General features: G+C 36.2%; 1 protein-coding gene across 1 annotated transcript; it reads left to right on the top strand.

Moving 5' to 3' along the window:
• Positions 1-13,789: 13,789 nt before the first annotated feature.
• Tes (testin LIM domain protein) lies at positions 13,790-52,273 on the top strand. The gene is made up of 7 exons (XM_076861660.1): positions 13,790-13,965; positions 34,558-34,643; positions 44,072-44,324; positions 45,206-45,541; positions 46,401-46,616; positions 46,997-47,155; positions 51,068-52,273. Exons 1-7 carry the CDS (start codon positions 13,939-13,941, stop codon positions 51,254-51,256), a joined length of 1,266 nt encoding a protein of 421 aa, XP_076717775.1. The 5' UTR covers positions 13,790-13,938; the 3' UTR covers positions 51,257-52,273.
• Positions 52,274-72,089: the final 19,816 nt, after the last annotated feature.

The following is a 72,089-nucleotide window of genomic DNA, read 5'->3' on the forward strand; positions in this document are numbered from 1 at the left end:
AATCTTTAAGGTAATTGGTTTTACCACTTCTAGAGTAGCTTCTGCATTTTGAAGCAATTAGAAAGGACTCTCCTAATCTAAATTTCCAAAGAGGTTTGTGTGTTTTCTTCTAGTACTTAAATGATTTCATTTTAATCTTTGAGTTTATATCAGTGTATGCTAAAAGGAATGGATAGTTTTCTACATGGAGCTACCTAATTGACCCAACCAAATATTATATATAATATTAATTGGTACACAGAACTGCCAATTATCATCTTGAATGTTGAATAATTCCAATATGAGAATATAATAATTTATTTATCTTCTCCATTGATAATGTGAATTTTGGTTATTTCCAGTGTTTTGCTATAAAATTGAGTAGAGTTGACATAAACATGCTTATACATCTTAGTTTTTAATGTCTATAGCACTTTCTGTTTGTCACTTATGCCTTACATTAATTAAGTAATTAATTGGTATTTAACTATGTTTTATTTCTTACCTATTCTTTTCCCACTAGGACTTGAAAGAAAGGAAAATAAACTTACATCTTTTGACTACCTGCCATATTGACTAGGAGAGGAAATGAGGTTTAATTAACTTGAATGGAATGATGTTGGCAGAGAAATGTAACCTGAAATTAACAATTTACTTCGTGTTGACTCATCAAAATCAGAATCAATGATTAAAAAAATTGGACATGTATCTTAGATCATATGCATAGGTCTTTCTAGGGTTACAGAGAGACTAAATCTTAACCAACATAAGCAAACCAATTAATCCATCTGCCTTTAATACTCTTGGAATTTCTCATGTACATATGAACATTGGTACCACTTCTGTGATCCATCAAAACAGATGAAATATGATGGAAAATTTGTTGCACAATTTAGTTTTCACAGACCCAAAAAGAACATGTTGGCCTTTTTTGGTATATCTTTCACATCATTGTTTTGACTAATCCGTGTGTTTAAATGATAGGCTTCTAGAAGTTGTTACATCCTCTTAGCAGAAGTGAATGTTTTATCTTTAAAAATGCATTCCCAGCTAGGATTTTATCCAGGGATTAAAAGCCTGAGTTTTAAGTGAACAGAATCTCATCTCTTTCAGAACTGTAATAGATTTTCCTTCTTACCCAACTATCACAGCAAGAGCTACACAAAAATAGTCACCAATAGGCTGGTGCCATCCCTTTTTTGGACTGATTCAACTTTTGAAAAATAAATTAGCAGCTTTTGTTCACACTGAGGCTTACCAGAGACTCATATTTATATTACCGTTAAGAGGCAATCTTAAAAGTACAACATTTCCATTAACCCATAACATATTGAGCTCCCAGGAATCGGGACAGCATGGAAAGGCAGTTTTAAAAATGAGATCTCTCTAATTTTGAAAGTAAAAAAAAATATGATGATAATTTAATAAACTAGAAGAATGATTATGTTACCAAGTAAAATTATTATTTTATTATAGGTAGTAATTCCCTGTTAAGACAAGGTTTTGGTTTATAATGAATATAGAGTTTAAATGTTTGTGAGCTCTGAGTCTTGTAGAAATAGCACAGGGCACTTTTGTCTCACATTCAAGCCAATTTTTGTTTTCTCTATTGATACACTGTACTAATTCCCTACTGGAAAAACCATGTATAATGTAATTAACTTCTACAATAGCTAAAATACTCTAAGATTTAGTAACATTTGTTTAAATGTGCAGGGTACTCATGGTTCTTTAGTCATGGAACACTCCCAAAGACATTTTTATTTCTGAGAAAACTTTCAAAAGTCTATTCCTTATTTCTAGAAGGTATCATTCTACCTAGGGAGCATGCTGCCATAGACAGTAATTCCACAAATACCACTCAGCACTGCATTTGCCCACAAAGAAATGTTTGTTTTAAGATGATGTGAAATTCTCCATTCCGAAATACACAGGAATTCCCAGCCAATTACCTCAATAAATTCCAATGCTATAATGCCTCATACTTTTATTTTATAATCCTATTTTTTACATCACCTTTTCTTTGTTTGTCAAAGAGAGTATTAAGTATATACTCAATATCATTCTTACCATTTATCATTTACTTATGGAAAAAACAGACTTCGTCCTTTCTTCCTGCTATTTAAATAATTTCTAAATGATTTATTTTGTTCACTGGATTTAAGTTAAAAATAAATCTACTAAGATTTATTTTTGTGCAATAGTTTTTTTTTGTTTTTGTTTTTTGTTTTTTTGATCAAGACAAGCATAAAATTTTTCATCTGGGGTAGAAAATGAGTACTTTGTACCAGTATTTGTCTGATTATTAAGGATCAAATTTAATAATAACACCACATGACTCCTTTTTAATGAGCAAACTTGGCTGATCACAGATCATTCTCAGCATTTTTTTCAAAATTGAATTTGTAGAAAAAGAAACCTCATTTATCTTTTTATGGAAGATATGACCTACAACTGTCTGGAATCAGGTCTTGTGTGACGTGGAGAAGCTATTCTGAGATAATAGATCTGGAATGCGGTGGGCGTGGGGAGAGAGTGTTTTCAAATCTCTCTTTAGTAATCCTTAAAGGAAATTCCAACCACCCTTCTCTCACTGTCATACGAAACTAAAAGAAAACCTCAATAGGCTTAAACCAATTCAAACAGTGTCCCTTAAACAGGTATTTAATTTGAAGACAGAAGAGAAAAATAGAGACTAAACTTGTTGCTTATAAACTAAAACAATGGGGCTGGAGGATAGAGATGCCAAGATTCAACTGACATGTGTGGTAGATTGTACTTCCTAAATATGGCCACAAAAATGTCTGCTATACCACATCCTTACTTACTATGTGATATTAACACTCTTCCTATTGCATAGCAAGGCCTATGTCCCTTGATCCTAAGTGGAAGATTGTTACTACCTCAACCAACAGAGTTTAAAGAAAGTAATGCTATGAGATTTATGAGGCTAGTTCAGAAAATATCATGCACTCCCATCTTAATTTCCTGGGAGGTCCACTTCTGGGACCCAACTGCCATACTATGAGGAAATTAAAACTATAGCATAGCAGCTGGGTCCCAAGTGTAGACAAAAGAACACTTGGAAAGGCCATGTGTGGATGTTCTTGCTGATAGCCTAGTCAATACCCATTGTCAATTTAGACACCTCTCCACATAATTCTAGCCCCCAACAATTGAGTCACCCCCAGGCTTTAAGTCTTTCGCTTAAAGCTCCAGATACAGATACCATGAAACACAAATAAGTCTCTTCTATGACTAGGATCCTCCAACTTTCACAAGGTTCAATAAATGATTTGGTAGAAGGACTCTCAGAATTCATAAAAGCTATTATACCCATGCTTATGATTTTTCATAATGGAAGGATACAGATTAACATCATCAAGAAAAAAAGCGTATGGCAGAATTAAGAAGAGATCAGGCATGAGTGTCCAGGTATCTTCTCTCACTGGAGGGGTATAGACAGCACTTAATTCTTCCAGCAAACATATGTGACACATGAAGTATTTACCAGGGAAGCTCGCCTGAGTCTTGATGTCCAGGAACTCATTCATTTGAGTACAGAGTACCTATATGGCCAAATTGATTCTGTATCCACTCAAACTGATAAAGCATGATCTAAGGTCGTTACCATAAATCACATTTTAGTATAAACTATCTGGTGTATCCTAAATGTCTTACAGATAGGACATTCTAAGGAGCTAGCCAAGAGCCCATCTTTTATTTGGAATGTGCAGGGTTTAAACAACAGAGATGTATTGAGTTAACTCTGTATAGCACACAAGGCTAGTTTAGAAAATGCCACAAGTTTCCACCTTGCTCTCTGGAATATGAATGCTTTTAATCCAGATATGATACTATGAGTAAGTTCAAATTGGTCCAATAAAAAAAAAAAAAAACATGGAGAGTCCACAAACAGAGATTCTTGCTAATAATCCTAGGCAAAAATTAACAAACAGATATGTGAAGATACCACTAGATGATTCTGGCCCCCAGGCAAATGACTAACTCATCCCAGTTTTCAAGACTTCCAGCTAAAGCCCCACATATCATAGAACATGACTGCCCCCCTGAGCTCTGCCCTTATTCCCGCCCAAATTTCTAAGCCTACTCATTTGGTGCTTTATGCCACCAACTTTGGGGTGGTTTGTCATAAACAGTAATTACTACAATATCCTTTGGGCCTGGAATTAGGGTGAGATAAAACAAACAGGTGGCATTGGCACTTGACAGAAGTGAGACGTGAAAGTCTCTTTTACTTGAAAGTCTAAGTGATTTCTAGCAGAGAGTTGTCTAAAGCCAAAAGGACTCGAGGAGACTGTCGGTGAAGGCTTAAAGTAAAGTATGGAGAATGTCACTAGGAAAAAAGCAATTGTTATATGGTGGCATTAAGTTTGCCACAACTGTTGTCTGTAGTAATGTAGAAAATAGAAAATGTGCCTAAAACTTGATGATTGCAGAATATTGAAAGTGTCACCTGGCTTATTTTCCTTGTCTATGATAAAATGTGAAAGAAGAGATGAGCTAAATCGTATACTGTTAAAAATGGACTGGTACTTTCTGGGTTATAAAATAAGCCTATATCTCTAGTCCAACATTACAATGTGGCAAAACATTTTAAATTAAGAATTAAGAAATAACTTCTGATAAAGACTAAATCCAAGATGGTAGTTAAGAGCTTATATTAAGAACTCAGCAATATCTAACATAGTGACTCATATGTAACATTTCAGACAGACAGAAGGCCCCTTACAGATTTTAAAAGTGTGCCACATAGAAAATCTGTATTAAAAAAAAAAAAGTGTTCCTAAGAATATTAAATGTGGTAGCCCATGAAAGTCTCACACTGGGAACACAAGATTAAAAAAAAAGGATAATCTCAAAGATATGTGTGTGTTTGCCTTCAATCTAATAGAATGGCTTATATATTAATACATAAGAAACTCACAAGAAGACAAATAACGGACATAATTGATATTTATTATTATTTTCTGTTTAGAATAGTCTCTCCACTAGCCCTTCCGGATCCCTTATTCTAGGAAATTTGACAAGTACCTAATAAATTAATGTACTCCATCTCAATCATAACTAACTTCTGCCCCTATGAATAACAATCACCCTGATTTTTATGGTAACTACAGCATGTATTTTTTTTAGAGTTTTATCACTCAAATGTGCATTGCTGAATAGTATGATTTGGTCTTATCCTTACTCATCTTAAAATAATGAATGCGTTTTCTTAAATTTCTTACTTTATAGGTTCTCCCTCCATCATCTCATTTTCTTTGTAATTTTTCCATTGAAAAATCAGGGTCATCTAATCTATAGAGTTTCTCACCATCTTAATTTTGCTGATTTGGTATTCTTGGTGCAGTTCAGTACATTCTTCCACCCATGATATTTCCTACCAACTGATGGCTGGATATGAAGATTGGAACAGATTCAGGTATTATCTCTTTGGTAGCCCTTCAAGAGGTATTTGGCACATAATGTCTGGTTGACTCTCTTTTTATGATAGCAGCCATCAGTGATAGTTTATTTTTTCTTACTCATTAAGAGTTATGAAATGGTAATATTCTATTAATTATTTACAATATTTCTTTATTGTGATACAGTTCGCATCAGAAAGGAAGGATAAATGGTAAATCCTTGATTCTTTTCCTCTATTTTACATTTAATTTTGTGTGTGCATGCAGTACTGGGGATTGAGCCTAGTGGTCACCCTACCACTGAGATACCTCCCCAGCCCTTTTCTTCCTTCCTTCTTTTCTTCCTTCCTTCCTTCCTTCCTTTCTTTCTCTCTTTCTTTCTTTTTACATATTTTTATTATTATTTTTAATTTGACACAAAGTCTTGTTAATTTGCCCAGACAGACCTCAAACTTGCCATCCTCTTGCCTCAGTCTCCCAAGTAGTTGGAATTAACAGGTGTACACCACTGCACACAGCTAAGTTCTTTAATTTGTTGGTTCCCTATAATTCTCTGAAGATGGCCAATGTAGTTTTTAAAAATATTATTATGAATCCATAAACATATTTCATGAATTTCAATCCAACATATATTTGTTACATTACTTTTAACATGACATCAGTGTTTTTACAGCTTCTTTGCCCTTTTGTATGTTTAAACATTCCAGACCTATGATCAGTCTTTTTCTTAAGAAGCTCTGAGCTTCTCTCTTACTGAGAAAAGTTATTTCAAGATCACAATTAGACACCAGAGATGTTTATCACTATTGGGTTAGTAACTGCAGCCTTTTTCTGGTAATAGAGCTAGTCAGATAGTTAGATAAATAGAGTAAGGAGGTAGTAATTTAGATAGATAGAATCAAGTTGAGAACTATTTCAGTTTTAGGGATTTACTTTTACCTCTTCTACTTTCTTCTATACTTAGGATTCAGTTTCTCAAAGTTATAGGAAATGATAAAATTAGACTATAGTCTATTTATTTTATTTCATATTATATGCATAACAGATTAAAATGTTAATACTAACTAACAATGTGAACACTAGAAATATATTCAATTTTTATATGGTTTTCTCCTACTTTATTTATATTAGTTCTATAGTGTCAGGGTATAAAGTTAATATACATTGTACTCACTGCTTGTTCTATATTAGTCTTGTTCCACCTTAGTTCCATAGAAATTGGTATATTTAATGCCTACCTCTTCATGTCAACATCTCTTTGTTGTCTGAAGATCATTCCCTATTGATTCTTCAGAAGGAGCTCATGGGAATAATATTTTCCAAGTTTTTGCATGTTGATAAAGCATGTTTCTTATACTTGAAAGCCACTTCATATAAAATGCCTGATTCACAGTATCTTTCTTGAATTGTCTTATTTTACTTCATTTTCTTCTGATCTAGTGAATCACTATAGAAAATTTGATAATTTTCTCTTTTATAAATCATATGCTTTAAAAAAATTCTGAAGATAACCAAAGGGTTCCCCTCGCCCCGTTTTTCAAAGTCCAGTAATTTTCTAAATTATATCTTGTTATTGATTTTTCTGAGTTGATATTTCTGGTATGAAATGTATTTGAAATCTTTTTTAAAAATTCAGGTAAGTTTTCATGGATTATGATTTAGGATGTGTTCTTTTAGTTTGATTTTCCTCTTCCGGGTCTCCTATAATCCACAAGTTCCAATTTTATGGTATGTTTTCAATATTTGTTAATTTCTCTGTTAAACATTTTTTTAAGAGAGAGAGAGAGAGAGAGAGAGAGAGAGAGAGAGAGAGAGAGAAAGAGAGAGAGAGATTTTAATATTTATTTTTAGTTTTCGGCGGACACAACATCTTTGTTTTGTATGTGGTGCTGAGGATTGAACCTGGGCCACATGCATGCCAGGTGAGTGTGCTACCGCTTGAGCCACATCCCCAGCCCTCTGTTATACATTTTTTTCTTTAAAAGAAAACTTTCTTTTTTATCCTCTGTTACTCTTAAGCATTATCAGTTTTTGACTCTTGTATTCTTTTTACTTTAGTCTTCATTTATCTCCCTTCCCTCATCATTTCTAATTCTTTCCTGGGTTCTATCACCACAGTTTTGAGTTTTTCTAATTCTGATGTATGTAGTTCTTTATATACATTAGTGTTTTCATGTCTCTTGTTTTAAAATAATAGTTCACAGTTTTTGTTCTTTGGGGGTCATTTTTTGATGCTTTCTATGTGTTGAGATGTTTTTCTTTTCCTTTTCTCCTCTTTTCTTATGATAACTTTGTATGGAATTTGATCCTAATTAATTTTCTGCTGCTCATTTTTACATGATATTAGTTTTATAAATTTTTACAGTGAGGCAAGGTTTAGAGAGTGTCATCCAACTTTAAAGAACTCAGTCTTCCACGTTCTTATGAAGTGCTAAAAAGTATAGTAGCACTTTGGGGACTTCCTGATGCAAATCCTTTCTTCTAGCTGTAAAGCATATGAAGTACCATTAGTATGACTGAGAAGGTCAAGTTTATTTATTTATATTTAAATACTTTAATTAAAAATTAACCGCATTAGGGCCAAGTGTAGTGGCACAGGCTTATAATCCCAGCAGCTCAGAGTTCAAAGCCAGCCTCACCAAAAGGGAGGCACTAAGCAACTCAGTGAGAACTTGTCTCTAAATAAATGCCTGGAAAAAGAACATTTCATCTCCTCTTCATCAGACACCACCCTCTTACTTCCTTCCCTCCCTGCAACAAATTTTTTTTATATACACATGTGTCTTGTGCCTCTTGATAATTTGTTCCTCAACTCTTGCGTTTTGGCATTTATGAAATAACTTGTCACCTGGTTTTCTTATAAAGGTTGTCCCTGAACCTTTTTTTTTTTTTGGTTTTGCTAATTAGTTGGTCTGTTTAAAATTTTTAGTGTTGGTATTCAGAAAGATTGAAAATTACACTGCCATTTTCCTGTCTGCTTAATGCTTTGAATAACATATTCTAAAAAATAGGTTTTTTCATTAAGGAATATATCATATTAACCATGTGTTTTTGTCAACTGTTTCAATGCTGTGATCAAAAAAAAAAAAAAAAACTCACAAGAACAATTTTAGAGGAGGAAAAGTTTATTTGTCATTCATAGTTTCAGAGGTCTCAGTCCTTAGACAGCCAAGCTTACTCCATTGCTCTAGACTTGAAATGATGCAGGACATCATGGAAAAGAGTGTGGTGGAAGAAAGTCGATCAGGACACAGCCACCAAAAAGCAGGGAGAGCTCTGCTCCACAAGGACAAAATGTAAACCCCAAAAGAAAGCCCCCAGTGACCTAGCTCCTCCAGTCACACCCTACCTGCCCACAGTTTACCACCCAGTTAACCCCTATCCGCGGATTAATGATTAACATACTGATTAGGTAAAGGCTCTCATAACCCAATCATTTCACCTCTAAGCTTTCTTGCACAATCTCATACATAAATTTTCGGTGGACACTCAATATCTAAACCACAACATCATCAAATATTTTTAAAAAGAAGAAATCACCATGAACATACCAACCAAAGAAACTACTGACATTTTAGTGTATTTCATTCATGTTCTTTTCCTATACAAGGTATTTTGCACAGTTGTAAGTATGCGGTATATACAATTCTGTGTTCCAATTTGTTCCCATGACATTATAATTTTTTTTCTATTACAAATATTCCTAAATATTGTTCAGTAGCTGTGCTAAATCTATCATGTGGCTTATCCATTATTTACTGAGTCAAACCTCAATATTTGGTCAAAATGACAGCTGATGGTTTGCTCTGAGATATATTAGATACCTGTTTGCTGTTAAGATATACCTGTGGGACAACCTGTGATTTTATTCAAGCTGCTAATAAGTAATAATAGATGTGCCAGGCTCACCTAGGAGTTCCCATGACAAGTGTTAACAAGTAATTTGCCTCTCCAGAGAGGCCTCCTGGGACTACCTTAGCGATTGAAGAAAAAGGTGTCCTCATCTTTATCCTGAAATCTTCAACTAATGGAGAAAGCTTTTCAATAATTCTCTTTTTCTGGTGTTCATAGTGTTTACTCTGTATGTGGAGACGTATGCTTATAATTTATATGTACTTATAATCATCTGTTATCTTCAGTTGAGATGTTTCTTTTGGTCACCAGTACATATGAAACGAAATCCATGAGGTTTCTCAAGGAAAGGTCATCTCCTCTTCAGTTTCCTTTAGAAGAAATGTGTAAGGTGTGAGTTACACCTACCATATTTACCACCAAAAAGATTCCTAAGAGATAGGAAAATGGAATCCTAATAGATTTCTTATTCTCCCTCTCTTCAGGGATCAATCAAGTTCCGTATTTCCTACTTCTTTAATATTATTGGTAATTCCCTCAGACATCATACCCATTCATTGCCACTGCCTTATTTTGGCTTTTATCATATTTCAAGTGGGTTTGGGCCATAATATCCTAATCAATCTTGTCTTCTTTAGATCTGTCCTATATAGTAGTTACTCCTACTCCTCCCAACAAAAGAAACATCTACAAATGTTTGCACAAGTAGACTTTCTAAAGTATAAGTCATTTTGAAAATGGTCAGTAGTCCTCCAATATCCACAGGGGAAAAAATATCAATTTCTTTCCTTATTCACTAAGCCTCTTCCTTATTTCCTTATAATATTGGAAACAGAGATAGATACCTTTAGGGGATTTTTAGAAAACTCTTGTCACTCCTTTCTGTGAGATGCCCTACCTGTCAGTTTAAGTTTCATTCTCTGTGTTGTCCTCCATGCTTCTGAACTAGTACAAGCCCCAACCAATTGGATCAGAGGTCCACATTTACCATGCTGAGGTAACAACAGCCTTTCTTTTGGAGGTGTTTGAAGCCCATTCTAGATCTCTTGCTTGAACTAAGGGAATATTGGCTCATGAGTTGAGAATGCTTTTATAGGATGTTTGTGAGTATAGAAAAACAGACACAAACGAGTTTGCAAAGGAGAATAACTAAAGCTGATGTTGGCCGAGTAGCAAGATGAAAGAATCTATATGTTACCAGAGAAAGGAGTTGTTCTTTTGGCTCCAGATGTTATGAAGAGCCTGGTTCTAGTCACAAATGAACTCAAGTGTCTGGGTCTTGAGTTTTGCAAGACATCTATTTAGTTTTAAAAAGATATGCCATCTTTTTTTTTTATTAATTTTAAACTAGGTCAAGAGGGTTCCTATTTACTACAATCAAAAGAGTTTTAATTAAGACACTGTTCGTATTCCAAGACTCAACCAAGAGATATTCTTCTCTAAAGATTTTACAAACCCCAATACCAACCCCTGCCCTGCGTTGGCACGTCCCTCCACCAGCAACACTTCATTACTTTTACATGCCTGTCACCCCAAACTAATCTGTAAGTAACTGAAGAATGAAGGAAATGTCTTATATATATATTTTTTAAAAATATCTCTAATGTCCATTACAGTGCAAGGTACTTATATGTTTAACACATTTCCTTCATCAGAGACTGTAACTTATAGACTGAATTTAACATGCATAAATATTATGTTTGGTCCATATAAAGAACTTTTTAGTGTGTGTGTCTCTGTAAAATCTAGTATTTTTACTTACTTTTCTAAGATAAAGATCTTAAGAACATTCCTTAGTATTATCTGATATATTGATTTCCTCTCTACTTGATAGAAACATCAGAGTTGGGTCATGTATTAGGTTGATGTTTCCATTTTTGTGGAGGAGTCAAGTTCAGCATTGACCAAAGCACTCTGGTAGGCACAAAGAGAGAAATACGAAGCAATGCCCGTATCCACAGCTCCACCAATAATACACTTTCCAAAGTTATTGATGATCTTCTTATTAAATCCAGTATACATTTGACCTTTCTCTACAATTTCATACCGTTTGCAATTCCTTGAATTTGCTTTCTGCTTGTTGAGATTTTACTCCTATTTTCCCCTCTTTCCTTTTGACTAGCTTTCATCTCTTGTTTGTGCTTATCTTGTTCTACATTGCTCAATTGTTGTCTTTGATATCTTTTCCTTCTTTTTCTATCTCCCAAGCTGTGCTTCTTTCTATCCATGCTTTTAATTATTTATCTGTGTAGGATGTTGACGCTGAAATCATCATTCCAGTCCATATTTTATCTCTTAGGTTTATATTTGGTTACTTGATTTTAATATCCCAATTTCCAAATCATACTCTTTTATCTTAACATCCTTTGTCTTACACACACACACACACACACACACACACACAGTCCTTTCCTTCATCCTACCGTTTCTCTTTTCTTGAGCTATCCACAAAGGTGATTGTGCTAAAACCATTTGCACTTTTTTTATTCATTCATCTGTCATCAACTACATCCAGTCATCAAACTGTGCCTGTTCTAACTCCTTAATATCTCTACAGCCTAACACTTGAATAACTGAATTAGGACTTGTAATCTAATTTTCCTAGTCAACACTTACCTACATTAATTTGTTTCCTGTAAGTAATTTACAAATAATATGTGAATAATTTCCTATAATTGGTAGATTAGTAATTTCAGATAAAAATCACTAAATTCCAGCATCTACCCTGGCCAATACTACCCACACAACTGACACTGAGAGGGCTGGGAAGGAAGAAAGGATGAGAGCCAGAATTTGATGGTTAAAAATGTTTTGAGGCTGGGGTTGTAGCTCAGTGGTAGAGCACTTGCCTAGCATGTACAAGGCACTGAGTTTGATTCTCAGCACCATATATAAAAAATAAAATATATAAAATAAAGTTCCATAAACAAGTAAAAATAAATAAATAAAATGTTTCTAGGTCATTTTCTTAGTGTCACAAAATTTATGATACAAAATTTATGTTGCAGTGTTTATTTGATATCTTATTTAAACTGCTTTACTGGACGTTTTCTATCTTTTAAGCTCTTTGAAAGAGAAGAAATTGCATTATCATAGCTAGACCTCGTATTTATGAGAGCACAACATGCAAGGGTTCAAACCTATCAGGATGGTTTGGGAAAGAAAAATATTTTACTTCAACTGAGTGAAAAGAAAAAAAAATCACTATCCATTTTGGTCATCCTATTTTTAGTAATTAATAGGATATGAAAAACACGCATATCATAAATCAATGCTTTGTCAAAAATGTTAACAAATAACCTAATAAAACAAAGGGTTGAAAGTTTGGCTAGATGATTTTTTTTTTTTTTTTTTTTTTTTTTTAACGACCAAATTTCAAGAGGCAAAGTGGAGGGACATCTGGCCTTGTATCTGCATTGTGTTGGGTATTTGTTTTGGAGGGAATTTGGTTTTTATTTTGTTTGGTTTTTGCTTTTGAAAGGTAGATGTCAGATTAGGAAGCTATCTGCTATCTGGCCATTTTTGTTTTCTGTCATTATCACAAACTGAAGCAAACTGCTCTTTTTCTGTAGTCAAAATGCCGTTTCCAGTCCAAAACATCATGGAGAAGTTGTTTAAAAACTCTTAGCTCTGTCCCCTAAGATTCTAGGAAGGCCCTTACACTTGTGTGTGTGTGTGGGTCTTCATTTCTCTATAAAATGAAGGAATTGAACAAAACAATGTCTGGATTTCATTCCAAACTCACCAATCTGATATTTATTGCAATTACTCCTGAATGAAGGTATGAAATGGGCCCAGCTCTGGGGCTCCAATGTTGCTGTGATACCTCTGAAACTCTGCTTCATAGAAGCCTGGGAATAAGAGCCCCCTTGCAGTATTTCACATAGCAGGACAAAGGGCAAGCCTCTATATTCAAAGGAATGACATAACCTGTGTCTGAAGTGATTCACATCATCCTCACTTTCGGATAATCAGATGCTCAGAAAACAATATTAATAATTTTCATTGACAAGAAAAATGCAAGATAAGGTCCCTTGTTAGCGTTTGGGACTTTGGAGAAAAGCATTCGTGAAAAGGGCATTTCCACAACTCAATAGTGAAATCAGAGCCTAAATCCCATCACTGGAATTTCTTAACAATCTCCAAAATCTCTTGGATTATTTTCCCTGAAAATAAACCAAGTTAGTATAGGGATAACTACTCCTTTTGACCTGAGTCAAGGGTCCCCTACAAACAGGTACAAACTGCCAGAATGGAAAGCGCTCTTCTTCAGCCACAGGCAGGCAGGATTAAGGTCTCCACCCGTGCGTGGGGCGTAAACCAAGGCCTGGTGCGGGTTACCGAGCTCCCCCGCAGGGCGCCGCCCCGGACGCGGCCCCGCCCCTCACCTTGCCCGCACTGCGCTCGGGCCGCGAAGGTGCGTGCGGCGCTCGGTGATTGGCGGCGGCCCGGCGCTGCCCCGCTGCCATTGGCTGCCCGCGCCTCTTTGTTCCCGGTCCCCGCCGCAGGACGACTGCAGCGGACTGGGCGGCGGAAGTTCGACGGCGCCGGGTGGGTGGCTGCGGTAGTGGCGCCGTAGTGCCGGCAGATCCCCCCAGGGCCCGCAGTGGAGCGGAGGCCTGCCAAGCCTGGACGTGAGATCCCGGACAGGAGGAAGGAACCCGTCTGACACACCAACATGGACCTGGATACCAAAATGAAGAAGGTAACAGGTCGCCGGCGGCGACAGCGGTCGCCCCACCTGCGCCGCCGGGGCCGCGTCCCGGAACCTCCGGCGGCGCTGCCCCCTGGCCGTCGCCAGCGGTGGGGCGCGCGGGCCGCCTGGCGCGAGCCAGCTCCCTGTCTACGGTGTCCCCAGGACGCCGGGTCCAGGTACGGGGCCCTCTGGTTTGAGGTGCCTGGCAACCTCGCTAACTCCTGAAACCTGGGAGCGACAGTGAGCCCGAGCGCGAGCGCGGGCGGGCGCGGGACATTGCTCCCCTGTCTCACCACGCCCAACGGTTGGAGGTGTCTGAAACTTTTCCTGAAAATGTTTCAGCTACGCCTGTGCCTCCCCCAAAAGGAAAAGATGAGGTTAGAGCGAGTTCGGGCGAGACCGTGACACTTCTTGTTCCTGTCTCAGGAAATTCAGCTTCATCAAGCCTTTGTGGTTTAGGAGTGTTGATGCGACTTTGACAGCCTTGACCCCCTCCCTTTACAACTTGGCTGCCTGAGGTTCCCTAAAGTGAGTGAGTGCTGATTTAATGCACTTCCTTAGCACCCGCCACTGCTGATTATTTTGTAAAGTGATGATTTTTTTTTTTTTTTTTTGCTCTTATCATTCATTACTTGATTGCCAAAGCACATTGCCTCCTTCTTGGCGAAGTTATCTCTCAAAAAAACTTTTTTTTCCCTGTTTGCAGCTAGCCACAAAGAGCGATTGTCACCAGTGCTCAGTTCTGGAGAAGGTTTCTAGCTGGATGGTTCTGGGCTTCAGAATCCTACCTGAGCCACTCCCAGGGTATAGGGAGCCCCAGGTAGCCTGGAGAAAGGGTGGGGACCAGACTTTGACTCCAAAAAGAATGCTGATGTCACATTCGAGTGTAACATTCTGTGTGAAAGTCTCCTTCCAGGGAGTTGTTCATATTTACTCTGCAGTAAATTTAAGCTAGCTGTCTCTTATCAAATAGGGAAGGAAGTTGTGCAGAGTGAGAAAGGGAAAAGTAGCAAAAAACTTAATTTTCTTGCTTGTCTTCTAAAAGACAAATTTCTGACCAGAGCATTAAGTATATTTTATAGTAAGAACTTAATTTTTGAAACTGTATGCAAATGCAAGGTATTAGTTTAGGAAGTTGTTGAACAATAAAAACTTGCAATGAGAAAACAGTTTTTTGGTCTCTTGTGACTAAAATCAGCACTCAAAATGGAATCCAAGAATAGGAAAACAACTTTTTAAGAATACTGTAGTTGCTTTCTATTCTCTTCCCATTTGATATTTATAAAGTTATTTTAAATAACAGTTTTTTGACTAATCTGCTTTCCACTTGAAAGCATGTGTTTAATGCACCTTTAGTTTTCTGTTGATCATTGCACTCATTTTGATTTTTTGTGTGTAAATACTTAATTTAGTTCTTGTCTAAAATTTGGGGGTGCCTTGCCTTGCTTATAAATATTGGTTCAAAAACTACTTTGTAAAAGTCAACACCCTGAGGATGAATAGGTGAAGCACAGGATTTTTACAGCAGTGACACTATTTTGTATATTATAATTGTGGATATGTGTCATTTGATGGTTGTCAAAATCCACAAAATGTATAATTTACCAAGAACAAATCCTAATGTAGACTATGTACTTTGTAGATAGTGATGTGTAACTATGTTTCATTGGTTTTCATAAATATACTACTTTGATGTAAGATATTGATAGTGGGGGAGGCTGTGTTTGTGTGGGAAAGAGAGAATATGGGAATTTTATACTTTCTGCTCAATTTTGATGTGAACCTAAAATAGTATATTAAAAAAAAAAAACACTCAGAAGTGTTTTAAAGACTCTTTGAGACAAAGAATAATTCTTAGTGGAGAGGTCCAGAGTTAAGAATTATATGGGCCTTGGGATGTAAATCAGAGATAAAGTACTTGCCTAGCATGTTCAAGGCACTGGATTTGATCCCCACAACTGGAAAAAAAATTATCTATTCTTTCAAAAGAAAAATCCAAATACTATTTATATATATTATAAAGTTTCAAAATGTGACTTATAATTATTTAGCATATGATGTAATTTTCCTTCTTCATCCCCTGTTTAAAGAATATCTTTTTAACCAAGAATCTTAACCTTCTCTGTAATCTTCCTTCTCTCTACCTTGTCCCCAAGAAGGAGAGATTTTACAGATTTAAAGATAGCCTTTAGAGAGAATTCCATGCCATTAACATATCCCTTTCACTACCTTTTCATTGCAATAGTGATTCTTAAAACAGAGTCCTCAACTAGTAATTTGGAAACAACTGAAAGACCCTGAAGGTATTCAGTTTGACTGCCTCTCTGTGCCTTTAAGAGACTCAATTTTCAGTGGCTCAGACAGAAAGTTTCCCAGTACAAAACAGTTTGGAAATCCCATGAACACATTTCACAGTCTTAACCGTAATCTCAAAAATAAACTTATATTTTTTTAGAAACTGTTTTCTAACATGCCTCAAAAAAGACACATTGTACAATTATCATTGATTTACTAACTAACCCTTTTTTGGTTATCTATTTAGTTTTCAAGGTTCCCTTCCTTTTTGACTTGGATATATAAGAAAAATAATAATTTGAACATACGTTGAAGAAAGGCAGGTTAGAAATAAAGTACAGTCATTTAAATGAAACTAAATTTGACTTATGTTTTAAGATGTATGGCATTTTCCTTCTAAAGCCCTTATATTACATTGCTGATTTCATAAAGAATTTTCCCTAGGCAGATGAAATATTTATTTTTTTTTGCAAAAAAGATTAAAGATGGTGTCTTTATCACACAATGACCTAGGTGAATGATTTGTTATAGGATTTTAAGTTTATAAAAAGAGAACTTGTTCACATCATTCTTAACAATTTAGATTAATTACCATTAAACCCCACCTTCAAATGGAATTTTTTGGATTAGAGTTTGCTATATTTTGTTTGAAGTAAGTGAGTTGTTGCTAGGATGTGATCTAGTTTGGTTATACAGAGGTTTTTTTTTTTTTTTTTTTAAGTAATATTTAGAACAGAATTTGACTATAAGTCCATGCCCTGTCTTTTGAGTTACTCTTCTTAATCTCTTCCTTCTATCTCTCATCTCTCATCTAATTGACTGTGTAACTAGAGTCTGTCTGCTTGGGAAAAAGAAAAAGGAAAAAAAAAAAAAAACAATGGCTTTTGAAAAGCAGAAACAGTATCTCATTTTGTGGTGAATGGTAAATTATGGCTCACAGCCAGCTGTTTTCCTCTTTCCTTTCTGTGTTACTCTCCCATGAGAATCACTTTTTTTCTTTAAAAACATACCAGAGAGAAAGAGAACTTCAGTAATTTCCCTTATACTGCCTGGAATTGCTACAGGGCTTTAAATTTTACCATACTGATTTTTTTTCCTCTTTTGTAATCTCTTTCATTTGATACTTCGTAGGATCCTGCATACATTTCTTAGGACTCTTTTCTTTGTTTCTTTAATTTTACTTTTAAAAAATAATGCATTTTAAAGATTAAAGGTCAGTAAAAATCCCCACTTTCCACATCCCAATATGTTTTAAAAGTTTTGGTCATTAGCCAAAAAAGCATAGTGGATTCAAGTGATTGCATTTGGAAAAAGTATTAAACCACGAAGAGTCTTTCTATTAGAAATTAGAATGAGTCTTTTCCATTAGACAACCTCTGATTGAAGTGAAAGGCACAAACGTGATGACCTAGATGCTGAAATCTATAGTGAATTTCTCTGCCTGAAGCTACTTTTGCTGCAAGAGTCATTGTCAAGTCTGGGAACTGAGTGAGAGCCAGGCATACCAAGGGCCTTGTGTTGTATTAGATAGAAGTGGGTACTCTGACTCTAAAGTGCAGAAGAAAGTACAATGGTCGTTAGCTGGACTTTTCTCTCTTCTAACCCATGGTGTGATTCATTATATCATTAAATATGAAGTGACTTTCTCTTACTATGATTAGTTTGAATGAAACCAGGGTTTCTAATGATTTTGTTCCCTTATATGATCCTGTGGAGTAGACATAGAATTTTCTAACTGCACTCGCTATTTACCTGTGTAACATCATGTCACCCTGTGACATTACTTGACAGTGCCCATACTCCATCCGCAATATGAAATTGTACCCATTCTTCAAGGTTTAATGCATGAATGCACCTTCCTTTAGGAAATGTTTCTTCATGTTCCACCTAGAGGCAAATCTTTTTCCTTAAATTCCCAAAGCATGTTATCTGCAACTCCTAGGATGCTCATCACTTTCCACCTTTAGGTTTATTTACCTTGGAAATTCACCTTTTATCTGATTGCAAACTTCTCAAGAGATGAATTTATATTTTCTAGTGCTTACACAGTTATTTTGTTGGCTGTTCAAAGCAATCCTATATGAAATAGAACCTAGGCACTTTTTCAGAATGAAGAAACTGAGGTTTGGTTAGCTTAATTTGAAAGTAGAGAATCTTACTATGAACCAGAAACATGGTTTGGAGAATCCATGTTCCTAGCCTCTGAGTCTTATATATCTGCCATCTTGCTTACTAAATATATCTATTACAAAAAGAGAAATAAAGTATGGTACATTTCAAATTTTCACTTGTTTAAAGGAATTCTATTTGAGGAACTGATTTCTATTCCAGTAAAATTACTCTTCTGTTGGTTTTATATGTTTAGTTATACTTTATCTATGTCATATGTATACCCTTTAGTGTAAGTTGCTATTGACCCTTTGTGACAGAGACTAAGTCTAAAAGAGTAAAAGTATTGTGAAAAAGAATTTCTGGGCAATTTTATAGGCAAAGAAACTGTTTAAGCTCCAATAATATTCTAAATTGAATCTTCTAGGATTCTTTCATCTCCCCAGTTTATGTTGTGAGCAAGGGTTATGCTATCTTTCAGTTATTTAATATGGTCTTAACTGTAGTATTTGTCTGTATTTGACTGTTTTGAGAGGTCAAGCAGTGGCATCTGGAACAGAAGAGAGTACCCCTGGGTGGGTTGTAGAGTCTTTTCTATTTTCTGAAGTCCATGATGATAGAAAGCCTCACACATAACATAAGTAGGATAAACATCCTTCTCGTTGCAAAATGTTTAGTGTCATTCGATTGGTAGACCAGAGAGTTAAGAATACACCAATTGTTTTTTTTTTTTTTTAAATAGTCTTAATGTTGGGAGAACTATTTATTTTGATTTTCCAATCTGCATACAAAAGCATTTATTGAGAAGCATTGGAAAACACTAAAATGATCAGCTATTTCATGAGGCGCTAAGGAAATTATGAGTAGTGTAATTAACATCAGGGATACATCAGTGTACAAACAAGGATTATTGAATAGGATTTTCTTAGTGAAAATAAAATGATAAATTGGAAAATAACGCTATTTCCTATATTATTTCTCTGAAAAGACTAAAACTTTGCCACATACTAATTTAAATATGTTTTTGTTTTGTTTCTATAAACCAAATCAGTGTCTAGAAATTAGGAAAGATAATACCCAGAATATGTAAACATCTGGATGTATGAAAATGTATGAAAAGCTAGCTGTTGTAAGTTTCTCAGCCTTCTCACTTGCTTCAGTAGTATATCTTTAACATTGCCTTGGGATGACAGTTATTAGATCTGAGTCTATTATACTTTGTGGTGTTGGCCACTTGGATTTCAGTTTTCATACCTATAAAAACCAGTAAGGTTACCAGATAATTTCTAAGGTTTCTCTAAATCCTGTGACTCTTTTTGGAAAATTTTATCAGTATTCTACCAAGTATAATGTTCCACAAGGTTTAAAAATCACACAAACCACAGATATCTAAAAATACATGTGTATAAATACAAATATGTATAAATGGAATGGTTTAATATATGTGTTGTGTGACAGTGAATTTCGTGAGGAAACCTATAGAACATAGTGAATTGTGTTTTCCTCATAAATCTTAGTGAATTTTCAGTGGATTAGTACTTAATTATGTCAGTTCATAATATTTATAGGGTATTTGAATGTGTTAAGTTTAACTAGATATAAACTGCTCTAGTAGTGTAGGTCAAATAAGCCTAGGAGTGATATATTACTTCATTTGGCATTTACTTAGGGGAAAAAAGAAAGCTAAAGGAGCAAAGGATCATTTATCTCTAAAAGTTATCTTTACCAAATAAGATTCTTCTCTTAAAAACTTATATGAATACAGCAACAAAAAAGTTCACTAAAGCAAATGGTCAATGGAAAAGAAATAAGAAAGCCATTTTAATGTATAGAATGTGAAAAAGATTGCACATGGATAAAACTGTAGAACTACAGCTATCTATCTATGAAGTGCACAAGTTAAGTCTTCTTGATTACAAATGCCTCATAAGAATCATTCATGGATTTCCTGTTTGCAGTCATAACAAAGTTTTGTTTGGTAACTACTGCCATGGTAACTTAAAATGTAATTTTAAGGTCTGTCTATCAGATCATTAATATGCAGTACATACAGGAAATTATTTTGCTTCTTACAAGATGGTGAACTATTCAGGAAAATTGTATGAGTTATGATTTACAAAATAAACTTTCTTAAGGAGGGAAAGAAGAGAAAAAGATTAATTAAATTAAAAGCAGATTTCAAAAACCTCATATTTTCAAGAATTTAAAAATAATTTGGTAATTGTAACTTCACCACTGTTCTTTGAGTAAATATCCATGTATTAAAGTTTGCCTCAAACACTGTTATAAGAGAATTAAATTAAGACATCATACTTTTCAACTACCCAGCTACAATCTTTGACTCTTCTATGAAAGAGCTACAGTCAAATTTAGAATAGTTTCATAAATATTTAAGTGTCACTACTTTTATTTGGTCATATTCAAAAAATAAGACCATAGTTTAGAATTGCTATTTTCTCTGGTCCTTACTTAGTCTTCTCAGAATGGGACATTGCTCTGTTCCAGGGCAGGAAGCTTTATAAGAAGCTAGCCAGTGGGAATTGCTACAGTCTCCTATGCTAAATGACAGCAAGGCTACTAGTGTATAAGTGTATTTAGTCTCTGAAGTGCTGACTCATCTTCAAACCCCGAATGAGTCATTCTATATTTATTATAGTGATATGCTAACTACCTAGAAAAACTATAAAAAGAATTTCAGGGTATCTGTTGCATAGCTCCTTATCTGAACATTGGGTCTAGCCAAAAAGAGAGCTGAATATAGCTTTAATGCCTTGGTAGGGAGTTCATTTATAAGTCAAAGCCACAGGAACTTTCCTTGCTTTGTGTGATAAGGAAGTGATATGCTGTATTGCAAAGTGAACATGCAGATGTTAAGGTGGATTTTTTTGTTTTTATTCTGAGCACATCTTCATGACAGACTGATAGGATAAGTTTCAAAGATAAAGGGTCTGTTTTTTTTCTTCATAGGATGCTGGTCTGCATAAAAATACTGGAACTCAACAAAAGTTACTCTTTGTTTTTCATAAAGAATATTTAAGGTACAGTTTAAATTTAAGATTATCGAATCTAAACTTCATGTCTGTCAGCACCACCTAATGAGCTTATATTCTTCAGAACATTGTCATGTGGGCATCAGTAGGCATAAAAAGAAGGGAAGAAAAGTAGGAAGCAGGGGAAAAAACATAGGTAAGATAGGTATGTAAATTGAGTACAATGCATTACTAAGACTCATATAGGGCCAATTCATTAAAGGCAACAGACATGATATTACTTTATCAAAGTGCTTAATAGCCCCTAATTGTTTGCTGTTTCTTTACATGTCTCATTATGGACTGGTAACTCACTGTTTGAGAACTGCTGCATTTTGAATAGCACTGCAACAACTGAATACAAAAAACTATTATAAAGTCTCAGAAGCATAACTAATTAGCTTTAATTAGGTAGACTGGGAGTATTTTCTTGAGGAAACAACTCCTATGAATAAATAAGATTTCATTAGGTAAAGAAGGTATGGCACAGGAAGAATACATAGCATGAACTAAAAGTACATGAGTGAAAAGTCAGTAAACCTTTGCTTTACATTGGCATTTTCCATTTGATTCTTTAAAAAAAAAAAAAAAAAAGCCAGTAGAGCTGTAGTAATTTAGTAACTTATACTTTTCCCAAAGCATAGGTTTGAATTGAAGAAATATATCACTGTGCTAGTACTTAGCCCACTGCTGAGGACTACTCACCTTAACTTTAATTCTTTTTAATTCATTGTACCCATATGCTGATAAGCAGAGGAAACTTCCTGCTGAAGCTGCTATTGTCTATGTTTGGCTTAGACCTGAGGGTTGACATCACTTGTTGCTTGCACTCTCAGATCAGTGAGTACCTAAAGCAAAAACCTGGAGCAGTAAAGAGCATGCCTAACTTTTAAGCCTCTTTATTTTATTTTATTTTTTATTTTTTGATCACAGTAGTCACATATCTAAGTCCAGAAAAGAAATCTATGCTAGCAACCATGAGTCTATGGCAGAGATATTAATTGAATGCAAAGAAATATTCATTTAAAGTTCAAGTTCAGTAACTTTGGAATGTATTATTCGATTTAATTATTTTTCTTTTACTAATTTGCAGATTACTTGATTTTAACTTTTATGATGAAATTAAAAATTATAAGGCATTTCCTGAATGTGTATGTACCATGTGTAAGTTGCCATACAAAGGATTCAAAGCTGTATCAGGTTCTTGGGTAAAGCACTAATTGAACACTGTTAGTGATCCAGTATAGGGAGTTGGTATGTTTTCCTGATCAGAATCTTTCTCAGAGTTTCTACTGCAAATTACAAAAATACTATAGTTCTTTGTAGTACCTCCCATTAAAACTAGAGTCTGTTATCCTATCCTTTTAATCAGAACTGCCTTGTGACATACCTGAGCCAATAGAATGTAGTGGAAAGTATGAGTTTCAAGCTTGGACCTCTGGAGACCTTGCTTGCTTCTACCTACATCCTTGGAACCCTGTTTTTACCTTGTGAACCAGCTAAGGCCAGCCTTGGAGGATGAGAGACCACATGGAAAAAAGATGAAACATCTCAGCAGAGGCTCCCCTAGCCAGCTGTCCTGAAGAATGATTGCTGATGCAGTCAGCTCAGCACTGTCCAGAGGAACCATCCAGCTGAACCCAGCTGACAGAATCAAACTATAAAAGTATAAGCAAAATAGCATCATCAGAAACTACAGAATAAGTGGTTATTGTTTTAAGCCACTTTGTTTAAGGGTGGTGTTACATGTTGAATCTTTAATGTCTCCTCAAAAGCTTGTATGTTAGGCAACGCAGAAATATGTAGTGAAATTATTAGATTATGAGAGCTGTAACCTCATCAGTGGATTAATTCATTTGGTAGATTATTAATTTAAATGGATTACTGGATTGAAACCATAGGTAGGTGGGGCATGACTGGAGGAAATTAGTTACTAGGGGTGTGACCTTAGACTATATCTTGTCCCTGATTCCTCTTTCTCTTTCTGCTCCCCAGCTTCCATGAGGGCAGCTTTTTTTTTTTTTTTTTTTTTTTTTTTTTTTTTTGGTCACACCTTTTTTCCATGATCTTCTGCTTCACCTCAGGCCTAGAGCAATGGAGTTGATTTGCTAAGCACGAAACCATAACTGATACCCTTCTATTGCTGAAGTGTAAGTTTTCTCAGCAAACCTCCCCAGAAGGAATCTTAGGGAAGACTTTCCACACTCTGAATTACTCTGTTTGCATGTGAAAGGATCAAGACTCAGGATACTTTAGCTTCTGTGACATCATTGGTAGCTTGTGAATATCTTTCTTATCTAGATAAATCCAATTTTGATTTCTTTGCTTGTTCCATCAACAACAAAATTGCAACTGAGATTTTATCCTAGTTGTAGGTGAATGGTATATGCATGTTTTGAAAGTTGTCCAATTTCCCTGAATCACTAGGCAAATCTAAATGATGTTTGTATACCTTCTTTAGTGGAGAAGTCCTTGTACTATAGTCTGTAAATATAGGACAAAACTTGTGATGAGTCAAAGCACTTATCTGTTTTGTTTTGTTTCCTGTGGTGGTGCTGGGGATTGAACCTAGGGCCTGGTACATGCTAATTGAGCAGTTTACCACTTAGCTACAACCCCCAGCCAGCCCCAAATCACTTCTGTAATCCATCAAGGAAAAAAAAAAATCAGAAGATGTATCAATCAAAAGGTAGTTAGGGCTGTGTTTCCACAATACAGCGCTGTCAACATAGTTGCAATTTTCCAGAGTGAGGGATGGTGTGGAAAGGCTAGCAGTAAACAAATAAGCAAGTACAAGTATGGCAGTAGAGTTCTGTATCTGTTCCCTCCTTTCCTGGTCTCCAAGACCCCCATCTGTGCTGTAAAACTTTATTTTTGTTCCAAATGCCCCTGCATGTCAATCCTGGGCAAAAGTGGAAAATGAGCAGATTGTCTTTTTGTACCCTTTTCCCCATTTTCTGTGTCTTCTCTTCATTGAGCCTAGCTTTCCAGGTTCCCTTGGATTTTCCTGTCCCCTGTTCTAAGAGCTCTCATCCAATACCACAAGGCTTTTCACTATTTCATTTCATCTCATTTCATTTCATTTCACAAATGGTGAAAACACATCTGTAATCTCTTCTGCTTGTGTTCTAATGAGGTAGGGAATAAGTGGCAACAGATTACCTTGTACAATCTCCCTCCCCAAGATCTCACCAGTGTGTTCAAATGGGTTACTACTGAAGAAAGTATACTGTAGTTTTTAATTGCAACAAGAATTATGGCAGTATTCAGTTTTGGAAGTACTGCATCTTAATAAAGTCCCCTTAATGTACCTCTGTCTGTGTACCCACTGTTGAGAGCCAGCTGTGGATGTAATGATGCAAGACCAAATTAGGAATGCTGTGATCCAAATTCTTTTAAGGAACTTCTACAGATTAGAATCAGGTTTTCAAAATCTCTTTTATAGCTAATACGTAGGAGGCTTTGAGAGCATGTGTATAAGCACATGTTATTGCTGAGTCCTTCAGTGGAACCAATCCTAATTAAGAAGTCATTTCAATAGCAACCGTAGCCTGTTAATTGTGATATCTTTACAGCTTGCCTTGTCTTTTTCAGTAACAGATTCAGGAGGAGGCTTTTTCTAAGTAGAGTTCATAGGAGGGGTATTCTATTGGAGGATATTTATTCAGCAGCATAAAAGTTAATTTTATAGTAGTCAGTTTGAAAAATGTTGTGAGAAACAGCATAAACAAAGCAGACAGAAGACATTTTTTTCTCTATCATTTGCTTACTTAACAGTGGAAGCCTTAAAAAAAAATCCAAAAGTCAAAATTATGTTGCCCTTATTAATATTGTAAGAATACATTAAGTTTTGAGTAAGTTAAAGGTACTGGGAAGGTAAGAACTGCTGATTTTAAACACTATGTAATTTGAAACAGGCAACATCCTTATCATAAAGAAGTACTGGTCTAGGGATGTAGCTTGGTTGGTAGAGTGCTTGTCTCACATGCACAAGACCCTGGGTTCTAATCCCCAGCAACACACACACACACACACACACACACACACAAGTCTTCTTGCCTCCTCTTTCTCATGGGGCTGGGGCTGTAGTTAAGTGACAGAGTGCTTGCCTTGCACTTGTGAGGCACTGGGTTGGATCCTCAGCACCACATAAAAGCAAACAAATAAAATAAAGGCATGCTGTCTACCAAAAAAAAAAAAAAAAAAAAGTACTGCATTTTTTTCTTAATTTCATCTCCAGATGGGTTATATAATAAGTTTTAATCAATATTTTTTAAGGAGAACCATGACATATTATTAAATTGGAAATTTTCTCATAAATTTTTTTCTAGAAATTTCTTTTGCTAATCAACCCTGGTATTTTTTAGTGTTTCATAATCTGGTTTGTGATTGTATGTATATGTATGTGCACACATGGGTGTGTATAAATGTATGTATGTTGAGATATAAAATGAGATTTAGGGGCTAAAAATTGTCTTCTGCCCTAACTTTTAGAAAACTTTCTTGTTCCTTGGTGAACAGACAGCAAATTGAGGGGAAGGAGATCATTCACAAGGAAGAAGCAAATTTCTCATATTGTATGCCCACTTGAGTGAAGAGACATTTCAATATTAAACAGAAAAATAAAGGCAAGGTGGTAGATAAGCACCCTTTATGCTCTTTTCCATTTATAACGATTCTGCCTCACCATAACAGGAATTTTTATATTTAAAACCAAAACAGGAAGAGAATGAAGGAGGCAGACGTTAAAGATGGTTCCCATTTATTAATATGTATACTCTTGTGTCTTCCCCTTCTCTTGAGTATGGACTGGGCCTGGTCAGTTGCTACCAAAAATGAAATGTGTTAAGTGATGGTGTCACTTCCAAAATTAATAACTACAGGTTCTGTCTTCCATGTTCTCAGTGAAGATCACTCTTCCTGGGAAAATCAGCTACTATATTGTGAGGCAGCCATGTGGGAGGGCCCATGTGAGAAAATGGGTCTTCCCTTGGATAAGCCTGAAGGTGACTGCAGTCAGTGCTGGCCATGGTTGCAGACTTGGAGGAAACAGGAGACAGCCCATCTAGTTAAACTATACCTAAATTCCTTATCCACTGAAACCATGAGATATTATAAATGTTTTTGTTTTCAACCCCAAAGTTTTGGGGTAGTTTGTAACCCACACAGAAGTTTTTATATCTAAAAATTCAGTGATTTGGAAAAAATGAAAGAATGATATTTCATTTTTACCTCATTAATATTGTTTGACTTACTAAATTATATATATATAAATTTTCCATATAACATAGCAGAGAATTTCTGGTAGTAACAGTAAGTACATGTTTTGAATAAAGACCTTCCAACAGATATAATTTATTCCTTCATGTTTATTTCTTATTATTAAAAAATTCTTTTCTCTCATTATAACATTTTAAGAGACCTGTTTTTCATCAGGAACTGTAGAATTGTCTTGACTCACACCCTCCTCTTTTGAGGATCCTCATGTGTGAATTAATCACTGGGGCCAGATGGTGTGCAGACGTTCAGGTGCCTTCTAATCAGCCTCAGTTTCGTCTGGGAAGGAGGAACTTCTGGCTAGTGGATCATTGACAGTCTTTCAGATCAAAATTCATTGTTTCACAGAAGTTACAGATTAGGAATATTACTCTTAAGATTATTAAGAATAATAATTATTAGAATATTACTCTTAAGATTATTATTATGTTTAAAGTCTCATTTTGAAGAAATAAAAAATAAATGTGGTTTTATGTTTAAGAGCCCAGGATTTAGAGTAAAATATGCCCAGATCCAAATCTCAGCCACTTGCTACCTGGGCAATTAGGTGAGGTTCTTTTAGTGTCCCTAGTCTTAGTTTCCTCATTTGTGAAATGGTGATGATAATCCCTTTCCCATAGGTTATTATGGATTAATTGAGATGATATATGTATTATAGCTGGCAGGTTAGTAGCATTTTAACAAATGGTGGTTGAGATATTTTTGCCACCACCTCTACCCGCAAAACTCTACGTTTATCAAGCTCATATAGTTGTCTTAGGTGATCTGCTACCACGTGATTATATCTCTGGCCCACATAGATTACCTTGGTGGCAGTCCCTCTTTCACCATATTCTCCTACTGCCTTAAGAAACATAGAGGCATATTGGGTGGGCTTCATTTTACTTTAATTCATTAAAGTTTCGGGAAGATTGACCCAGTACTTTCAGAATAGAATTTATTATAAAATATTTAGGCTCAAAGATAATTGATTTCCTTTTCTTTCCTAACAGAAATGTCTATGGTTATTTATTATTGTATGTGAACAAAAATGTTTCAGTGCATTTGGCTCATGATGGATTCATGATAGAGATTGATACAGGGCTTTCGGCTTTTTCTTCTCGCACAGGAAAGCTAAAGGGAGGGAAATGAATTCTAAGATCTACAGTGGAGATTTTATTCAATTTTTTTTTTTTTTTTTACTTCTGGATAAGTAGTATTGACAACTAAAGACTGTTAATTGATTATTCTGTAAGTTAAAAATTCTACTTCTTCCTATTTTTAAAAAATGATTCACTAAATCATATTTGTTTAGTGTAGGGTCTTTCCATTTTATGACCTATCTCTAGGCACTAGTGGTTAAGAACAGGCAGAACTCTCCTTCGGTTCCTTCATCTGAATGAAAATATAGACAATAGTATTATCTTGGACCATCTTAAGATTTTATGAGGATAAAATGAGATGATTTATGTAAGACACTCAGAACCATGTCTGGTGGCAATATGAGTTCTCCGAAAATTCAGCTCACCCCTTCTGGAGTCCTTGTTGTGAGAAGCAATGGGAGTTCCCTGAGGTAAAGGCCATGACAATTAAAATGAAGAGAGAAAACTTTCTTTTCAAGCATTATGGCTGGCATCAGGAATTGAAATAGAAATACAAAGCCAAACCGTCGATAGTAAATTGATGTGCCAAGGATCAGTGCAGTAAAGAAGGACCAGATCATAGGATTTGTACCAAGATCTGTGGGAATCAGAAGAATTTTGCAGGGGAGAGTTGAAGAGTGACTGACATTCGAATCAGGCCAGTAAACCAAATAGAGAGTAGAATTTGGGCAGATGGAAAAGGGGAGCTGAAACCTTGAAAAAGGGAAAAGTACCCCTAGAAGCTGAGAGCAGCTAGGGTGAGGTACGAGGAATGTAAAGGCTGGTGGAAGGAGGGTAGTGCCAGTTTTTAAAGGACTTTCTCTGCCATGCTGAGAAAAGTAGAATTCATTGAACTCATTAGAAGCATCTGAAAAAGGGAGTGTTATGATTACCTTCAGGCTTTATTAAAATTTTGGAAATAGCAACATGATATTTTTTAATTTAAGTAATTTAAAATTCCCCCCCTCTTTATTTTAATGAAATCTTAATAGTAATGACTGGGCAGTAGGTAATGAACTATAATTTTCAAACAGTTTAAAATTTTGAGTCACAGGTTAATCAAAAGATATTGATTAGGGAATGAGAAACTTCACCAATAGCACTAGGTTTCTAAGAGCCATGTGCTAAGAGGATTTAAAAACGTAGTTCCTTTGTCCAGGAGATTAATCTATTTGGGCAAGATCTGAATGTAGTATGAATATATATGTATATTATATATATGCATGTGTACATGATAGGTAGATAAATATACATACATATTGACATGCACAATCCCAGAGAAAGAGAATATGTTTATTTCACATAGTCTACCTTGGTCAGCTTCATTCCAAGGTGATTAAAGAATCTTGGTAACACTTGCTTATTTAGTAACCACATATGATTCTTTGCTCCATAGGGAAATTTGGTTATGAAAACAGCATGAATCAGATGACCTCACCCTGAATACTGCATAATATCTTCCAGATCCAAATTATCTCCAGATCAACTCAGACTATGTTTGAAATACCAGATGTTTTGAGTGCTTTTTTCCCTTTTTCTTTAAAGTATCTGACATACAATACCCTCTTCTGGGTCAGAAGGGTAACCTGAAATGTTGCCAGCCAATCTGGCTGCTTGAAATTATGAATATGGAGAAACTGATACCATTCCCATTTCTTGTTCTAAAATATGTGGGGAGAAGGGGGTGTTTGGAGGCACAGATCAGGAGATCTAAGTTCAGTTTTTGAAGCCTGTCATTTTGAAGTCGGGATACTTAAACAGTCCTGATTGTCTTGACTATTATTTCAGGGTGAATATTGTAGAGTAATTTGGCTTTTTCAGAGGACCTTGATAGGTATTCACAAAGGGTAACTGATTTCTCCAAATATAGTCAATTCAAAGGACCTGTTTTCTTGCATACTGGAGAAGAAAAATTAATCTGTCATATCCTTGTATTGATGCTGGCCAGATTGTGTTACTAAAATTGTATGTGGTGGACAGCTTTGGTACTTGTGTACTTATGAAAAACATGTGTTTTTAGGCACCAACTGTTGGTTCTGTGGGGAATACCGGATCACAGTTGCTGGTGAATAGTAATGTACAACAGAACTGAGTTATATCCCTCTCAGCTTAAGTCTTGTTTACTTTGTGTACTTTATAGACTACTCTTCCAAACTGAATTCCAAATGATTCTGACTTACAAGAGCTGTTAATATATTAGCTTTCTTAAATAATCATTCTCTAGTGATTAAATTTTGACCAGGCTGGATGACAATCTAAGATAAAGTTAATCTGACACATGGTTTTCAGGCAGAATTTTAGAATTAAAAATTTTTTTAAAGTTGAATTTATTCCTTCATTATTTAGATGAAACCCAGAGAAGAAAAATGACTTACAAAATCACTGAACGTGGCACCCATGATATTCTGGGACCAGACCAAAGTTTTCCTGACTTTTCTACATTTTCAAAGGTCTCTGTTATATTAATTCTCTAGTATTTTTAACCATGTAATTTTTGATCATTTCCTTAATACCTGGGATAGCTAATTCTGACAACATAAGTACTGTATACAAGCACAATATCTTGGTGTTTACACTAGTCTGAGGAACTATACTTCATCTACTAAACAGCTAGCTTGCCTTGACTAAAGAGTAGCTTCTCAGCTCACCACTTTCTCCATACCATCCCATATATCCTTGTATGGACCTGGGATATCTTAAGCAACACCTTCCCAGTTCTTATTCCTCACCCGAATTCTCCAACACAGACACCTGGACAGAAACTGATCTATAAGATGTGGATGTGCATGAATAACAGCTACTGCTCTTGAGGAAAGAAGGACCCTAACCAGATGATGTAGTCTGTGCTGAAGATAGAAGAATTCTGGATCCTGGGTTCAGGGAATCCTGAACACAAAGTGAAAGAGGGAGAGGGATTGGTGGAGCTCTTAGGACAGATGGGGCCTCACATCCTTGAACTGAAAAGAAACTGAGAAGAGTTTGGGGACCCCTGGTTCTCTAATACTGCTCCAAAAGGTCTGGGAATGGGCCTTAACAAGCTGCCTGGGGCAGTTCTGACTCTGAAACTACAGAACAGAATTAGTATGTTTTCCTTCATCTGATACATATTTGGCTAGGGGATACTAGTAGAAGTCCAACTGTCTCGGTTGGGGTGGGAGCAGAGCAGAACTTTTCCTCATCTTACACAAGTGTGTCTGCTACTGGGCAATGTAATTTATATTGGATTTAGCCTCTGCATTCTAGATTATAATTCAGTCTGGAAGCATTTATATTCACTGAACAGGGAAATAGTAGAGTGGGAATCACAAATCTTTTTTGCTGGAGTGGTATTGTGCTTTTTATTTTTAATCCTAACAGGTTGATAAAGAGAATTTGCATACCCAAGTTTTCTCCTGATATGGCATAAAATTAGAGATCTTCAGTACTGGATGTCAGTGATGTTTAAGCTTTGCAGCTATGCACTTATAAAATAATTTATCTGATTAAAATTTTCCTTGGAAAATTAGTCTCTAACTAGTCTGAAACTCTGTAATTGCTTTAGCTACCAACAATGGTTTTGAAAACTAGGTGTTCTTGTTCTTGTATTTGTTTTTAATCAAGATTACTTCCAGGAGAAAAATATCATATTGCCCTGACCTCTTTCCATTCTTTTTTTATTCTCTTGATATCTGTGATATTTCCAAGGTCTTCTCACTCTTTGTGTCTGAGCTCTTGGGGAGGATGAAAGTGTGTGGGTTTGCATTTTCTCCAGGCATTCACTAACCTTGCTGTAAAGAGCCTGTATGGACAATAAGTAGGCCCTCAAGCAGGGCTGAGTGAAAGAACCCTTTAGCAATGCTTTCTGAGCCACTTTCTCAAATTACTGCTCTTTTTCAGGTCAGGGCTTCCCAGGCTCCCTACCCGTTGCCCTGAGGGCTACTGGCCAAGGTAGGCCAGTGGAACTTGGGAGTGCCCCAGTTGCAGAACTGCATGGTTGTTCTCTAGGGCTTCCTCCCTACCAGTCTTCTCCCATCTCTGGGGATGTCTTTCCTCTGATAAACTTGGTAACCCCAGACATAATACAGAAGGCATCAGGAGTTTTACTTTCTTTCTTGGAAAAAGGAAAATAAAACAAAACTTTCCGACTGCCATAGAGGCTGGTCCTTAACACCTGTTGTGCTTCCCTCTTGTTGATTTCCACTTTGAATGAGATATTCCCTTGCTGTCGAGTGTACAGTATTCTCTTGGCTGCTAGATGCTGATCATCCTTTCAATCTCAATTCAAGCATCTTTTGTTCAAAAACTTTCTCCACTTCCCTAATTTACTCAAGCCACGCCATTATCAAGCTCTCAGAAAGTTGTCTACTTTTAGAGCCAGACATTGAATTTTAGGTCAGGTTTACCTTTGACTAGCTGTGTAACCAGGAGCAATCATCTCTTCTTTCTGGATTTTAGTTTCCTGATCTTTCACATGAGAGGGATGCCTCGACCTATCCAGAATAAGAATGTGTAAGACATTCAGAATAGCAGGTATTCATGAAATGTCACCATAAACTGGTAACTATTATAAGAAGATAAAATGTGGGTAAAGAAAAAAAAAAAAAAAAAAACAGCCTGCTCCTTTGTAGGGTTGACTTCATCAGTCTGCAGTGAGTTACACTGAGACCTTATTGTAAAAGCTGTGCTGTCTAATGGAGATTCTAGTTATATTAGCTGAACTAGTTGTATTCAGAAATAGAGGAGACATATTGTTCCAGTACATGTGCAGTGTATGTGAACAAACCCAGTCTTATTCACACCAGGTGACTCAGGTTGAAAGCAGGGGAATAATTTGTTTAGGTGATTTTATTTAGAGAAGAAGTAAACTTAACTCTAGATATTATATAAGTCAGTAAATCTCAGAATTTTACACCCACATATATAGTATTTTGTATATATAAATGTGTTATTGTGTGTGTGCACGCATGTACATGTGTGCACTCCTGTAAGCCTGTCATGAGATAAAATGTATTTCTTATTATGGATCTCATATGAGAATTTAAAAGCCACAAAGATTTAAGCTAAGTTATGTGGTTGTGTGATTAATCTTAATTTTCATTTGGGATTAAGAATTTAGCAGGAGCTGCAAAGAACACAGTATGAAATAAATCCATACTCCAGGTGAATTCAGGATTATTAACTCTCCTTTAATAGAAAACTAAAACAGGTTGAAAAAGAATACACATCTTTTTAGATTTGCTCTTCATTTCATTCTTTACAGATATTTTAATGGAGAAAATTCTTAATTGTGTTCCCTTCAGAAGACCAGAAAACTCAAATAACTAGTTTCCCTCTGTTTTAACTCATATATTTTGTATTATGAACTGTGGTCATCGATGACAAAGAAACAGTTTGATTTTGTTTAAAAAAAAATGGTTTAGGGCTGATAGTAGGTATACATATAATTTATAAAATTTTAATTCTTTTGAAAATTGGTAGTTTTGTAGACTAAACCTGATTCTTATACTTCTGAGTATCTTACGGTCTCTGTAGAGACTGTGCTTGTGACTTAAAAATAACATGGGTTTCCTAAGCAGCTGGTGGACCCCACTGGTTTTGAATATGCCCATAGTTATAGTAAGGGGATATGGTCATTTTGTGCACATCAGGCACTTCAGCTTATCTTCCAAGGAACAAGTTACAATGTGGTTTAGGTTGCATAGTGATAAACACAACCTGGTAAATTATGGGGAGGGGGGTGTACATTGAGATAGATCTAGTATTTATTGAACTTGAATTACCACTGCTGGTCACAAGCTAGTAACTAATTTATCACAATCATTGATGAGACATTTAAAATATGGGATAATCTGGTCATTGGTGACTTGCCGATTTGATGCTGCAAAGCCAGTTGATATTTTTCACTCCAGGTAGCTTGGTAGAAGTGCTTACATTGCCATTATGTGTGCCCTTCCTCTATCTGTACCCCCACCCCTTCTGCTTATTATGCATGTGTCAGTAGGATACCAAGAATTCTTGGTATTGTTTAATATAGCACAGAAAAAAATAATGGTTTGCTATAATAAAGGCAACAGTATTACCCCCCTCCACCACCACTTTCTTTCTCCCTGGTGTGAGAGCACAGGCCTTGAAGTCAAACTCAAATCTCTTTTTGCCATTTGTTGACACTTTGATCTTAAGCAAGTTCTGTAACCTTTTGGGGCTTCAATTGCATCATCTCTAAAATGGAGAAAAATATTTCCTACTTCATTTCCATTTCATGAAGTTTTGCAATATTTTAATAAGATAAATAACAAGATATTCCTGTCATTAAATAAATATTTGTTATTATATTTGTCACAATATAAAATAACATTATTTTAGTTATGATTCCTAATATCTTTCGTACATTCCTTATTTCCTGCCAAATGTGTCATTTGGGGTCAGGCTTGCTTTCAAAGTTCTGCTCTCTGTGTATTCCCAGTACTTACTGTGTCCAGGTCATATAGTGACCAAAGACATAAATTTATGACTTTTTTGTGACTTTCATTATTTGTGATTTTTCATAGTTTTATTTTGATGCCTTTCTTTTCATGATAAAAAGCAATAGAATATAAAGTATGTTATGTATGTACTTGGAGTTGCCATTTACATACCTGGGTGTCATCATTGGCTAAACAAAGTGATACTCATACAAGATTTGTTTGAAAGTTATATCAGCAGAAATGGTAAGTGGATTAAAAGTATAATTTATTGAATTCTTTAGATTTTTGGAAACATAATAATAGTTCCATGTTTTTCTTCTTTAATAGATGGGCTTAGGTCATGAGCAAGGATTTGGAGCTCCCTGTTTAAAATGCAAAGAAAAATGTGAAGGATTTGAACTGCACTTCTGGAGGTAATGTTTTGAAGCTACAACATTAGTAACATACAGTCTTAAGCAGAACTTCCACAGATAGTGCGAGCCTCTTACATGTTTTTAGGCACAGTTGCTAGATGCAGATCTGTTATTTTCTAAGGCAATCAAAAATATAGCTGTTATGTCTTCATTTCATTAAGTTTGATTAAGTGAATTGAACCATAATGACTTTCCTTAAAATTGTTTATTTACTATCTTTCAGATTTTCTAAAATACTGAATATGCTTTTTCTGAATGGCAAAAAATTTGAACTGTTTCTCTAGGACTGTTTATTAGTTTAATAATTATTCTTAACAGCTGCTAACTTCTCACATCTCATCTCTTTTTGTAATCAATGATAAATATGAATGCTGAATTGTGATATACTAGTTGTCAGAAAAAAAGTTTAATTTTGGTATCTTCAAAATTTTCAGCAGCAGATTTATTTTTCAATCACTCCAATTTTTTATTAAGAAATTAACATTTTATTGCTAGTCTCTTGGTATAAAAAGCAAGGTTTAGTGGATCAAAAATGTGAATATGAAATAAATTTTGTCTTTTTTTTTAAAGTAGTTTTGTGTATCATATAAATCTAAACCAGTATTTGAAACATGTTCTTATGAAGAATATAAATGTTCTTAATAACTGTGCTCAAAGTTAGGTTAGAATCAGCCTACTAGAAGGAAAAAAAAATATCAGTTATACAATATTAGAATGTCAGCTGTCTTGTAACAATTAACGTCTTTTTGACAACCACTTCTGTAATACAAATTTCCTTAGAAATCTTGAGAATAAATAGTTTCATCAGCCATTATAGGTATGTACAATATAGGTTAAAAGAGAATATAACAGGATACAATTTGGGATGTTAGGTTCTTTAAAAGTTTCTAATAAGTCTTTTTTAAGAAATGAACACAATTGTTCTAAATAGTGAAGGCAACAGAAATCTCAGTCTTCCCGGAAATTATGATGTATGACAGTTTGTAAAAGTCTATACATGTTTCGTACAGATGAATTTTTTTTCCCCAAATATTTTCCATCTGTTGTTAGTTGAATCCATGGATACAGGCTCCACAGTTAGGATAGGACACAAAAGGCTGACTGTATTTTAGCTCTTACTCTGTATACCACTTTCTCTTGTGCCTACTGGTTAACTTTGCAGAGGACTATAGTGCCCTCTGCTGGGCATAAGTTTTACTTTATGACCTTAAAATAATCTTTCTAAGCTCAATTGCTAGAAACTGCTAATGAAATTTTTAAAGCTCATTCTTGAGAGATAATCCCTTTTTCTCTCTAGCAGAAGTTTAGCTTATATTTTGGTCTATATTTTGCTATTGCAGATCACTATAATCTGATATTTTTCAGTTTAAAAAATATAGCAGTAAGGAGCAGATCTCTATGGCATGGATATTACATTTTTATTTTAGTTTTATCACACAGACTTAATAATTAGGTATAGTTTGGGAATCTAAGAGCCATAAAACACTTGGTCCTTGGTCTCAGCCTCACTGGCAATGATGTAGTCTGTGCAGATGGTATCTCTTAGTAGTTCTGTCATCGTCCTGGCATGAGTCCAGGCACATTTCGCTGTTAGGATTCTTGATCATTCCCTGACTTTTTCACCATAACTGTAAGACCAAAGGATGATGCCTTTGACCTCCAGATGCAGCCATTTTTCAGTACAGTTGTTGAAGTAAAATAGTCTATACTAATCATCCAGAATATAATGAAGACTGAAGTTCTAGTCAAGGGACACAGAACTGCTATGGTTGAAGTGAACCTGGAGTCCTTGCCCATGTAGCCTCCACCTCCAACTTTGTAGTAATACTTAATTTCCAGGATTCTCTGAGCTTCATATTTACAAAATAAGAGTTAAATTAGCCTCTACCTCTTTATCAGTTGACCTTCCATATAACCACCAGGAAGGTGTATTGAAATGGGTACTATTATATACTTCTTCATACTTTAAGAACCCTCAGTTTCCACTGGGCTTAATCCCTAAGGCAAAGTCTTTGCCCCTGATGGCAGACCTTAGCATCTCACCTCTGCTTGCTTTTCCAGCCTTTCTCACTTCCTTTCCAAGCACTATGTGCTTCAACTACTTCATGCATGCTCTTCCCTGCAATTACTGTGCCTTATTACATGTTTCCTTTGCTTAGGCAGAACCTTCCTCAAACCACCAGGAACCAAAAAATCCCAGGTCAAGGACTACCTCTTGAGGAGTATTCCTTGCCCCGTATATTAGTCAGCTTGGGCTGCCATAACAAAATGGTGGCTTAAACCTGAATTCGTCTTTCCACAATTCTGGAGACTGGAAAGTCCAAGATGAGGTGACACCATGGGTTCTGGTGAGGGTTCTCTTTCTGGCTGGGTATAGCTAGCCATCTTCCCACTGTGGCTCACATAGTGTTTCTCTCTGTGTGTGTGTAGGGTAGGAAAAGATTTTCCTTTTGAATAAAGCCACCAGTTCAATTAGATTAGGACCCTATCTATATGACCTCATTGAACTTGATTACTTCCTAAAAGCCCCAGTTCTAATTATAGTCACATTGGCATTTTGGACTTTAGCATTTGAATCTGAAGAGGACACAATTAGGTCTGTTTCACCTCCTTTTCTTGCTTTCACATATTCCCAAGTTAGAGATCATTTTCCCTCCTAGCACATTGTAGGAAACTAGGAGATAAATACCCAGAGCTCACTCTTTTATCACCTCTGATCTCTGCTTGCTGCCTCCTCTTACCCCATTGATAAGGGCACCTAGAGTACTCAAGGTTGGAGATTGGAGTGGTAAATGGAAGAGGTCAGTTCAGGGTGTCACCATAGTTGTAGAAGGCTGAAAATGAATTATTAGACTGGTAAAAATTTAGAATGGTATTTGCTAGTCAAAACTCATTTATGAACTTAAAACCCAAGGAAGCTGAAGTGATTTGTTTTTGCCCATGAGTTATTAATAAGAAATATTTGCAAGCATTTTCTTTATAGCACTTGTAATAGTTTTCTATTGCTACATAAAAACATGTATTAACTCAACAGCCACATATTCTTTACTTTAGAAGTTTTGAGGAATAAAGAGAATGTTTAGCTGCATTCTCTGCCCTGGGTCTCAGAAGGCTGAAATCATGGTGTTGGCCAGATTAGGCTTTTGTCTTGAAGCTCTGAGGAAAACCCTACTTCCAAGTACATTCCTGTTATTGGTAGGATTTGATTCTTTGTGTTTGGGGGATTGAGGTACAAATTTGCATCTCTACATCACTCACATTCCTTGACATACAGTTCCCTCCATCTTCAAAGCCAGCAGTGCTTAGAATCCTTTCTCTGAGGTACAGACCTCTAATCTCTTTGACTTCCTCTGCTGTTGTCAGCTCAGAAAAGAAATATGCTTTCTCCAGGGTTTGAGTGATTTGATTAGGCACACCTGGATAATCTCCAGTTCATCACATAAACATGGGAGTGATGCCAGAGGCAAAGGTCATAGAGACCACATAGAATTCTGCTTACCACAGCACTTTATGTACCTGGTTGTACCTAATCCTCCTAATAACTCACCACAGCCATTGCTGATAGATGGCAGAGCTGAGTTTGAATCCAAAGCTTTGCAAAACCTTCCTATCACGGACTTTGTGTGTGGCAGATTAGAAACTGGAATGCACTTTCCCTTTCATGACTACTGAACATTGAACTATACCAGGCTGTCTTCTCTGAAGGGTTTTTGTAACATAGACCCCCTTGTGGAAAATGGGATCCTTGAACTGAAGCTCTCCACTTCTTCAATATACAAGTGATTAGTGGACAGAGGAAAACAAAATGTTGAGGAAGCCTAATCCCTACCCATAAGAACTGCTCTCTGTTGGGTATGCTTCCAAGTGATATTTAGAATTAATTATTTATGAAATTTTACAAACTCAAAATTTCAAGGAATTTACCCAGTTATTTAATATTGAAGGGTTAATGGCAACCATAGATTACTTGTCATCAGAAGTAATAGAAGTATTGTTTTGCGTTACCTGTATTTAAACAGTTGCATTTTACAAAATAAAGTAGTACTTGATTACATCAAACATCTGTTAAGAATTTCTAATTGGTTTAGAGCTGGCTGAAAACTAAAAATTCCCCACCATAAATGGATTAATACTTGTGTTGAATTCTATAACAGAGGTCCACACTCAAGTCCATATATGTATATCCCTGTTACAAAAGGACAGCTTCCAGCCTTTTTAAATTACGGTTTGTAACAGTGCCATGGCCTTGCGTTTAAATCACTATGAGTGCTGGCAGCAAGTCAGAGCACTCTCGTTTCTGCTATTTGGCCTGGAAAAATAATAATTTTTATGAATAGTGGTACTAAAAAAAAAATCACATCTCTTTCTGGAGGCTAACAGATACCTGCTTGACTTCTTGTAGCTTCAAGCTGTAAATCTCTATTTTTCTGGGGCAGTACTTTGGGTAGTTTGTTTAGTTCTCTCTCCCTCGGTTTTAACTCGAGAACTCTCAAGTTGTTACAGAAAGTTTTGAATATAGAGTTTTGGCTTATTGAGTGTGGGTGCTTATTAGGCACTAAACATTTTTTACAAATAACTTGTAGTATGAAGAATCTCCTCCCCCACACCTTAAAGCTTCCCCGTCTATCTATACAGCTTTTTGAAAATTAAAAAAGGGCTGTTTTGAAATAACTTACTTCTGAATCCCCTGTTCTACCTTGCGTTTCCCCACATACAAGACACTGTAGACTAAAGCCACACAAGAAAAAAAATAGAAATTTTTTAAACTAAATAAATGATAATAACAGATTTCCACATAGATAGTGCCTGGTCCTGAGTTTATAAGTTTCATTCCCACTTAGTGGTTTGTAGGTTGCTCTTTTCATTGTGGAACTGGAACTTCAGGGCAATGGAAGGATGTGATCATTCCAGCTGCTGCAGTGGGGATGGCTGAAAGGACCCTTCTGGCCCAAGTCAGATTCTTACCATCCCTGGTTCCGCAGCTCACCATGTAGGAGTTGAGGGTACAAAAGAGGTTACACTGTAGTCTAGATTTAAAATTGTTAATAAATTTATTACAGATTTTCTCTACTTAGAAAACTGATAATTGGGCCTGGTATGACTTTTTAGTGGTTTCTTTTGCTCCTCATCTCTGCTGCTGTTGGCTTGTTGTTTTAACCTGTTTTATTTGCTTAATAAAGATAGGTTGGGTTAATAAAGGGGTGAGTAGGGAAACAGTCTTCTTCAGAATGTCCTTCTAAGAATGGCCAAAATAAAACAGTTGAAGCAATGGATCTTGTGTCATTGGTTAATATATCCCTTTATATTCTGTACTTTCACAGTAAATACTATTTATTTAGCCATGCTATAGCTTTTCGTAGTTCATGTTTTAGCAACCAGCAGACTGTGTTTTTTACTGTTTGTTTTTAAAATTCTAAAACCTGACTCCCGCCTAAGTCCATTATTAATCACATAGCCTTGATGTGGCTATCACTTTGCTAATTATTAGCATGCATGCCATAGAAGGATCTATTGGGAACTAAATTGCTACCCCTAGCTCTTTTCCAAAAGCTCATAATTTTAAATTGATCCAAAAGCAATGTGATAGTTTTGTAAGTAATTCCATAATTTTTGTAAACTGAAGAACAAAAATAAAGACCATACTGTAGTAGGATAATATGCTCCTTTCCACTAGATGGGAGTATGAGATAACCAAATATAAGACTGTTTTATAGCTATACTAAGTATGATAATTCTTCAACAAATTATTACCAAGTAAAGATTCCTGGCTATTATTGTGTGCACAAAGACAATAGTTTGGCTCTCCATGGTCCCACATCTGTTCATATCTACCCATCGACCTCACCATCTCTCCTTCTCCTTCTGTTTCTCCCCTTCTTTCCCCCTTCTCCTCTGTTTGCAAGTCAGATCTAATATTTTCAGTTTTTGTACTGAAAAGAGTTCTAAGAAACTCCTTTTGTTCTAAGAAAACAAAAAATCTGATTATTTGATAATTTCTTATTTGGCAAAAAGATTTATTTAAGTTTTTAGTTGTTCATTTTTCCTGTTTCTGATGTAGAGAAATCCCATGACTTATATGAATTTCAAATCCAGAAAACCTGTTAACCCATTATGTCCCAAATTTTTGGTTCTGTTAAGATTTTAACAAACTTGACACAGATGTATTAAAATAGGTTGGAAACCATAATTTGAGGCTTATCTATTTTTTTATGATCATCAAGAATAATTAGGAAACTAGAACAATGTAGTTACATATATTAGCCATCCTAGAATAGGACATCGTGCAATATGATATCCTTTCACATATTGTACAGTATACAAAGAAGTGATTTTTTTGCCCTATTCAAGAATTATTTTTGATACAAACAAAACCCTTCAAAGAGGGTTACATTACATTTTTGACAATACATTGTTGTTTTTGCACAACTTTGCTTATTTTGACATTGTTGTTTTTAACATTTGAAAATAGTATGGTTTCTCTTGTCTAATCTGATATCATCTTGGACAGCAGCAGATTCAGGAGTGTTACACTTTCTTCCTCCTGATGATTTCTTGAATTGCATTGTTTTAGGGATGCTAAATAGATGTCTCTTTTGAAATCCAACAAATTCATGAGATCTTTCTTCTCTTTGTTCATAAATTTATAAATAATCTATGCATTTGCAATACACACATTAATTACTTGAGTAAACAGAGGCCAATACCGTTTTTTTACCTCTATTAGAAGTAAAATATTTGGAAACCAACCAGTCATGTTGATCCATACTACCATTAAAGTTGTTATACAGCTACCCACCACCTTTATTTAAGATACATTGACTCTACTATGGGTGTGTTTTTTCCCATTGTTGAACTGTGCCAAGTGATTACACATAGTTCATCCCAACAATGACTGTTATTTAACCATTTTACAATGAGAATTTAATTTGTATCCAAACCTGTAATCTTATGACCTTCTTACTTGTTTTTTTCCATTAGAGGGTACTTGAATCTATTTTTAAACCTCATGATGCCTATAGTACGGAATCCAATATTTTGAATGTATACCAACAAGTCATAACCAGTAAATAGTGTTAGAAAAAACAGTGTGGTTAGGATTCTCTACCACTTCAAGTATATGTAGAACTTCACTTACTCCCAGGTGAAGGATCCTTGTTGGACCTTTTTGAGCACTTTTTCCAAAATATAACATAAATCAGGCAATAGTGCAATGCACACAAATTACTATGAAGTATATATTGTCCCAGTGTCTTTATCTTGGAATGGTGATAATTTGAAATATAGTGCATTCCTGAAGATAAAATTAGAACCTTGTTCTTGAAAATGCTTTCATGAATTTATTTCTTATATTACATATCAGTTATGAATGTAATATTTGTTCAGTTGAACATTTAGTAAAAGTAACTTTTCCAATAAAGTTAATACCATTTTCACAGTGAATTTAAAGATATTTTCAAATGCTCTAATCATTCACCTATTACTTTCTCAAAAGATCTTTTAAAACATTATAGTATTTATTTTCAAAATTACTACAAGTGGTATGTTTGCTCAATTTAAGATTTGTATAGGCATCTTGTCTGCAACACAGTGGGTTAAACACTTTTAGTGCTAATGCACTGCATTTGTTTATAGTCAGTCAATATACCTGTGAATAACTTTTCCTTCTGTACTTTCTCTATGGGATACAGGTGATCTGTTCAACTAAGATGCATATGTATTTTTCTCTGCTGCCCAAATTTTCATTTTCTACCAGGGTTGTTTTAGACACCTGGATTTACATTTTCTATTATCTACTTGATATCTTCACCATCTCATAGGCATTTCAGACTTATAAATAATTTAGTTTTGAAGACTTTTCCCTCAACCTTCCCAACCCTTACCACAAATCTTTTCCTCTTTTTATTATGTTCATAAACTAAATATTCCTTCTACCAGCTTATCTCAAAAATCTGTGCTTATTTTTTCAGAAACTATCACCACATCCAAATAAAGATGCAGAGTTTAAAGAGTTAAATACAAGAAGATCTAAAATGTTTCTTTTCATTTCCGCTGTCAAATACCCTACTTCAAGTTATAACTCATCTTACTACGACCAAAGCATTAGCCCATCTGACTGTAAATTCCATTCATAAAATAGTTGCAGTATCATTGTTACTAAGAACCATGCAGTTCCAAACTGCACCCACAATTAACATGCTAACTGTTCTCCATTCTTCCAGATGTGTTCTAGTTCGACCATTTTCCATATGCCAGTCTTTGCATTATTTAAAATTATAGATCTGGTGTTATTGTATCACCTAAAACCCTTCAGTGTTCCCTAATTGCTCTTATAATGAAGGGCAAATTCCTTGATGTGTCCTACAAGTCCCTCCATGATCTCATGCCTGCCTACCTCTCTATAATCTTGTTAGTAATCAGTTTATTCATTATAGTTGTACCAACCTTCTCTGGTTATGGGACCTAAGGGTTATTTTTGTTTGTTTGTTTGTTCATTGTTGTTTTTGGTTTGTTTTTTTCTAATTCAGGACCACTGAGATATTCCTCTTTTCTACCAGAATGTTGGGGGTGAGGGCTTTTCTTTCTCACTTTTCCCCTTCCCAAATAAACACAACATCCATAGTTCACACCTATGTTTTTACACATCCTTGATACCTAAATGTCACTTTCTTAAGGAGGCCATTTCTAACCAACTTCAAATCAAAATTACTCTCTCAAGATAACATTTATTTATCTTTCCTGTCACAAATAGGAAAGATATCACTTATAGGAGTGTGTGTATGTGTATAAGAGAGTTTTATTGTCTGTCTCCCCACCAGCAAGTTCTAGAGGGCAGACACTGGACCTATTTTTTTTCACTGTGTACTAGTATCCCTTATGGAATTTAAAGGAAGAAGAAAAAAGAAATATGGAAGGAAAAAGGATAGGAAAGGAATGGAAAGGAAAAGAAATTGGAAATTGTACAGGAAAAGAAATGAGAAAGCCTATAAACCTGAATGTAGGATTATAATCTTTGCTAAACGAAGTTATCAATCTCCCTTCCTCTCACTTAAACAACAACAACTTTGAAATATTAACATACAATATTATATGAGATATTTTGTTGGGTAATTTTGGTTCGGTTTATTTATTTATTTATTTTGGTAAGGGTACACTGATGGGTTTACCCTCAGACCTGCCTCCTTGAGTATGCACTTTTTAGCCATAATCTCACTTATTGAAGTTTATAAAGCTATCATAGGTTTTTCATGTTTCCTTCTTGCTTAAATTTATGGATACACATCTCTCCCCTGCAGAAAAGGGACTTGCCTTTACATTCCATTATATTGGATGTATTTAAAAGTATTTTGTGAACTATAAATGTATGTGGATACTTGATTATTATTGACTTGTTGTAGTTAAACACTTCCTACTTGTTTCTTAAATTATAGAAAAATATGCCGTAATTGCAAGTGTGGCCAAGAAGAGCATGATGTCCTCTTGAGCAATGAAGAGGACCGAAAAGTGGGGAAACTTTTTGAAGACACCAAGTACACCACCCTAATTGCAAAGCTAAAATCAGATGGAATTCCCATGTATAAACGCAATGTTATGATATTGACCAATCCAGTTGCTGCCAAGAAGAATGTCTCCATCAATACTGTTACCTATGAGTGGGCTCCTCCTGTCCAGAATCAAGCATTGGTAAATAATAGGGGCATGAGGAGTCCCTTTATCCAAGTTCTTGGGCTTTTTATTTAGAACAATTTCTTTACTGACCTAATTCACCTCACCTACCCCCATATCTATTAATTCTCTGTAGCTTCTATTACTTTCACTTCTGGCCCCTATTAGAATCTTTTTGAAAGTAAGACTAAATCCCTTGTGCAATTTCTTTGACTACCTAAATATATTTACCACTTTAAAGAGTGGTCTAACAACCCTAATAATTAATGAAATCACATGTTTTTTATCTAGTAGCTTCTCAAGTAACTTAAGAGGATTTCTCACAAGATGATAAAGGATGTCTAAAGAATGGAATTACTTACATCATTAGAACTGAACAAAAAATGTTCAACATTTTATTTTTTTTTACTATGTAAGGCCAAAAATTGTGAATTTGTGTCAGGCTCCTTCCACAATTATGACAACTAGGTGAAGCATTTGGAAGTCTTTTAGAAAGGTTACTTATATCATTAAAGTAGATCTCATGATAAGATCACATTTTATATGATAAAAATGTTGCTGACCATTAAACCATTCTGATCAAGTTTTTCTAAAGTTTGTGGGTTTTTTTCCCAATTATATTTAGCACAAGTAAACAATAGTAATCCAAATATTTTTTACAAACTGAAAAAAATTAATTTCATGGAGAAAAATATATTTATTACCCAACTAAATCATTTATTTACCATACCATTTTTAATGTGTTAGTATCTCAAGATACTTGTAGTAGGAGGATGAACTGCTACCCATATATAAAACCCACTGTTTCTTAATTAACTTGTTTCTGATATGTGTTATAGAAGATTATACTGCCTAGTCACCAGGACTTATCCCTGTTAACATTGGTCCCTGTCATTCAGGCCAGACAGTACATGCAGATGCTGCCTAAGGATAAGCAGCCAGTGGCAGGCTCAGAGGGGGCACAGTACCGGAAAAAGCAGCTGGCAAAGCAGCTCCCTGCACATGACCAGGACCCTTCCAAGTGCCATGAGTTATCTCCCAAAGAGGTGAAGGAGATGGAACAGTTTGTGAAGAAATACAAGAACGAGGCTCTGGGAGTAGGAGATGTCAAACTTCCCTATGAGATGGACACTCAAGGACCTGACAAAATGTACATTCCTGGTGGGGACAGAAATACCCCAATAACAGTGGGGACCATGGAGAATGAATCTGCAGAACACAAAAAAAAACAATACGTAAGTAGAATGGTCACATTGATGGTCCAATTAGTATATTTTATAGGTCTTTTCCCTTTCTTAGAACTTTTTTTGGGGCCTTTCCTCTTTTTCCAAAAAGAAGAGGTAAATGATAAATGAAAATTTGAGTTAGACTTATTTTAGAGAGTCATTCTGTTTGTGTCTAAAGCCAAGTTTTCTGATTATCTGTTGCTAAGGATATCGTGAATATTATGTACCCACAGTAGTTGGCATTGGCATCCTGCTTGAAAACAACATGCTAAAACAGAACTGTGAAATTGTTATTTGCTTATCTCTTCTCATAAGTAAGAATAATACATGCTTAGATTAATTCAGTTTTGCTGTGAAAACATGCCTAAAACTCGTTATTAAATTTATGTAGCAATGTCAGCCAGTATTTTTATTTTAAGTTGCTTCCAGAGAAGAAGTCTTTGTCTAATGACTCAAAAGTAGAAGACAATTATGACATAAATGAGTAAAGCCTTAGAACTAAACTTAATGGAACATCTTTTTCATAGATCCAGTTAACACACCAATTAATAAGCTTCAGTTCTGAAAAAAAATACTAATAAGCTCTTAATGTAATCATTTTTGAGAGAATTCATGTAAAATTGAGGTGGAAATTACTATTAGATTTTTACCATAAGTAACTTCAATTCAGGAAACAAAAGACAGAGCTTTGAATAGCCTAAATTAAGAGATTCCATTTTACAGAAATATTAATACCTTATCGGAGGGACAAATTAATAATTTCAGTAGAAATTATTTCTCTTGAAATTATTGTTCTGTTTTCTTGCTGGCACTGATGAGGAAACTATGTCTATTGATGACCAGATTGTTTTTGATGCTTTCCTTTTAGTCCTGCTTTTGCTGCAAACTGAGTATGAAGGAAGGTGACCCAGCCATCTATGCTGAAAGGGCTGGCTATGATAAACTGTGGCACCCAGCTTGTTTTGTCTGCAGTACCTGCTCTGAACTCCTGGTTGACATGATTTATTTCTGGAAGAATGGGAAGCTGTACTGTGGCAGACATTACTGTGACAGCGAGAAACCACGATGTGCTGGCTGTGATGAGGTTTGTTTCATGGGGCAGCCTGCATGCAGGCTCCTTCCTTTCCCCTATATGGCTGTTTTACTAGAAGACAGCAGAAATTAACCAAATATTGATTGCTTCATACCTTCAAAGAAGTTTAATGAAAGAAACTTTTGACTTTATGCATTTTAGGTGTCTGTCTTAATTGTGTTTACTAATGAAAGACTGTTCAGAAACAAAATATTGATTTGAACTATGTAAACACAAATTCAAGTTATCATTTTCAAACTGTAAGCCCCAAGAAAATATTTGATCTGCTTGTAATTCTAAATACCTTATTGTTTAAATATCCTAGCTTTGTTTGTTATCTGTAGCACAAATAAAAATGCTTGATTTATCTTATTTTTTAATCTTCTTCCCAGCTTATATTCAGCAATGAGTACACCCAGGCCGAAAACCAAAACTGGCATCTGAAACACTTCTGCTGCTTTGACTGTGACAACATCCTAGCCGGGGAAATATATGTAATGGTCAATGACAAGCCTGTATGCAAGCCCTGCTATGTGAAGAATCATGCTGTGGTGAGAAGCCTTTTAGGGATATGGTTGCCTCAGCCTGCTTTAGAACCTGAGTGATGCCTCTCTTGAAACTTTTCACAAATGGCAGGCAGATAGCACTTCGCTTACATAGAAACCATGTGGTTCCCATTACAGGGTGTTAAAATCCAAGCAGTTCAAAAACAGTACATGCACTGACTACAGACCATCTCAAAATAGTTCGTTCTACCTGTGTGTTTACAGTGTAGATTATAGGTGCTTCTTGATAATAAAACCAAACCATCATGGAAAAAATAAAATCCTTAATGGAATAAGATTGATTTATTCTCATAGGTTCAGGTTAGATTACATTTAAATAATGTTTCTGGCAACTGTTCATAACTTTAGCCTCCAAACTTGTGTGATTTCTAGTGTGTTATTGGGCCACCCACTAGGACTTTTGTTTTTGCTACCTGGAAGTTGTACAGTACCTGTTTTGTTTGTTTGGATTTCTTTTTGTTTTTAACCCTCATTGAATTGATTCAGTATAGCAAAATTTGACCTGCATATTTAGATTTCTGTGGGCCAAACACTGAGTTAGTGTGGGAGTATAATTTTTCTTGCATCTACTCTGCTTCCACAGAACTGCTATTGTGTAATGGCCAAGAGATTGGTAACGTAGATAACGGGTAAAAATTTGACCATATATGGTAGGGCATTTAGGCCAGGAGTATCAGAAGGATAGACTTGTATTTGTTTATATGTAGGAGAGTGTATAGTTAAATATTCCTGTAAGCCATCAAGCATGGGAGACTCCTGGCTAAGGAATAAAATTACATCTTTATATAGTTCTTAAGAGTATGGTGCTATCTTTTTTCAAAAAAAGATAGCAGTTTTGATGTCACTGCCAATTTTCAGCCAATTTTAACCCACTGCCCCAGATAGTCATTCATTTTCTCTGGACTCTGCCTCAGCAGTGTATATTTTAGTTCATTGCGGGTACAGCTATTCCATTTTAGACGTTAGTTTTTTGTCACTTTGATTATCATAGTGTTCTCAAATATGCCCCCCACTTCTGTTATTCATCTTGCTCCAAAGCCATCTTCTATAATTATGGGAAACAATCTTCCTAAAATGCAAATGTGATCACTAAGATTTTGTATAATAGATCTGGCCTTTTCCTGACTAGCCTGTCACTTTTTACTAGCAATAACAACCTAGATTGTATCTTTTCACATTATTATCTGCTTTCTTTAGTTTATACATGGTTCTTTGTCTTTTGCTCACTCTTACTAGTTTGTCTGGTACATCCTCCTGCTCCTTGTTTTACCTGACTGTGCCTATACATTTCTCGAGAATCAGCTGAGGATTTACTTTTTTTCAGAAGTTAAAACTTCTGAAAAGTTTCTGACTGCCTGCTCCCAGCAACCACCCCTTTCTCTCTAGCAAGATTCCATGTTCCTCTAGAGGGGAGGGTATATGTGGTTGTTAATATTGCTCCCCTGTCTCCTCTACTAGACTGTAAGTAGCTCAAGAATTTGCTCTTTTATTTACACATTATCAGTGTCTACACTTGGGAATGTTTGAGTAACTGACTTCTTTTCTTGTTTCTCATTTACTTTGGCATCACCATGGACCTTCCTTTTACCTGGCAACAAGAGGTCAAATCACTATGGAGCTTAATATATTACTTAGCTAAAACATCTACAAATATTCTTGCAACTGTTTCTCTGTAGAAGAGATCATAATATGTTTTTTGTTTTTGTTTTTTTTTTTTGGTAGGATGTGTAACATTGTTCTCAAGACTAGAACATAAACTCTCTTGAGAGCTTCTTCTGCTTTGTTCCAAATACTAGAACAATATAGTGGGTGCTCAATAAATAAGAGCTGAATAAATGTTTCAACAGAGCAAAGTTCTTTAGGCAGCTGTTTCAAGCTCCTCTCCATTACATTGTGTCTAACCAATGGAAGGAAAACACTACAGATATAATTTTTTAAAAACAAAAGTACTTTCAAATTATTTAATTTTATAACAGGCATCATTTCTTTTAAAAGGTTTACTTTCTCAATTTTCCTGATATTTGCACTGCAAGTACAGACATAAAACCAGAGAAGGGGGATTGAAGGAAATAAAAACCCTACAATATTAGAGGGTTAAAAATACAGCCAATTCAATGCCAGAAGGAAAGTGGTGGGGTGCATCATTTCTCTGAAAGCTTATACAGCACCCAGGCCCTTGGTGTCTAGTGAATTTGAGTGTTTTGAAGAAGTAGGGTTCTACAAATTTTATCTGGAATTATACTTGAGACTTTGGTGTGAATGGTGATCAAATAAAATTAGTAAAACTAAATTTATAAAATCACAAACCCTAAATTCTTTACACCATTTCTGTATTTATTTGTTTTTTAACCTAAATAATTTCCTTGATTCCATATGCAATTAAATAGTGATTATATCTTTTTTCTGCAAAATGAAAATGTGTGTTTTACTTCATCATAAATAGGTCCACAAATAGTACTACTCAACTGAGGAAAAGGTAGCAAGCAATTAAAACACTGTATGAAATAAACTTGTATGAACAAGTTTAAAAATATTGAATGATTAATATGAAATAAAGAAACTGTAAGACCACATTCTGAATGAATTATAAGCCTATAAAATTAAATATACACAAAAGCACTTATTCACATGGTGCAGCTACAAATTAGGAGTGTTCTTGTAATTATAGTGTTGATCTGTAGTATTCAGGAATAGTGTATCCATCATCCAAAGAAAGGATCTCCCTTGTTTTCCAGGGAAGACTGAGTTGATATAATTTGTAGATTACAGAACTGTAATCTCTGGAATTAGAAGCAATGTAAACCTGAACAATCTGGAAAATATATTGCATGTCTTCAGTGAATGTGTACTAGGCCTCCTTTCCCTGCCTAAACCATTGTATCCACTAAGCAGCAGCCACATTTTAAAGTCTTTTCAACTAAGGAGGTTCACACTAAATGACCCTCCTCAATTCGCTCATTCCTACCCCTCATCACTCAGTAATTCCTTAAGAGACCAGGATTAGTCATTGTCATACTGGAAAGTGTTATTGGCTTCTTGTAAAAATTCGAAACAAAGATTTTGTATTTCCACATTCATTGAAAAGAGGTAAACAAACCACATGGACTGTCTAGTGCTTTAAAGATGTCAGTGGATTAGTATTTATTTTTTTCACATACATGTTCAATTAAGAAAATAATGTGTTTGATGCATGTATGTGTATGTGTACATCTTATGTATTTGAGTATAACATAATATTGAATAATATAGGGGATATAAGTATTAATACAATATAGTTACTCTAATATAGTATTAGATTTGCACATATTATGACTGATCTTATGACAGAACAGAAGCCAGTTAACTACAAGTTATATTTTTAGTGCAAACTCATTATTCTCAAACACTGCCAGTATTTTTAATTGAGTCCTTAATTATTTTGAACATGATTTTAATTTACTATTATCTAGAAATTAGTGGTGTTAATAATCTTCTGTGTGATCAGTAAGATTGGTAAAATTACCACTTCAAAGCTTTAATGCACAAGGAAAAATTATCTCATAAACTTCTTTATAATTACTAATGTGCAGTCTAATAGAATATGCCAAAATGTACTGTTTTAGAACTTGTCAAGATTTTCCACCTTCAACACCATAGGGACATCTTTGAAGCATCAATCATGCATTTGGCCTTCATCTTATATCTCTCACAGTGCTCAGCATTTAGTTCCCCATTAAGGGTTATTGGTTTAAAAGGCTAAGTAGAAGGTCACTCAATCTGAGTTGTATATTTCTGAAGTAGTCATTCTCAGTTTTAATTTACCATCTGAAGAAACGTGTTAGTGTGTCCTAATATGAAAATGTTACTATCAGTTTGATCTCTCACTCTCCTCTCTTCTCTTGTATTATTCCTGAGCAGGTGTGTCAAGGATGCCACAATGCCATCGATCCAGAAGTGCAACGCGTGACCTACAACAACTTCAGCTGGCATGCAACCACAGAGTGCTTTCTGTGCTCCTGCTGCAGCAAGAGCCTCATTGGGCAGAAGTTCATGCCCGTAGAAGGGATGGTTTTCTGTTCGATAGAGTGCAAGAAATTAATGTCTTAGGAGGAGAGAACCAAGCAATATTGAGCCATATCTATCCAAAGTGGTCTGCATTTCTACTGTAAAATGCAATTTGGAAAAAAAATAATAATAAAAGGGGAAACAAAACTATAAAGAGAACCAGAAGATTTTGTTCAGCATCTTTCTGCATTGTTTTTTCCTTACCAACTTTTTTTCCCCTCAATTTTAAAAGCCTGCTTTAAGCATTTCATTTTTAAAATGGTAAATAACTTCAGCTTTCTAACGCTTGGGTATAATTAACCTTCAAATCCCTATACCCTTGGTGCCAAATGCAGTATATTAAAAACCTTTAAAAGTTAGTGTCTTGAATGGAAAGATGAGCATTCATAGTTCTCTACTCCTTCTTTCCTTCATCTGTGAAATAAAAAGGAAATTAAATTTGCCCTAATGTCAAGGCTCTGTATTTGATGCACAGTTAATTCCTTTTAACAGGGAAAATAGAAATGCAGTGCAATACATGGAGCTGATATTTGAATGCCTGTGCATTTGCTGTTTCCTTGTTCGGGCAGGGATAGCATTTTCTTTATTGCATTTCCCTGTATTTTATTTACCCTACCTCTGAATATTTTCTTTGTAAACTGAACTGAAGATTTCCATCTGTGGCCTTTTTATTATCACATGTAGTACAACAATATTCACACTTTTTAACTTTTATAGATTTTTGTCTTGGGAATAAAAGCCACACCACTCATTTATGTTGTCTTCAATCCAAAGAACATGTCGTTTTTGTACACAGAAAACTATATCTTGTAATGATTGCACTTGCCTGTTATGGTTTGAATAAATGTTTTGCATGGCTTTCAGTCTTATCCAATGGATACTGTCTTATGATACTTCTAAACCTATTCATAGATATAATGTCTTTGCCTGTATACTTTCATCCTTAGGTATGTCTAATGTTTATTTTTCCTTGTATACTTCCATATGTAGTTATTCACCATGAAAATTAAATGTAATGAATTATATGTATATTCAAAATAAAGTCTTGCACTTGCGTAATTGCCCCCACCCCCATCCTTTTGAGTAAAAATCCTTCTGCAGCTAAGTGCCTGATACAGCAGAGGGCAGTGTCTCCAAGTAGAAAAACTATTCAGACAAAAAGGTTCTGACAAAGAGAAACTAAATTACATTATAGAGAAGGGTTAAATTTTATGAAACTTTAAATCAGAACATTTCAGTTATTTTCAGGCCATGCAAGAGTTTTTTTTTTCTTTTAGAAAAAAATATTTTAACTGAATTTGGGGAAACTTTTCCGTGAAATTCAGACAATATTACTCTGATGCTCGAGTTGCAACTTCTCAGTTTCTTAAGAAATCCTTTTATGGCAACCTATTGTGAGAAATGAAGTAAATGGGAAATAATATTCTCTTCCTAATCATGTAAGATTGTGAGAGCTTGCTTTCTTTTCTTCAGTCTGAAGTATTTCTCTTAGTGGGAGTGGTACTTTTCTCTGGCATATACCCAGAATAATTTGCTTTCATATTTTGCTGCTCATGTTTGTTAGTGCTTCTCTTTATATCTTGTGCACGCACATACACCTGTGTACATACAAATAGACAAGCATTCTCTCTGCACTATACTATCCCCAACCATGAAAAAGGTATCTTGCAACTTGAATATGTGTTACCCTTCAAAAAGAAGTAATCTAATTCTGCATGCAGTTTTAAAAGCTAATATTACAAATACCCATAATTGTGTATAAATATCACTTGATGTTTACCTTTGCCTTTATCTTAAATTGAATTATATATATACATATATTTTTTCACAACATTTTATGCACGAAGTTCAACAGCTTACCTTTCCCAAAAGTGGCTAAGTGAGAATAAACTGAAGGAGAAATCCTTCATATTAATGGCATGACTCTTGGCCAACCTGGCCCCATGCCTGAGACTGAGACAGAATCAGGCTGCTTTAGGGATATAGAAGCCCAAGGAATTTGACCAAATCCATCATTCACTATCCAAAAGAATGATTGCATGTATATTAGGCTATTTCTGGAACCAATAAACTGATCATCATGGAAGATTATCTGGATTTGTGCATTTTATTTCTCTAAAAGTAGATAATGTAAGATTTTATTCTAATGATTTCCCATGGATCAAATGATAGAAGTTTCATCATAACCCCATGTAAATTCTATTTTCAATTTTTATGCTTAATAGCATTTAACAACATCTGTGCAGTTAGCAATAGGGATCCTCACATTGGGAGGGAGAAAATGCCAGAGTGCAGAACCATTGCTGCCACCACAGAGAAGAGATGTCTTTTTCCTTCTGTGGAGTACCCATCTTGAATATTACAAGATACAAGATGACTTCTGTTTTTTCTGTCCCCTGAACAGCAGTGAGAAAAGGGTTGGATGGGGAAAGAGAAAGGAAATAATTCTCTCCCGAGATCCATAAAGTTCAAAGCAAGATTTTGATGCATCATTAGTTGCTGAAGTATATTGAGGTAATACGTTTATTATCCTTAGTAGAATCAGCTCACATTAAACAATCAGGAACTCCTTCATGAAATCTACACCTATTAATCTTTAATCAGAAAAAAAATTTTTTGAATATAGTTAAACTTATGAGAAATCAATGTATTTTGTTATTCACTGCTATTATGAAATCCGAGTTGCTCTTGAGACTTATTGGATTTATTGGCTTTTATATGTTTTATGTTACCTTTATCTTTTTTTCCTCTAGAAATAAGGGACTGAGGATTGTTTTTTTTTTAATCAGCTCTAGCTGAAACTTACATGACTGAAGTTTTCAAGCATATATTTCCAAGTCTGACTTTGAAGGATTTCAGCCCAATTTTACCAAAGAGGGGAGATTCATTATTGACTCATTCTTAAGCAATTTCCTACACTTAGTGTTTAAACTCATCTGACTTCACCATGGTTACCAAAAAGACACCACCATCCAAGATCAGTGTGAATCCTTTGTCTCAGGATGCCCTGGCATATCTGAACTTGTCTTCTGCGTATTCATTTAATTCCTTAGAAAACTTATGACTCTGTCATTATCTCCAAATAAAAACACTTTACCCAATTTCTTACCAGACACTCTGTCCCTTACTGACCTCCAGTTACCTAAGGGCTCAATGCCAACCCTGGTGATTTTACTGAATGCTCACATACATGATAAGAAGCCACTGCACCTGGGGTACATGGGTGTTTTTAGCACACAACATGAAAAACATTCTGGCTTAACAGAATTTCTTTCACATTTTCACCAGATGCTTAAGTAGCTTTGGCTAATTATTTTGTCTTTTTATTGGGGAACATGTCATTGTAGCTTCTATTCATCTGATAATATATTTTGAAACACTCAAAACAAAATGGCATTAACCTTTTATACTTGTTTTGAATGGCATTTTACGCTGACATTTTTTAAAGGCTGCTATTGATTTTTCTTCCATGATAGTTCTCCCCAGAATATCTTGACCTTCAGACAATAACAAAAGCAACTTGTACCAGTTATCATTACTAGAGTCAGCCATTATTGAATGCAGAGATGTGGAAGTGGATTTCTCCATAATTATTGACTGTAAGGGCATCGTGCTATAGTTCAAAGGAGGACTGGGTCTATACAGATGCATTCTGTTCAAGTCCCATTGATTCTCCTCTTCCCCACAATTACAGCTGAGTAGGATGGAGGACAGAGTGTTAGATTTGAGCAGTTTAAGAAATAATAGACATGAGTGTTGGATGGACATCATCAAATATGTTGAGGTCAAGAATAACAATAGAAAAAACAAGAATTAAGGTGGGGGTGGTGTTTGACATCAAAGAATGTGAAGGAGTGTCCTGGAATTTGATAGAAGATGGGAACTAAGGTTAGAAATGGGTGGGTTTATCTGAGGCCATGTACTATGTTTCAAAAAGTTGCAATTGTTAGAAGCAACAACAACAAAAACTAGAGGAAATGAAAACAGAGAAAGACACCAACCCCCACAGGTGCTGTGAAATGCCTACATAGAGAAAAAAAAATAACCAGCCTCTACTTAAAAATCTACAAAAACAAAAAACAGAGACTTTGGGGATTACCAAGTGTCAGTTGCTGCAAGGAGATGAAGAGGTTTTGAATACAAGGGAGTTTGCAGTTCACAGAAGTTGGATTTCAGAGGATACAGAGGTAAAGTTAGTGTGTGAAGAGATGGATCAGATGAGGACATTCTAAAAGCAGCATTTAGCCAGGGCTCGGAGGTGTGCTGAGGCTAGTCCTATTAGTCTCCTAGAGAAAGGTGAATAGTCAGGAATGCCTTTGGCAATAAGTATCTAAAAACTAAGGATGTCTTAAAGACAAAAGGCAGGCTAGCCCAAGTTTTTGGCAAGTTCATCGGAATCCCTCTGCTCTGCTGTTCTCTTTGTGTGGCCTTCAGTTCTAACGTTTGTCTGACATCCAAGTGCCACTCCTTCACATGACAGCATCAAAGTAATAGAGGATAATAGAGGCAAATGCATGTTTACTCTCTGGAGAAGGAAAACTCTTCCGGGGAGAACCAGCAGAATCACCTACACTTCCATTTCATTGTTAGAGCTCTAAGTTACATGCTTATCCCCATCAAAGGCAAAAGGAAACAGTAGCCATGAATAACTTAGCTAATCATCATTCCTACCCTGAGAGCTGACCACCTGGGAGGGGATTATTTTCTGGTGTAGGAAAGGGAGAAATGACTGCTGAATTGGCAAATGAATGACAGACACAGCAATGGTGAATAACTGTTTAGAGGCAGAGCCTGTAGAAGTTGTGTGTGTGTGTGTGTGTGTGTGATTCTGAAGCTTAGGGTTTCCATTGGCTTGTGCAATGAGACAGGGAGATCATTTATGGACAGCTTTCTTAGGCAGGAATCTACTTACATAATAGCCAGCATTGATGTAGAGTCAGAGTGGCATGGCTGCTGGGCTGCCAAGCTGTGCAGCCAGCCTACTGGTCCCTGCTGAGAAGCTGCAGTGGAGAGTGGGAGCAGCAGAGTGGACCCAGGTGGGTTGGAGTGCAGGGGCAAGCATGGCCTTAAACCATGTGGAGCCCACCACGCAGGCACACAGGTTGTGAGGCATTTCGTGCCAAGGTATGCTGACCTATTACCCTTCAGTAGCCAGGCCTGGGCACTTTACAAATGCCTGCTGCAAGAGCCTGCTCCACATAGCACTGCAGCCCAGAACCTGCAAGCACAGAGTATCCACCAACCTCAACCTCCTGTTTTCTGACCTGCTGGGAGAAAATGAAAGTGGGGCAGACCTGAGTCTTGAGTTGGGACTCAAGAGTTGACCAAGAACTAAGTACTTTTCCAAACCCTAATTAGCATGATTTTGGACCAATAGCAGTGACTCCAAGTGTTATAAAAACCCCGAGACTAACACACTCAAAGGAATAAAATGTGGTATCCTGTCCCCTCTTGGACTGCAAGAGTTCTCTTTCTGTTTCTTCAGTAAATCCTACTCTCACAACTCACTCATCCTGGTATATGTATCTCATTCTTCAAATTTAAGACAGGAACAGGGATGGTGAGCTTCTTGCGTCTCTGCAGCACTGGAGGACATGGCTCACCATTAACACCTGCAAAACTTCTGGGCAACTGAGACCTGCAATCTTATTCAAACCCCTCCTACCAGCCGAAGCCGGGGAAACTCCAATCTCACCTGCCAGCAGAAGCAGAGAATCAAGTTTCATCTCAAAACTTTGGTTTCAAGAGCAAGAGACAATGTGATGACTTGGGTGGCTGGTTACTGCATTTCTCTTGGGTGATTCCTCCCACTACCTCATTCCCATTTTTAAGCTGCAGATAATTGTTACTTTCCCTACCAAATATCACCCCCCACACAAGTGATAATTTATTCCACGCTGATTAATCTGGCCGCTTGAAATACTCACTTGAATCTATCTGTGCCTTTCCTATACCATGGCCCCAACTTTTTTTTCATAACCTTATCATTTCTCACCAGGTATATTGTAAATTCCTTTCAGGTCTTCCACTCTGTAGTCTCACCCTTGTTCTAATTCAATGGTGCTCAAATTTTAATATGCATTAGAATCACCTGGAGAGCATCGTTGTTTTTTGTTTTTGTTTTTTTTTTTTTGTTTTTTGTTTGTTTGTTTGGTTGGTTGGTTTTTTTTCCTTTTCTTTTCTTGGTGCTGGGGATTGAACCCAGGGGCACTTCATCACTAATCTACATCCTCAGTCCTTTTTTTTTTTTTTTTTTTTTTTTTTTGAGATAGGGTCTTGCTAAGTTGCTGAGGGTCTCACTAAGTTGCTGAGGCTGGCCTTGAATTTGCAATCCTCCTACCTTAGCTTCTCAAATTGCTAGGATTACAGGCTAGAACCACTACACCCAGGTCTGGAGAACTTCTTAAATACAGATTACTGGACCCCACCTCTGTTTCTGACTCAGTAAGTGTTGGAAATGGCCTCAGGATTTGCATCCTAATAAGTTCCCAGGAGATGATGACACTGAAGGTCTGAATCTACACTTTGAGAAATGTTGTTCTGATCCACTCTATTCTTCTACCAGAGTGTCAGACAAAGGTGGCAATTCTATAATCCTATTTAAAACATCTGAGTGATACAGACTCTTTTCATACTCCTTTCACACACTCATTGTCATCTAGCCATACCCAAATATTTAGTTTCTTGAAGCTAGTAGTGTCTTTCATACTTCTATGACTTTGCAAAGGTAGGTAACTTTGAAAAGTTAATCCATGGCCCTCTCCTATCCCAGGTTTAGGACCCATCCTATGTTCATAAAGGTCTTGACCTATACTACTAGCTTTCCAATATCATGACCCTACTTAGTGAAGGACTATAATTGTATTGTTTATTTCCCTAGCACCCAATAAGGACATACCACATGATATACACTGTCAAAATGGTGAATAAGGAAATGAGTTAAGTAACACCTAAATGAGCCTAAAAAAACAGGTAAGAGATTTCTAGTTGAGATGAAGCTCATTTGTTCAAGTTTCTAAGACTTGGAGCGAAGAAAAACATAGCTCTGTAGACCTAGCAATTAAAAAAAAAAAATCATTTACTTCCATTGACAAATAAATGGCAATGCATGAAACCAATTATATTGCCCTCAAACATACTTACTACAATTCCCTTTTCTGTTTCCTTCATACTTCTAGCTACCCTCTATACAAGTTCTGCAAACCTCAATCGTGCCCAATTTTTATTCTCTTGCATGTAGCCGTCTCCATTTCTCCACATTCCTTCATTTATGTATTCATTATTCTCACAGTCAAGCCATCAATATTTATTGAGTATCTGCTGTGTGTTGGGAATGGTTAGAGAACTGGGAACAAAGTAGAGAACAAAACAATATCCTTGCTCTCATGGGTATTTTAACTGAACTGCTAGAGAGAACAGATGGGGTGCAAAGAATTTAACAAATTAACTGAAATGTTGTCCAAATGGGAGGCGGGGGAGACTCAAGGGTAGAGGGTGAACAAATAACCAAAGAAGGACATAAAAATATTAAACCAAAAGGACTTCTTGGTACATGTAATGAAGTTCAAATTTTGTCACATGTACATATCACATTTCTAAGTTTTAGCAGACGGGGAGAATAATATTTAGTGATCACAATTAATAATAAAATATTATGTATTTCAAAAATTACTAAAAGAGTAGATTTTAAACATTTCAACACAAAAATGATAAGTAGATAAAAGGAGGAATATGTTAATTAACTTGATCAAATCTTTGTACCATGTATATAAAAACATCACATTGTGCCTTGTAAATATACATTACTATTATTGATTTTAAAAAGTTTCCTCTAAGGTTCCCACATTACTCTTTACGTTTCCAGGTGAGAATTAGTTTCTTTGTGATAATAAAATTGAAAATTTGAGGTAAGGAACTCTTCCCCAAGAATCATTTTTACCCCACTGCCTAAGAAATCACACAGCTTCACTCCCCCAAAGAAAGACACATATATTCTTCTATATGAAATTGAGAGTAAGAAAAATAACTGCAAATTAGGCCCCCTCTCCCCCTTATCTGCAGGGGATACATTCTAAGGCCCTGCCCCCTGGATTCCTGAAACTATGGATAGTAACAAATCCTGCATATACTGTGTTTTTCCTATACATACAGAAAGAAATTCACTGCCCTTTCTATCCCAACTAAGCATTTACACTTTGTGGTCATAACTTTTGTAGTTTGAGGTATGACAGCAAAACTAGCATGAATTTATTTTTCTTTCTACACAATGTCACAAACAGTTTTGTTCTTATCATAGATCTTAGCAACTTCAACATAGAATTCTTTTCATTCCTTATTAAATTGTGAACCTTCACCCTTTCACTAGAGGGAGCACTTTTTGACTTCTCTTAGCAGATCCATATTGCCATCATCTCTATTTATAATGTTTTGGGTATGAAGTGTCCCCCTAAAGCTCCTGTGTTAGTGCAGGAAGTGAAGTAATTAGATTATAAAAGCCATAACCTAGTCAATGGATTAATCCACTTGATGGGTTAACCATATGAATGGATTACTGAGTGGCAAAGGTAGGCAGGTAGGGCATGGCTGGAGTAAGTGGGTCAAAGAGTATGTGACTTGAAAAATGTATACTTTGTCCCTGGCTCTTCCTGCTCTCCTTCTCTGCTTCCTGGCCACCATGAAGTGAGCAGCTTTCCTCTGCCACAACCTTCTGCCATGGTGTTTTGCCTTACCTCAGACATAGAGCAATGAAATCCACTGACCATGTATTAAAACTTTGAAATTGTGAGTTAAAAAAAAATTCCTCCTATAAGTTGTTCTTGTCAAGCATTTTGGTCACAGTAACAAAAAGCAGACTGCTCTTGTCCTTGGGGACATTATTAAGTAAAATAAGGGTCACTTGAGCATAAGCATTGTGATACAATGACTGTCAGTCTGATAACTAAGTAACTAATGGGATGGTGGTGTATACAGTGTGGATATACTGGACAAAGGGATGATTCATGTCCTAGATGATACTGCATAAAATTTTATCACACATCTTAGATTGGCATGCAATTTAAAGCTATTTCTAGAATTTTCCACTTAGTATTTTCAGGCCCTTGTTGATCACAAGTAACTGCAACCACAAAAAGCTAAGCTTTCTGGATAAAAGATGACTGCTGTATCTCCTTTTTTATTTTGATTTTCAGGGAGCTGTGAGCAGAATCTGTCCCTCTGCTAACATAGCAACTGTGACTAAATATCTGCTACATTTCCAGACAACTTTGTTGTATGTGTTCTTATTTTTGTCGGCTTCAAATTCTTTATGGAATTAGATCCTTACCTAATTCGGGGTCTTCTTGGTCAGGATTGCTTTCTTCCCTTTTCCAAATTAACAACAACAACAAAAAAAAGTTATTTATTTTAAGGGTATGAGGGGTGGGGAGCAGTGTGGATAGGAAAGTATTCAGCCCTGGAAGAGAGCCATCAGCTGTCCCTCCATCTTGCTCTTATCCAGGTTCTTTTCTGAACATTGGCTCCATTGTTCTTTCTCTGTACACATATTTCTCTGCCTAGTAAAACATGGATGCTCCATGTTTATTAGCAAGAAATTAAAAATGTGGCTTTAGCACATGAGTACATGAGTTAAAAACCATTTCCTAAGGGAAAGTTTTTTTGGACTATTAACAGCTACCCTACAACTGTATGTAGTAACATTACCTAAGTAAGAGATAAGCAAAAACAAAAACAAAAAAGAACAACAATAACAACAACAAAAACCCTCAGGTGGTCATTAAAGAATGAGAATGGGAAGAATGAGACAGAAAATACACCTGGCATTTCTGCAACATTCCCAAATAATCAAACACAATTTGAGAAAAAAAGAATGTTTTAAGAATAAATGGGGGGCTGGGACTGGGGCACAGTGGTAGAGCACTTGCCTAGCATATGTTATAAATCCCATTATACCAAGAAGCTGACTAACCTATTGGTTTGGATTACAAAATTCTCCAGAAAGAAAACCAAATGGTTCCAACTGTTTCACACATGGCAAACCAGTTTCTACCCTAAGGGTAGAGTTGTGTAACCTAAGAACAATGGTTCAAAATCTCCCAAATGAGTTTTGTTTGTTTGTTTGTTTGTTGCAGGCATCAGGATACACAGTTGGAATAAGGCAGGTAAAATCAAAAAGATACCCTCCAAAATGAATACTATAATTGAAAACAATAGACATATGGGAGGATAGTCTGCCTGCCACTAGCCAAACGATCATCAAACTTATTCCTAGTGGAACTATATTTTCCAGCATTCCCTAAAGCTGTGAGAGGCTTTGCGATTCGGTTTTTGCCAATATAACATGGACAGAGTAATATAGTTCCCTTCTAGGCCATTACAACTCAAAAATCTCTACAAGATGGTGGTGCCAAGAGATAAAGAAGCATCTGCCCTCCACACATCTCTTACCACACCATGATGTAAGCAAGAAATGTGCATATATTGGTTTAAGTCACTAAGATTAGTGTTGTCTATTATGGGAATTAACCTTCTCTAGTACAGATTACCTTTTCTAAAAAGGGAAGACCATTTATTCATGCCACAAACATCCCTTAACAAGGCCATGTGTTACATTGTGCTATTGGGGAACTGAAAGTGAATGGACAGATTTTTGTTCTCGATTTTTCATAGTCTTTTGGAGGAGATAGGCCGGTGAAAGAACATAAAAGTGATGAAGATCTGTCCTTGGGAGGAACTGAAAGAAATGATCCCAAAGTGGCTGTTTGTGATGTTGGCAAATCTTCTGTAGTATGAGAGGTTATTGTCACTGTTTTCCTAGGTGAGTGGATGGATAAATAGAAACACAGCAAAAATAGAATTTAAGAGGTCAGGTCACAGTAGGATTGGAAGTCAGGGAGCAGAGAAGTCAATTGGAAGATCTATGGGGGACATCAACAAGAATGGAAAATCTAATCTGTAGGAATGCCAGAATGAAAGGAAAATGATGTTTGCTTTAGACTGTGTTAAACTTGAGGCAAGTGGTAAGATACAGCAAGGAATTTGGGGCCTGAGTTATGATGCTCAAGTTATGATGCTCAAACATCTGGCTGGAGATACAAGCAAAGAAGTCACTAGATAAAAGGTACCTTAGCATCTCCTGTTGGCTTTTCATAAAACACCCTATCTCTTTATGGAATGTGACTTGTCAAAGATACTTTTGAAATGATTTATTCTAGGTCCCAATAGAGACAATTGAATGTATTTTCTCTTTTCTGAAGAACCAAAACTTATACCAACCATTTTGGTATTTTAACAATAAACAATATAAGGTCTGAGAGCTTTAAAATTCCATAGCACTGAATTTATTAATGCTCAGCTCGTTAAAGCTGTCTCTGCACACATTATGCTACAAAGGATGACAATGATCTGCTTATCTGACAACACACTACAAAAAAAAAAATGACTGTGTTATTCAATGTTTAGTTGAACAGAACAATTCCTTATTTCCCCTCTTCCTCGGGCAATGAATGAGCCTCTGAATTCTCAGGTCCTAGTTTACAGGTTATTGGGAGTTTTATCAACTACTAAGAAAAATCATTTCTGTGTCTCCCTCATCCAACATTGCAAATTAACTCAAATAGCTGCAACCATGAACTTCATCTGCCTATAAGCCATGCCACAGACCAGAACATGCTTACCATTCCTTGTTTCTCTCCTCTTTTCTCCTTTTTACCTCTTAACTTTCTGAATTTTTCTTCTAAACTCTTTTTTTCTGCAGTTTACTTCCTTTCCCAATCATTACTCCTTGTCTTTCCTCTCCCTTTTCTGTTTTAACTATTTGACATATTGCTTAATTACCAATTTATAGCATCATTCATTCATTAAGTCCATCAAAGAAGAATAAAGCATTTACAGGAGTCCAGAAGGAGGTAGATAAAAAGAAAAGAGAAATCCATATATATTACATGGAATCAGCCCAGCTGCAGAAAAACTTCTCCATTAGTTGGTTTAATTCTAGACTCATTAACTTCATTGGCTACAGTTATTTTCATTACTTTCAATGACCTAAAGTTTCATTTGTAGAAGGGACCGTTTTATTACCTGCACTTCCAAATTTCACTTGGATTCTGGAAAGGTGTTTTAGTCAGCTTTTTCGCTGCTGTGACTAAAGAACTGAACCAGAACAACTGTAGAGGAAGAAAGGTTTATTTAGGGGCTCAAGGTTTCAGAGGTCCATAGACAGCAGGCTCCATTCCTCAGGGCTCAAGGTGAGGCTGAATATCATGGCAGAAGAGCATGCGAAGGGAAGTGGCTCACATGATGATCAGAAAACAGAGAGAGATGCCACTTGCCAGATACAAATATATACCCCACAGCCACGCTCCCAATGAACCACTTCCTCCAGTCACACCCCACCTGCTTCCAGTTATCACTCAGTTAATCCCTTTAGGGATTAATTCACTGATTAGGGTAAGGCTATAACCCAATCATTTTTCCTCCAAACCTTCTTTCATTGTTTCACACATGAGCTTTTGGGGGACACCACATCTGAATCAAAACAAAAGGGTAGAAGTCTTATATTCTCATCTTATTGATTGAGAATATGACCATTAATGAAAGCAAATCCATATAGCTTTTTAAAAATCAAAAATAAGTTATTGTTATTCATTTAAAAAAATGTATCCAAAGTAGCATGGACTTCTCCATGGTAGTAGTTACTCCTTTGAAAACCAGTGTTGTCCATTTTGTGAAAAGATAAAAGAAAGTATATGGATTTCCTTCTTTTAATTTTTTTGTAGAAAATTCTATTCTATTCCCATGTTTTTTTATTTAAAATTATAGCTCAAGTAAGGTCCATATGTTGGATAAAAGCATCATATCCATGTTACTTTTCTGCTATGGTTATGCAAGAGAATGTCCCTTTTTATTGGAAAGACACATTAAAGTTTCTGAGAGCCACAGCTGAATCGGAATGACCCCTGGCATTTTGCCAATAGTGTTGATTGACAGGCGAGGCATTACTATCCACCTAAGCCGCTACTTTGCAGTTCTCACGCTACTTTGGAGTTCTCGTGGGGATTCCCGGAGAGTTCCCATTGGTTGGGGAAGTGCAGGAGGAGGGATTTCCGGAGGATATTTCCGGTTGCTGATTGCTGGACGAACCACGTGGTGTTTGGGAGGAGTTCCCAGGAGCTTGTGTGGAGTATGCTGGTGGAGTTCAGAAATAAAGTTTGTTCCTGCTTCAGTGGCTCGTGATTTGTGCCCAGCCAGACTGCGGCAAAAGTATTCATGGATAAAGGAGCATCATATGTTTTAGGAAAAACACTGTAGAGAAAAAACAATAGAATAATTACAGCAAATGTTCACAGTTGAGGAAGATGGGTGAAAACTAAACAGAAATTCTTTGTAATATTGTTTGCAATTTTTTTCATAAGCTTGAAACTATTTTAAAGTACAAAGTTAAAAGAAATTCTCAACTTATTATTCAGGGGGGAAACTTGGGACTTTGTTGTAATATGCTTTTATTGATGTTCTCAGTTTTAAATACAATATTTGGCAGGAGGTCTCATAGATATATTTTAGTTTCCAATTACAACTGAAGGAAAAATATATTTCATTGATAGTCATCTCTTTACATAACTGGAGCATTCACATGAAAGTTTGGCTCTCCATGGTTTGTCATGTAGTGACAAATGTCCACAGAGAGCTGGACTGGAGTATGAGCCCTCCACTCACCAGCTGTGGCAATGTGAACCACAATTTAAGCTCTCAATCTCAACTTCTCATCTATAAAATACGAATACCAAGACATCTGTGGCATAATACATTTTTTAAATGGTCATAAAAATATTTCTGGCCTCACATATTTTTTTAGAACCTTGCCATTTGCCATCCAAAGTCCGTTTTCCCTGCCCTGGAACCTGAATGGAATTCTTGAGGGCAAGCCCTACAGTATAAAATTTTATATCCACAGTATTCAGGAGCTTATGCATAATTGATATATCCATTTGTCTTCCTTAAATAAATGCCTTTCATATCAGAACTTGGAGAATAAACAAGGCCCTATGGTCTAAGTTCTTTCCCAATGAATCTTCAGTGACCCTACAGGTGTTGTAGCTACTGGGCTAAAACAGAATGCCAAGATGCCAAGATTATAAGAGGTACTACAATCTCCTCTTCCCCTCTCTCTGTTTCACTCTATCATTTTTTTTTTCTGCTTGCCCTTGGAATCCAGTTATCATATATTGGAGGAAACACAAAAGAAGCCCCATCAGTCCATGTGGAAAGACTTATGTAAAGAGGAGCTGAGGCTGCCAACCCAGAGCCAGCACTGACTGCTACATGCTTATGTGGCCAATCCTTCAAACAATTTCAACTTCAAGCCTCAAGCCTCCCAGCTGAAGCCCTTCATATCAGCAGAGATAGCCAAACAGAAATTTTTCCATCCAAGTTCCAAAACTGCAGTCCATAAGCAAAATGAAAGGTTGTTCCACAGTGCTAAATTTTAGGCCCTTTTGGTTTGTATGTATGGTGTCTGTAACCCTTATTGAACATAATTATTTGATACATAAAGGAGAATTACTAAAAATGTGTACATTTTTTTTCTGTATGCATTAAAATGTTGTTTCTACAAATGCATACAATTCGTTATTCATATAAATGCATTCTTTGGAACACTAATTTTTTATAATTTTATTGTCTCACCTATGTTTCTTCTCCCCTTGTTTAAGAATCCACATAGAAGTACAATCTTAATAAACTGAAGATAACTTCTTTTTGAGAGTGTATAAATAGCAGGAACATTCACAGTACTCTAGATTAGAAAACCTGGGGAGAACGGATTATAGGACGGCATGTTCCAGAGGCATCGTGGTCATGGAGAAAGCAGAAGGCCAGTGCTCCTTGGGGAGTCTTCAGATCTTGAATTCCTATGCTGGACAAATGGAATCCTCTGCACTCGAGTTGTCAAAGTGAAAAACACCTGTAGGGCTTCAGAAGATTCAATGGGAAAGAACTCAGAATACAGGGCCTTGTTTATTCTCCTAGTTCTGGTATGAAAGACATTTATTTAAGGAAGATGAATGGATATATCCATCCTACATAAGCTCCCAAACACTGTGGGTATAAAATTTTGTACTGTAGGGCTTGCCCTCAAGAATTCCATAGTCTCATACCTCATAAAACAGGTATTTCAACAAATTAGCAATCCATTGTGATGAACAGAATAGTAGAGATAAATATCTAGTGATTATCCCTCAAGTTAGTAAAACCTCGGCATGTGAAAGTAATCATAATTAGTGCTTTACATGATTTCCTACAAATTTTCACCAAATTTTAAAATGGATTATTTTCTTTTAATTTCAATTCATATAACTTAGGGGTGGTACTTTGAAAGCACTAAGGCATTCTTAAGGGTTGTTGTACAGGAGTGAGTCCTGGCAGCCCAGCTTGACAAAGGAGTATAGTAAATTTTTTTTCCACCCATCTTTTCTTTCCTTGTTCCAAAATTCTGCTAATGGGTGTGAAATGGGAGCAGAGAAGAGAGGAGCTAGAGGACAACACAGGACCACAGAGACATCCAGTACTTTCGTTCTGAATTGATTTTCCACACCCTACTGCATTTTCCACCAAATGGCATTCCATCCAGTGTTTTCCATCAGGAAATACCCTACAGAGATTTGCGAAATCTGTGGAGTAACTGTAAGACACTATGGTGAAAATACCTTCAGCACTCAATAGTTACTAAGTACACCCCCTGTCCATTCCTATGGCCAGCATGAAACACATGGCAGATGAAGACCCAGAGTCTTCAAGGCTGGGAATGAGTCTCACTTCTTAAAATGAAGTAGAAACTTTCATAACTTACATCCATTCAAGAGATAAGTGCTCATGGATTTTACCAAATGGAGAGTTAATAAGATTAGAATAGTTGAACATGGTGGTGCATACCTGTCATCCCAGTAACTGGAGAGGTTGAGGCATGAGACCCTGTCTCTAAATAAAATACAAAATAAGACTGGAGATGTGGCTCAGTGGTTGAGTACCCCTGAGTTCAATCACCGGTACCTCCTGCCCCTCACCCCTCAAAAAAAAACCATGAGAATAACCTCGTGTGTGTGTGTGTGTGTGTGATGAATCTCTGTGTTGGAGCAAGCGTTATCATGTGAGAGCAAATTTGGCTTAAAATATCTTTTTAATAAAGTCCATTTTTAGTCATGGCTCGCTCCTTCCTTCCTTCCTTCCTCCCTTCCTCCCTCCCTCCCTCCCTTCTTTTCTTCCTTCTTTTCTTTCTTTCTTGATGCTCTTTTTAACAGTATCCCCCATCACTGTTTCAGCTGCTTTATATATAAACACATCATGTCACCCTTAGGACAACCTTTCCAGGTAAGTACTTATATTATTTTCTTTTACAGATCAGGTAACTGAGGATTGTGGGATCATGCGATTTGGCCAAAGCCCAAAGAGCTGGGAAGCAAAAGGACTATAGAATTCCACCCTGGCACTCAGGCTCCAAAGTCGATCTGCATTCACCCCCACCCTGCCACACTTTGCAGTGTCTTCCTTCCCTTGCACAGGAATGATACCACGTCACTATGCTGGCACCACATACGTCCTTTGCTTGTTTGCCTTTTTTCCGAGATTTCTTTCAACTGCCTTTCTGTCTTTCAGAAGCTGTGGCCTGCACTTGGCAGGAAGCGCTTCTCAGCTTGAGTGGCTCTGCGGAGGAATGACTCCGCACCACATCAGTAGTAAAGGTGAAGCCCTTCTCTGTCTCCACGGACTCCTTCGTATTTTGAGCTGAAAGCAAGACCCACTTTGCTGGGGTGCCAAGGGAAACATACTTACATTATGAAGTGGTTCTAACAAATGTTTTGGAGGTTTTAAAGGGGTAGCTTTCTCTAAATATCCAAGGAATCTACAAACAACCCAGAAATGGACCAGCTTTGCAGCCCAAACATTGTTTCTGGGTTGCATAATTTTTTTTTTTTTTTCTGAAAACCAGAACAGCTGTTGCAGGATGCCCTTTTGTCAATTGTCCAATAACACTAACAAATATTGAATAATCAAAATGGTATTCTAGCTCTTTGAATTTTTTCCCTCCTTGATGGGGATTTAACCCAGGGCTTTATATGTCATGAAGCAAGTGCTCTACAACTGAGTCACATGCCCAACCCCCAGGTCTTTGATTTGGAAATATACACATTATTAATATAATTTTGACTTTCTTTAACAGAATTTCAAAGTGGAATCAAAGGTTTATCTTTATAAAATTTATAATCATTCCACAAAGTTCAAGAAGTTTGGCAGTGCTTGGGAAACTTCAAAACAGCAATAAAAGGTTACCACGAGGAATTCAAAGCTGCCTTGTATGGTAATGCTGACTCAAGCCATCACATACTTGAGCTTTACAAGTTTAGCAGTGATTTGGGGTCAGCACGATGTAGCTGCAGAGATATTTGAGTGACTTGCCCATTAACAATGGATGAGGAACTTTGCAATATTTACAATTAATGCCTCAGCTTTGAAAACACATTAGAGAAACTGTCAAGACAGAGGGAGGGAGGGAGGGAGAGAATCATGCACTTTTGGGCCTCATTTATTATTTATTATTTATTTATCAGCCTTTTTGGCAGTTCTTTGGCTGCAGCAGTTCTACCTTGTTTGCAATTGTAAAGTGTACACTTTTGCCAGCCTGGGATCCTGCAATGCACACTGTGTTCCTGCCTGGCCCAAACCTACCCTTTTCCCTCAAACCCTGATGTGGCAAGCTCTTGATTTGTTGGCAGTCAGTAAAAGGGGTTTCCTTATGAATCACTGTGGGCAGGGAGGCTGAGTGATATATGCTAGTCTTGTGCCATAATCTGCATGGAATTTATTTGAAATAGAAGTCAGAAATCTAGAGTTTATTTCAACATTTTAACTTCAAACACATTCTCAAGAAATTGGAGTGCAATACGGAAAAAAATCTGTGTCTCTCCTACTATGGAAAAGTTCACTCACATAATATTGTCTCCAAAAGGACAGGAACCAAGCTGCACATGCTCAAGCTCTGGGGTTGCTGATTAGGAAAGAGTCCATGTCTTGACCCTTTGAGATGACCCTGCTTTCCTGTAAAGGTAATAAAGGTGGTGGGTCCATTGGTGAACTGAGGTAGAGGACATGCCAGTGAGCATATGCAGGCACCATAGCAAAGCCTCCCACCAATTCTCTTGAACCTTCACTTTTAACTGCAAGAAGGCTAAATATATACTATAAGATAAGATGTTTATAAATCCCAGCTACTAGGGAAACTGAGTCAGGAGAATCACAAGTTCAAAGCCAGCCTGGGCAAGTTGGTGAGAACTTGTCTCAAAATAAAGAAAGGGCTGGGGATACAGCTCAGTGGTAAAGCACCCCTGGGTTCAATCCCCAGTACCAAACAACAATAACAACAACAACAATAATAATAATAACATAATAGAAAAGACAAGAACACTCTTTCCCACTGTTTTCTTTACCAGTTTACAATAAATTGAAAATCTGGTTTTGCTTGTCAGTAATATTATACTAGTCTAGCAAATAAATTGACTAGCTATCAAGTTTTAAATTTTATTTCAAAGAACCTAGATACATGACACTAACCAAATTTTTTCTAAAGTCTGATGAAATACTCTGATACCTGAAATTTAAAAAAAACAAATGTTAATATAGCCATTTTGAAAGAAAAGGAAAGCTAGAAACTATAACTTAGAATTTGCTCCCCAAAGCCAAGCATATCGAACTCACATATTCTAGCAAGTTATAGAGAATTTATTGTTTCAAAAATGTAAAATGTACATATACCACAAAGTTTTCTCTGGTTATTAAGTAATAAAATCATTCATTATTGCTGGGCACAGTGGCACTTGCCTGTAATTCTAAGTACTCAAGAGGCTGAGGCAGGAGAATTGCAAGTTTTAGGGCAGCCTCAGTAATTCAGCAAGACCCTGTCTCAAAATAAAATGAAAGGGCTGGAGGTATAGTTCAGTGTTAAAGCAACCCTGGGTTAAATTCTCTGCATCACAAAAAAATATTAACTAACTAAAATAAAATAATCACACATTTTTACTTCATGGCTTTATAAAGTAATTAAAATGGAAGTATGTCTTATATCTGCTGATTTTGATTACTATTCAAAGAGTCAAGTTATTTCCCTCATATAACTTGTAACACTTATTTCCAAATCTAGGTGAGTATTGTAAGAAATAGAATGTGAAAAATAAATAACCTATTTTGGACATTTATAATTTTGCTTGATACAAAAGTCCTTTAAGGATCAATAATCTGATATGGTCCTTAAGTGTAGTTGATATAAACAAATTCACCATAAAATAGTCTGAAAATATGTAGAAAACTTCAAGCCTGTGTTGATTAGTTTTTCAATAGTCAGCACTTAGAATTTACCAAATACCATGATAGCTACAAGGCACGGGAGAAGCTCCTGAGCTCAAGATGCTCAACCTGGAGAAGCAGGAAGGCACACAAACAAGTGATTTACCCCATTTGGGGAATGCCTATAGCCTCCCCAAATTCATGTTTCAATACTCACCGCAAGGTGCTTGTCTTAGGAGGTCAATCTTTGGGGAAGTGAGGAGATTATAGAGGTGGAGCCCTCTTGAAGTGCTCTCATCAAAGAAGCCAAAGAGAGATTCCTCATCCCTTCCACCATGTAAGGAAATGAGGATTTGTGAGTCCTCACTAGACACCGAATTTTCTAGAGTGTAGATCCTGCACTTCCCAGTTTCCAGAACTAAGAGAAGTAAATTTCATTGCTTGTAAACTACCCACTTTATGATATTTTGTGATAGGATCCCCCAGTAAACTACAACATGCAGCATAAATCCTCCGTAGAGAAGAGAAGAGGCAAGCAGAGCGCTTCCAGGAGGAAGATAACATTGGAACTGGGTCTTTAAGAGGAGAGTGACCCAGTAAGAGAGCATGGGAGGTAGAACAGGAAGGGGCATTCCAGAAATCTCCTCACAACTCTCACACAAACAGAGGCATGGTTTGTGCAGTAGTAAGACATGGATGATGGGTATGATAAGGAATCAGCAACCCTGATCAATGAAAGAGGGCATGTTGGCAGGCAGAGGAGCAGACTTAGAGCTGGTGAAGAAGAGAGGAAGGTGTGAGTATTGCTGTAGGGCTAATAAGAGTGTGGACTGCACAGCAAGATTTTCCCAAAGGTGTTTTATAAAATATTAACTTCATACATCACTTATTTCTTAAGCAGTTTATGGAGAACTGACAAGCAAAAGTTTTCTTGTTCAAGTGTGTTAGAGAAATGCTACATTTCTTACCTGCACAGTTTCTCAGTCTTCAATATTCTGATATATATGACCATACAAACACATTGATAAAGATAGAATTTCTCATGCTTATTTGATCAGAGAGACTTTTTTCTGCACAGGACATTTTGAAGAGCTAGTGTTCCACATAAGGTAATTGGGAAATGCTACTCCAAGGAATTGAGTAGAAGTGAAGGTCTTAATCAGTAAAGGTCAGGGCGATTCATGGCCAGATCTATATTTCAGAAGTGAAACATTGCCAGAGTTATGAAAGAGGGATTAGAAGTGAGACAGAGTTGCAAAGCTAATGTCTAGGGAAAGCCCATGGGAATGGAGGAAAAAGTCTGAGTGTGATGAAGTTTTGGAATTAACTGCACCAAGGTGTTAGTCTACACAGAGAGCAAACAAGTGAATGAAGGAGATAAAGTAGATGATGAACTAGTCAAATGATCAAAGGTAACTATGAATAATGAGATATCAACGGTTCCTGATGTGATGCACTGGCAGGGACGTGACACTATGTATACATGACACCACTTATACACCATGAACAAAAACATATACTGAAACATATACTGATATTATAAAAAAAA

The sequence above is a fragment of the Callospermophilus lateralis genome, chromosome 1, assembly GCF_048772815.1.
Source record: "Callospermophilus lateralis isolate mCalLat2 chromosome 1, mCalLat2.hap1, whole genome shotgun sequence".
In the NCBI taxonomy this organism is placed as follows: Eukaryota; Metazoa; Chordata; class Mammalia; order Rodentia; family Sciuridae; genus Callospermophilus; species Callospermophilus lateralis.

Bases quoted from the DNA above. Each gene is read 5' to 3' on its own strand.
- Tes (XM_076861660.1), top strand. From the start codon at position 13,939: ATGGACCTGGATACCAAAATGAAGAAG. The intron at 34,644-44,071 runs GTAATGTTTTGA...CTTAAATTATAG, and splicing joins TTTGAACTGCACTTCTGGAG to AAAAATATGCCGTAATTGCA. The intron at 44,325-45,205 runs GTAAATAATAGG...CCTGTCATTCAG, and splicing joins CTGTCCAGAATCAAGCATTG to GCCAGACAGTACATGCAGAT.